This window comes from Haliotis asinina, chromosome 2 (genome assembly GCF_037392515.1).
Source record: "Haliotis asinina isolate JCU_RB_2024 chromosome 2, JCU_Hal_asi_v2, whole genome shotgun sequence".
Lineage (NCBI taxonomy): Eukaryota > Metazoa > Mollusca > Gastropoda > Lepetellida > Haliotidae > Haliotis > Haliotis asinina.
In genome coordinates this window covers 26,537,583-26,607,217 of record NC_090281.1, presented here as the reverse complement: position 1 = coordinate 26,607,217, position 69,635 = coordinate 26,537,583, and the positions used below count along the sequence as shown (strand labels likewise).

The 69,635-nt window shown below is 42.1% G+C and overlaps 3 protein-coding genes across 5 annotated transcripts in view; all 3 read right to left on the bottom strand.

Moving 5' to 3' along the window:
* LOC137273504 (glutamine synthetase-like) overlaps positions 1 to 4,502 on the bottom strand; it is an 8,771-nt gene extending 4,269 nt beyond the window's left edge. The window contains exons 1-3 of the mRNA XM_067806222.1: positions 4,385 to 4,502; positions 350 to 518; positions 1 to 105 (exon numbers count right to left, since the gene is read on the bottom strand). The exon at positions 1 to 105 is cut by the window's left edge and continues 57 nt beyond it. Of these exons, the coding sequence (XP_067662323.1) occupies positions 1 to 105; positions 350 to 509 (265 nt within the window). The 5' untranslated portion in view covers positions 510 to 518; positions 4,385 to 4,502. The remainder of the gene's footprint in view (positions 106 to 349; positions 519 to 4,384) is intronic.
* Positions 4,503 to 17,416: 12,914 nt separating this feature from the next.
* On the bottom strand, positions 17,417 to 57,006 carry LOC137273503 (glutamine synthetase-like). 2 transcript variants are annotated; one of them, XM_067806220.1, is made up of 8 exons: positions 56,868 to 56,961; positions 42,938 to 43,003; positions 28,849 to 29,015; positions 27,593 to 27,754; positions 21,147 to 21,293; positions 20,541 to 20,668; positions 19,873 to 20,072; positions 17,417 to 18,792 (listed from the first exon to the last, which is right to left on the bottom strand). In XM_067806220.1, the coding sequence occupies exons 3-8, from the start codon at positions 29,012 to 29,014 to the stop codon at positions 18,504 to 18,506; spliced, it is 1,092 nt and encodes a 363-aa protein (XP_067662321.1). In that variant the 5' UTR covers position 29,015; positions 42,938 to 43,003; positions 56,868 to 56,961; the 3' UTR covers positions 17,417 to 18,503. The 2 variants fall into 2 exon arrangements, with proteins under 2 accessions (XP_067662321.1, XP_067662322.1); XM_067806221.1 differs by lacking the exon at positions 42,938 to 43,003 and having other exon boundaries at positions 56,868 to 57,006.
* A 6,586-nt stretch (positions 57,007 to 63,592) lies between these two features.
* Positions 63,593 to 69,635, bottom strand: part of LOC137273502 (glutamine synthetase-like) — a 19,508-nt gene continuing 13,465 nt past the window's right edge. For both annotated transcript variants that reach the window (XM_067806218.1, XM_067806219.1), the window contains exons 3-7: positions 67,670 to 67,831; positions 67,224 to 67,370; positions 66,361 to 66,488; positions 65,501 to 65,700; positions 63,593 to 65,322 (exon numbers count right to left, since the gene is read on the bottom strand). In XM_067806218.1, the coding sequence (XP_067662319.1) occupies positions 65,025 to 65,322; positions 65,501 to 65,700; positions 66,361 to 66,488; positions 67,224 to 67,370; positions 67,670 to 67,831 (935 nt within the window). In that variant the 3' untranslated portion in view covers positions 63,593 to 65,024. The remainder of the gene's footprint in view (positions 65,323 to 65,500; positions 65,701 to 66,360; positions 66,489 to 67,223; positions 67,371 to 67,669; positions 67,832 to 69,635) is intronic.

Here is a 69,635-nt window from a genome sequence, read left to right as displayed (position 1 = left end):
GACGGAAGGGGTCATTGAACAACGCCACCGGTGTGAGGTACATGTCGGAGTTGGAACCCTCAGCCTGATACGTGCTGGAGCCATCGAAGTTCCACTCTGGGCAGTCTGAAGTACATCAAGTAAAACAATTAACATGTGGGGATGGGGTGGGAAAGATTTCAGACTAACATTCAGTTGCTTGCGTGAAAAGAATTTTTTTGTCAAGTGTTTAAATAGAAGACATAAACGTGAACGCTTACTTTTACGAGATGTCACACACACACACACACACACGCACACGCACACGCGCGCACGCACACGCACACACACACACACACATTCAGAGATTAAGCGTAAGTCTACCGCCTACCTTTGGGAGATTTGGGTTCGTAGTCCAGTGTCCGGCACTTTGATCGGATGCCCTCCCCTGTGCCGTCTATCCACAAGTATTCTGCCATGACCCTGTCATCTGGCTGCTCAAGTTTCAGAAACTTTTCAAGTGTTTGCTTGTCAGTCAGTGATGTCGTCATCGTGGCTAGCTGGAACAAAAGACAACGCTTGAAACAGACTGGTTTCGCCTCCTTCCTCCACATGCCCTGTTAACAACACATCCCAAAATATTTGGCTTTGATCTCTCCATTTAAAATGACCCGTGAATTATATCCGGTTTAGAACTAGTCTTCAGTATCCCATGCTTGCCGTAAGATGCCATATCCTTAAAAACATAAAACATTTTTCCATTTTTTCTGGCGAGTGACATGGATTTAAACGCCTGTTAGAACACTATTCCAGTTACATTACTTCCCCATTTCACTGAGTGACGTCACGTAACAACCCACGCTGACAATGACATACGACAATGAGATAACCACCCGTAGGTTTCCGTCATATAAATGCCATATTAAGAATAAGAAAACGTGTTAATCCCACGAAAGGCTCGAACATACAATTTTATTTCTGATATGTGATATTTATCACTGATAAATAAACGTGGCTCAATATCTCTGTTACAACACCTTATGATCCTGTCCAGTATACCTCGGCGATAACCCAAACGCTTGATGCTAGTGTCTATATACAACCTACATACAGACTATATACATGCACATACATTATGCATCCTGTGTAACGGCGTCAGCTGTCATGGTGGTGCCAAGCCAGTTCCTATATTCTGAGCAGCAGTTCACTAGTCAACAGTAGCTCATTATTAATTAAGCTCAAATTATATAGAAATAGTGCAGTAACTAATTTAATAGCAGGCTTATATACAGAGATATACATCACTATCAATTCCAAACAAAACTATTGACTGTATGGCGCATGCCAAGCCTGCACTGGGAACACAGTGAGTGAGTTTGGCTTTACGATGGTTTTTGCAACTAGAAATGGGTTTCACACGTTGAACTGAAGTGGGCAATCGAACCCTGGTCTTGGGTGTGACAAGCGAACACCTTCACCACTAAGTCACCTCATCACCCCATGCGCACACAGGCTAGGGTATAACTATTAATCAGTATAAGGTTATATTCACTGAAGAAATATAGACAACATCAAACACGCATATAACTTATATACACATTATATTAAAAACAAAACAAAAGAGGCTGACCAAGCAGAACACACATCCGGGCCATGTGACTATTCGCAAAGGTATCTGACCATGTTCTGACGCCGCTTCTAGCAACATGCCAGCAATATTCCATCAACATGAAGTCCGGGGACCTCGGAACTGGACCTCAAATATTGTGACCATGTTAGGAATCGAACCCGGATCTTTCTCGTAACGATGGAACGTTGTAACCACTGGGCTACCGCAACCAGTAACTTACGTGTAATATTCGGAACTAATAAACTTACCCATAAGCTACCTGATCCCAACTACTAGGTGTGATTCGATGTCCCAGCAGAATAATTACATTGGCTGGAGCAAGGAGTTTTCCACTGGACATTTAGTCGCGGGTTCGAGCCCAGGCCGCTTAAAGACGTTAAATTATGGTACTTGTTGGTTCCTGCATGGTGCCAGGTACAAGAAGGAATGATCGGCTCGGAGTCAGTATAATGTGTCTAAGTGAAGTATTCATGCTTGAATGTGGCATGGTTTCTTAGAGAGTTAGCACTATCAAACCAGTTTCCGTCTGAATTATTCACGTTGCCGCACGTGCATGTCGTCATACGAGTCAAATATTCTCAAGTACGACGTCAGACCCCGTTTCACCTCAACCTCCTTTGCACTTTTAGTGATTTTGACATATTGAACTTAACATATATTCATCTGTAGATCTGTAATCGAAACCAGACTTATTTCATTATAACACGGCCTCGTTGCAGTCAGGAACTGGTGGATCGACCTTGACGCAGATATACTATCGCAGCGCGAACCCGCATCTCGGTCATATACAGTTCACCCTGTAGCAACCTTTAGGCGAACACACACACCGAACCACGCGGTCATCTCTCCGAGTTAGCGCGCCACTAATATCCTTGATCGGGGCATGAACAAATATGGTTTTACCTTGTCAGATTCATGGATTTGCTAATGCCAGCCCCAGACTAGCATATATAACATAAAAGAGGTTCTCCAGCTGTCAGGCACGATCAGCTGGTGTGCTTGGCGACCTTCACCTTCAGGAATCGATACCCCTTTGTGAAGAGATTATGCTGAGTGCACAAACCTCAGTGAAGCTTACTTTACAAACCTCAGGAGCAAACACTCGCAATGAAAAGAATACATTTGCAATATATGCACGTTATTTGTTTATGTGCTTTATAGTACATCAGATTATCAACCTGCATATACCTGCATAACCTGTAGTTATACCGGAATAAGTGGCTTTGACGGAGAATGCTAATTTCTTAGAAATTACGCACCTGGATTCGTGTGTGATAACAACAGGTTTCAAGGTTCTTCTCGAAAGCAGGGTTATATGAGCGTTGAATAATGTATGATTAGATCGGATTTGAATTGAATCCCGAAAACAATAAATTTACTGGAATTAATTCAGCTTCCCACACTAAGTTGCCTATCTCACAAGGGGCAAGAGGTCGAGTTCACCTTTTCGGTGTGCGATGGGATAAAATTTCATATGCTCCATTTTAGGTTATAGAATAAAACATTCACCCCTCACTCGTCATGTACCAAATATTCTACAAAGAATACTTGTTTGGAAACAAGAAATTGCAATATTTATCGGAAAGCTGCTGTACTTGATTAACCCCGGTGGTCCATTCTTCAGATTGTTAAATTCCACTCTTGTCAAATCCTATCCCCTGAATATATATTCCTCATCTGATAATAATCAGTTTTTAACATATTTCTTTAATCTTATCTTACCATACTGAAACACATATCCAGCTAATAAAACCTACACCCTAAGAACGTTTTCCTCAGTGTTAAAACTTAGAGAAGATACGGGCAGAGGTCTTTCCAACATAAGCAATTATTTATAATTTGCCATGCGTGTGCGTTGAGTACAGTGACAGCCCATTGAGAAATTATGTCACAGTTTAATATGAATATCCCAAACGCTGCAAACCGAATGTAAGTCTCCTTGGTTCTATTCACCGCAATCACTAGAATCAGACCACGCAACAGCTAATGCCATTTTTTAACATATTTTTCATACAACGTGGCTCGGGGATCGAATCTGACACCTGGTGGAGTTTGAGGCCAGCTAGTGCAGTTGAAGTAGGCGCAGATGAATCAATGATAATGAATTCCGTCCATATCCCGTGCTTAACATTTTGCCGGTGTTGGGGGCAGCCAGACTCTACAGAGCGATTTTTAATGATTCCACCATGAGTTTAAAATTTTTTTTTTTAAAAGTCGAGGGAAGAGTCACTCGGTAATACTTTACAATCAATAGTGTTGCGTCATAATACCGGGGGCTTCTGTTGACGAGAGTGATGTAACGCTAGAACAATAACTTCACCTGAACAGAGCTTACTACAGAAACTGTTCATAAACACAAATCACATGTACATTCATTTACTAATCCATAAAATTCTTAGAAAATATCAAATACGTCTTGTTTTTCATTGTTTGCAACACAAAGTGCTCCGTTGACCGATCTGTCAAACGTCGTGTCTCTACGCGAAAACTTCTATAAACACAATTCACTAGTACATCATTTAAATAATACATGAAATTCACAGAAAATCAACTATACATGTAGTCTCTCAATAGTTTCAACACAAAGCGCTCTGTTTGCGGATCTGTCAAATGCCGAGACTCTGAGCGAACAGCTCGACTCTACGGTTTGGTTCGGATTGAATCAGCAATCAGCTGTTCGCGAACAAAGCTTACATTACAATCAACACCCACCTTTAAGATAACACTGACGCTTAGTCTATGAATGATGATATGAAGTCGGTTGATGGTACTCACTCATAATATATATGTACTTACCTCTTCCTGTGCGATATTCCTCTGTGATAGTTAGTTGAACAGTAGGCCGCTGTACTATACCTCGTCGATCGAGCCAGGCATTTTTATTTCCTTCACCTCGCAGCAATGGCATTTCATTGGTCAGCGCCCGAAGGAGACGTTTGATTGGCTGGCTAAATTTAGCCACGTGTTCCGATCATGTGACATTGACTCTGTGGCTTTCCGAAGCACTGCGATTGACGGTGAGTTCGGATGGTTTGTAGGTCACATTGACACAATTAAATAATTTGACAAGGGGAAGAAGATGGTTTACTGAATTAACACTTACCTTTGTTGTAGTATAACGAAGTTCCGAATTACCTGTTTGTCCAAGAATGCTGTAAAGTGTAAAATGACACCAGAAGTTAAATGTCCGTCTTGTACGAGACGAACTATCTTTGTCAAGTCCAAGGCCACCCGCCTCCACCATTACTTAAGTGGTGTGAACTCGCGAGGTCAAATTGCGATGGACTTCATTTAAGACTTTATCTGTATCTGATCATGAGTGCATGCTTTACACTTATTGTTTGCTGTTTAAAGCCAAACTGAGCAATAATGACAGCTAGAGCACGGCAGTTGCACTGAGTTCAGTTTTGCACCGCAATATTTCTGCTATATGGTGGGACGGTTGATCATCATTCTGACCAGTGTGAGTGAATGAGCATGGTTTACAATGTTCTAGCAAAATAACAGGGGTACCAGAAATGGGCTTCACACAATACGCCCATTAGACGAATCGAACCTGGATCTTCAGCGTGACCTAGTTAAATGTAAGATATTCCAGAATTGTTGGTGATTGGTAGTGTCAAGAATTAAGCGTTACATGTCGCTTGTTAACTTCAGGAACTTAACTACATGTCCTCTAGACTAACCCTTAATCCCTGAATATGTATAATTTGATAATAACTACTAAACCCATTTAACTGAAAAAGAGCTCCAGAGGGTTCGGTGATTGTGAACTCGGGTGGGGGAGTGAATTAAGTTTTACGCCGCTCTCAGCAATATTCCACCTATATGGCGGCGGTCTGTAAATAATCAAGTCTGGCCCAAACAATCCAATGACCAACAACATGAGGTGTACAATTGGGAACCGATGACATGTATCAACCAAGTCAGGGAGCCTAAACACCCGATCCCGTTTCATGGCAAGCATGGTTTTATGGCCTTTCATGGCAAGCATGCGTTCCTGAAGGCCTGTTCTACCCCGGGACCTTCACGAGTATTCTGAATTCGGGGAAATTTAGACTTGCTTCAGGTAGATTTCATTACTGCCGGGAGTGCTAAGTTGTAGGGAAAGTAATATGGTTCAGGGACTGTGAGACAGACTAAATGTTCTCCAGCTTTGGCTTGAATTGGTGTGAACTGTTGGAAGGTCGATGACACAGTTGTAGTGCACGTGTACTCGTCCCATACCACCTACACCGCCACTGACATTAGACTCAGCTATCAGCGACTGTGTGCATGCAGAGTCTCAACGTGTTCTGTCACTCACATGCATATGGTGATACTTGCTGACCCACTTTTTACGTATATTGATACTGTAAATGGACAAAAATTAACATCAGTGGAGAAGGCTATTCACATCAATGCAGGACGCTCAATACATGTGAAATTTAATTCCATTCTTTTCCATTTTATCAGACTCTCTAGAAATTTTCACGTAATAACGAGCAAGTGTTCTTGTGTTTATTTGGTTTTATGGTTTGGTTGAATTTAATATCGGCATGCCATTTTGAAATGTAAATATATGTCATTATCAGATGCGAGTATTTAGGGATCACTTAAACTGCCAGTCTCCATTCGGCTCGTACTGGGAAGTGAACCGTGGAGTTCAGGTCTTCAGGAACCCATTCTTGTCGTAAGAGACGACTAACGGGATCGGGTGGTCAGGCTCGCTGACTTAGTTGACGCATGTCATCGCTTCTCAGTTGCGCAGATCGATACTCATGCTGTTGGTGATTGTCTGGTGCAGTGTCGCTTATTTTTAGACCGCCTCCACATATCTGGAATATTATTGTAGTTTGCTGCGTGCAGCGTAAAACTAAATTTATTCGCTCACTGATGTACTGGATTAAGTAAGTGAGGTAGATTTTACGCCGCATTAAGCATTAATCCATCAATAACGCTTCGTTCCTGAATATAAATAATTTTGATTGTAACAAATAAACCATCTAAATTGAAAAGGAGCCCCAGTGAGTTGGGAGAACCCTGGCAAATCTAGTCTAGCTTCATTTAAGGCTTTAGCAGTGGAAGGACCAAGGGCCATGCTTTAGCATAGGAAGGGCCAAGGACCATACATTAGTGGACATAATGCGGTTCGGGAGGTGTGACACAGACTACGCTTCGGAGTGTGAATGTACGAGCAGGGTAGCGGATTTCCTCAAAGACTTATCCCTGCAATATCCGTCGTGGGGTGGAAGGGACACCTAGCTGTATCGTGTGACCCTCACGCCAGAGGTCTCCGAACTGGGCCATACTGACTTAACAAAAAAGTGTCATTGTAAAAATCGGTCAAAATACACCTTCAGTGTGTGGTGTGTGTACTACCTATGACGTGTGACCGGTGTCAACAGATAGGTGAAATTTCCAGGAGGGTGATACAGGTTTGTACTACGGGTGGCCTCTTTTCCGCTATTCTCATCGCGCATCCCAAGGAATTTCCACTGCCGTGTTTTAGTTATTGATTATTTTTTGATAATTCGAAATCGTCATACTCCTAAAATATGTATCTATACAAATATATATCAACAAATTTAATATCTGTCTTAAAATTATTTTTGTGTAAATATTGTACGACCTCATTCAATCCTTGGGTGGGTTAAGGGATGCTGCTTGTTATGACCCTGCTTCCACCTTGAGGGGATAAAACACGGACTGGTCGACTCGGAGTCAATTTACTGCTGAGTGGGTAATTGATGTTAATCGGTTCCCCCATGTAAAGCCCATTTCAGGTGTCCTCGCTGTGGTATTGCTGGGATATTGTTAAAAGCGGCGTTAAACAAACTCACTCACTCATGTTAAACGGCGACATGAGATCTCAGTGGACAAGCAGGATAACACCAGATGAAGTCCGGTAAATTGAGCGGGTAATTGAGTGAGTGAGATACAGGTTCACGTAACCGCAGCATTATTTCGCCCACACATCGACAAGACCAAGCTTACTTTTAAACTGGCACTTATTGGTTAAATCAACAGGCTCGATCAGTTAATTGAATCTAACTGCCCAAACGTCGCCAAACAATTAAAACTAAATGCTACATAAATAGAGCATATTGGTTCACTTGTGAGTGAGTGTGTTTTTCCAGCAATGAAACGGTTGGGGACATCAGAAATTGGTTTCACACATTGTACTCATGTGAGGAATCGAACCCGTGTCTTCGGCGTGATGGTCGAACGCTTTAACCACTAGACTACTCTACCGGAGACCTATTGACAGTTACGATAGTTTGTATTGCTTCAGTCACTATGTGTAACATCTTTGTATATTTATATCTTTCTACCCTTTGCTGACGTAGACTGTATCTGCAGCTCGTTGAATCTAGACTGACGTACAAAAGAAAGTATACATTTGTAAGTCACAATCAAAGCACGTTTCAAAGCCTGTTTGAAAAAGAAATACCAAAACAGGTGTTACCAATTTTTGTAAGGCCGTATAGTTCTACTATTAACTAATATTCACACAGATTTCACTTGATACAATGTCGTATGTACATTTCATATATCGTCGTCAAGGTCAGGCAGTTCGAGAATGTTTAGAATGTCGACCTCCTTCTGGTGCCATTTCGCATGAAAGACTCCAAGACTACCAAAGACACGTGATTTATGTAGTCTAGGATTAACCATATGACGCTTGTTCCAAGGACAGAGCAGGTATAGACATTACACTCGTGTCAAGGCAACTGTGATTTTCATTATTTATGTAACCCACGTGTTTACAATATACTTTATCTCTGACCACCAAAAGGTGGAGACACTTTCGGTAAGATTAAAGTCCATGTCCAAGTTACCTACTTACCACGAATTGGCGCTGATCCAGACAAACTAATCTCTATTTGATATACTGTAAGGAAGTTTCCGTACCACGTGAGTGTCAAATCAGTTGATACGAGCAACATAATGTATTGGGTGAGTGGCGGCGGTCTGTAAATAATCGAGTTTGGACCACACAGTCCAGTGATCAACAACATTTGCATCGATCTATGCAATTGGGATACGGTAGCATGTGTCAACCGCCAGTAGAAGAGGAGAGTACATAACAAAGGTGTGAGCGACAATCCGATCCTTTCAAAAGACTTCCCGTCCACGTGCCCGGACAGACCTGATAGATATATGGGTCTATGAGACACGGCCAATACAAGTGGATAATGAATTATCAAGGGCACCCGTGTTCTACTGAATGTAAGTGGACAGCCCTTTAGTTACCAACAAGACATGTATCTTGGTACAGCTGACCACGTGCCTTCATTAAAAACAACGAACAAGCAAACGAATCATTACTTACATGTTTCATTCTTGATCAGATCTTGATTTCAGTAAATTAAATCATGTATATCTCCGGAAAATTTCAGCATATACATATTTGTACGTCATCAACCTCTGCTGTCGTTGGAGTCAACAGGACTGGGTGGGTCAGCATCTTCCACTTGAGTACATCGATGCTTCTAATGTGTCAGCTGCTTCTTATGTGTCTGGTCCCACTCGAATATTTACAGATTTTCATAAAATCAATAATCAATATAAAAATATAAAAGGCAAAACATATTTTAGCATGTGACATCGGCTAGCTCGCAAAAGGACCATCTGATCTCTGGGGAGAAATATGGAGATTTTACGACCGCATCGATGTATTTTGGGAAGGGACTATGTGGATCATTGACAGATCATTGTATATAGATATATTGATCTTCGACATTTACTGACTGTAAAGTGTAAAACTAGCTTGTAATGGATAAAGTATGTACTGCTTGTTCCATGTCAACATATCCAGGCGATTTCAGTAACATTGGCCAAGATTTGTCACCCTTAATCTGAACATCAGACCCGAAGATAACAGGTCTTCAGCAAACCATGCTTGTATTACGAGGCAACTATAACGGAATTGAAGTCATCAGGCTCACTGACTTTTTTGATGCATGTCATCGTGTCATCCGCGCAGATGATCAATGTTCATGAGGTCAATCACTGGTTTTCTAGTCCAGTCTCGTTTATTTGCAGATCACCTTCATGTACAGTAGCTAATAAAGTAACAAATAAACACACATTCCAATAAAAAAAAGTCATTTCATTGCAAAAATATTCCCGGTAACTGAAATAGCACCCACATCTTCTCTTTATAGGCTGTCAAATTTATAGAATCCCAGAAGGGAAACTTGAATCGGGTATCTCGGCCTAAACTATGGAACCCCAGGAGGAACATTTGAGTCAAATGCTTCTGCCAAAACTGTAGACTTGTGGGGGAAGGGGGGAATTTGGTATGATATAGTATGCTGCGGTGATGTCTTAGCTTAAACACGGCAAAAGGATCAATCAATGGACTTAACCTTTCACTGAACGTTTCAACATTGATTCTTTTGCTTTGAAGGAACGACGATGTACCCTCTAGAATTCCATATAAAATGCTTTATCTTTCTTTTCTTTTCTGTCATGCAGCAATGCATGTAACGGGTGCATAGATACATTTGCTGTCATTTCGGAACACACGCAAGCATATAGTATGTCATATTGATCCGAAAACAGGGGTAGCAAGGATGGGCAATTCGCTAATTGACCATTGTGCACTACCACTCCCTACTCCCTCACACGCATTTTGTCAATAGTGTGCTGTCATCCGCCCCTATGTGTGGGAAGTCTAGAAAATTAAAAAAGCAAAACAAAACAGGGCTCCTTATCGTTGTATTAATGTATTCCTTTTTTCATCAATGACAATATATTTTCTGTAAAATGTGGTCATTTCAGGGACTGGTTGTGAGTCCAGCAATCACGTGTAGTCAGTTCGTAATGGCGTCGTTTAAAGGGAGGCAACTCAACCTGTCTTCTTTCATAAGAAGACCGCAGATCATTTGAGTTCCTCGTGAGACCTTCAACGCTTAGTAGTCACTATATGTAGGGGTTATCAGTATTCTGTGCCCTTAATGTACTGGTTTATGCTTTTCGATCTAAGATATGATATGTCAAACAAAGGACCATCGTGAATCGAAAGCGTACCTAGTGTTCGGAAGGGCTGAAACCAACCTGGAGTCTACGTCTTGTCCTTAACGGAGGCAATGGCCTGGGCTCCTGGGCACAAAGCACTAAGGTGGTCGTAAGTCACTAAGATGACTTTATTGCAAAGTTAAAGAATGGGAACATCAACATAAATAAATAAATAAATAAATAAATAAATAAATAAATAAATAAATAAATAAATAAAAATAAATAAATAAATAAATAAATAAATAAATAAATAAATAAATAAATAAATAAATAAATCTGATGAAATCTAGATTCACTTCAGTTAGTAATTTTGCAGTAAAATCTGCTTAGATCCGGGACAGAATTGGTCTTCGGCAACCTGTGATAGGCTTTCGGACATGGTCGACACGTCATCGTATCCTAAATGCGTAGATCGATGCTGTTGATCATTGAATTGTCTGGTTCAGATTAGATTTACCGCTGGAGAATTGCTGAGTGAGTACGACATTAAATACAAACAAAAGTTCATACAAGGGTTGGTGGAAGGGAAATAGTTTGGTTCAGGGACTGTGACACAGAGGATCAGTCATGGGGAAGTCATCCTTGTAAGTTGTAGGGTTTGTTGTGGGTTTTTTCGTTCGTCCCATTCGTTATCCCCGGGTTCAGAGTTACTGTATATCCTTTTTTCAACCCATTCAATACTGGGGCGATGGGGTATTTGCAAATAGTTCTGACAAAGACCCTGTGCATTTCGTGAGATACAGTGACGTGTCGCTGCATGTTACGCTATACTGAATTTGAAACACAACGCTCAGCGGTAATCCAGTTCGACATGGAAGACACATATTTTTATCCATTCTACCTTGAACAAACCTGTCTAATATTTCGAGTGAAGCGGCACTGGTTGAATTAAACGCCCTTGGTGGGTTGTCTCGCACAGTAAAATATGCACCGAATATGACGGTCCTGGCTGCTTTGTTGCAGTACAAGCTTCAATATTCATGAATAATTCATGGTCGCTTGTATTACTATATTGCAAACAACGTATTCGTTTGCCAAGATATGTAAGTCCTCGATATGAATTCAACTGGTACGTTTGCTTTGATTAACGCATGCAGATTTCAAGCTACACTACCCATCAACAGTTTAAACTCCTTAGAATAAATGTAGCCACGTACGTCAGTGAACTTTTCTAAACTAGATTTTGCAAAATATACGGCACTTTTTCAAAGTACTGTTTATACAGTCATGAACTGAAAAGTGTATTGTCATGAGTTCAAGAAATGATATAACTCAGTGAAACTTGTCGAATTCTTAACAAAACTATACACAAAAAGCTGTTCACATGCACGTTATTTGTAAATGGTTTTCAGCAATTTGATGCATTATTCTCGTGCAATTTATCTACACGAGGTTTGTAGTTGGTTCCCACTGACGAAGAACGCTTTGGCAGCTGCTCTGATAAAGGAAGGGCGTCGGATCCCTAATCAAGACGTCAGAAGACTCAGCTACTCAGCCCGACGCCGGGTTCGCGCCTGCATTGATGATCGAATACTGGATAATGCACCCTAGTGTCATTCATGTGGTCTTAGATCATGAGCTGCGTCGTTTGTCTTCTTGCTATCCATTAAATACTATTTTTGAGGGAGATAAAAATGTCACCATATTTACCTTAAGTTTTGTTTTAGACCAGAAAAATGTTTGGTGGCGTTTCTTTTGGGCACTAGTTTATATTTAGTTACCCACAAACGCGTCTAAACGCATTCAATACTGGGGCGATGAGGTAGCCTAGCGGTTGAAGCTTTCGCTAATGACGCCGAGGACCCGGATTCGATTCCCACCTGGATACAATGTGAGAAGCCCATATTTGGTGTCTTCCGAAGTGATATTGCTGGAATATTGCTACAGGCGGCATAAAACTATTTTCACTCACGAGCGTGACACTGATTGACGTGAATTAGGTGATTCAGTATGAATCATCTCTCATGATGTAATAAAACAGCCATATTACTACCAGACGCAGGTGCTTCTCAAACATTAGCCTTGTTTGGCTGATTTTATGACTGTTGCTGCTAGATGTCATTAAACTTAATAAATCTGGAGATGTTGTATAACTATTTCATGTGTCTATTGGACAAGAGTGCAATGGCTTCAGTGAGACACGCATCTCTTCACAAGTACACAGAGCATTTCGTCACAGTTTAAGAAATATGTTGCTGACGGTGTTATTCATATTATAATAATAGTTTGTCCTTAAAATGTTTTAACATTTAGGGGTGGGTGGGGGTGGGTGGGGGTGGTGTGAGGGTAGGTGGGGGAAGCATTCAAGCATCGTCCTTTTTATCCCAAATATCTCACAATACAACCTTCACAGATAAACAAACATGGATTCTGTCTGGACACATTAATCTGCCTGTACTGGGACAAACTCGACATTGTCAATACGTCAGCACTTCCGTAACTACACATCTGGTGATATAAAACCGATTTTTAATGTCACCGTTAGATATGGAGGAAAGTGTGTAAATATAGATCAGACTGGTATAACGCATGTAAAGGACTGTGTATTATAATCCAGTCCAACGTATTTTTTTCAGCTGTACTAAAGACTGTAACACGTACAATGCTCTTGAAGCAACATAATGTATAGTGCCGTATAAGTAATGTGTGTTTAGATTCTCACAGTACTACTTTGTGAGGGATGGCTAACAGTTTTCGCGCAGTCCCACAGACACTATCAGGGGCAGGGGGCGAGGTCGGGCTGATACTTGGACTGAAGATGGAAATGGTTTGGCTAGTCAGTGCCCGTCACTACTCATTGTCCCTAGCTTGCCTTTTTGTTGGTCTTTTAGGCTAACAAGTAGACCCTGAAATGACCATATTTTTCTGAAAAAGGTTCATAGTAAAAAATTATGACATAATGAAATGGAGCCCTGAGACTTTCTTCATTTTCAGAAGCTACGGAAATCTAGACTTTTTTCTAGACTTCCGTGAGCTTGGGATATATTTGCTTGGAACTGTACGACAAACTACTGGTCTGTACGCGCTCACCTTCCTGTCTGGCGGCTCCCCTGCTGTCTCTCGGCTTCACCAATCCTACGCACGCATAAAGACAGAAGACCGACAGAAAATCTGATAATGTCGACTATTATCATAATGTACTTTGCTGGTCATACCTTGACGAGCTAGTCACATATCTGACGCCTATACAGGATAAGTAGTGTTATAAGATACCAGGAGCCCAGTGCGATTTTCCAATAAAACTCCTAAACTGTTCGTGGTGAAATGGGTTGTCTGTCTCCATTAACAAAATGCAGAATTCAAATGACACGTTTTGTCGCAGACATGATCAATTAAGAAAGTTAAAGTGACATTTGGAGCCACGTTAACTTTTGTTAATGCTGTGACAAAAATGTGTGCCTTGATATACATTCTCCAGTTGTTGTTTGGACTTCAGATTTTCAACTGGTTTCCTTTCCTTTGATAATGGTCAAAGTAATAAAGTAGGTTCAAATACATGGTTTAAAGATGCACAGACAGTTGAAAAGCAGAACCGAACAAAGCCTTGCATTACAAGTACCTTCAGGGTCTTAAACACTGTACTCACTTGTGGAACAGAACCCGATCTTCTAAGTGACGAGAAAGCGCCTTAACCATTCGGCTAACCCACTGCCCCTCGTCAGGGACCAGAAATCGAAGGAGATTAATTTAGTTTCCAAAGACTTATTTTGACGAAGAAATACGTAACCGGTTACTAAGACGAAGTGCACTTTGTAGCCGATTGTATACAGAACAGCAAAAGAAACGAACCTTTTTGTCATTTTTTTTAAATAGAAGGCTTAAACATGACAGCTGAGTTTTATGAGATTTCATTTTTTTCAAAACTTGCGTTTCTTTCATTCAGTATAGTTCAGTATAAATTTTACTCCTCAAAGTTGAGGAATGATCACTAGTCACTAGGGCCATGGAGTCCTTTCACGAAGCAGCTTTTTCTAATTTCTTTTTTTAAGGTTAACCTTAGGTTCCATTATTTAACACTCTGCAAAGGTTACCTTCATGCTTTGTGAAAGGGGGCCCAGAACAATACCTAAAATTCTATAGACGTCCCCTGTCCACCAGACTCTTAATGCTGAAAGACTGGTTTATTAAAACCCATATCCGCATTATTCAAATGGTGCCACGAGGAAAACACACGTTTTAGCTACAACACCACCTTTATGCAAAGCATAATTAAATGTTAAAATGTATTCCACATGTTGTTATTTCTACATTTTATAGTATTTATGAGCGTATTCACACGTTTCATTTGTATATGATACCTCAACGAACGCTGACACATAATCAGGTTAGGACATCAAAACCTTCCGAGCTGTTTAGAAGCACGCGACGTCTTGAGGACATGATGTAATCCGGAACTTCACGCGGTACCAAAAGGCGTGAGTTAGCTGTCCTTTGCGCCAGTTGTAGCACAATTCCTGCAACGTTACGGCGAGGGACACCAGAAACAGGCTTCACACCTTGTACACATGCGGGGAATCGAACCCTGTCTTCGCCGTGACTGACTTTACCACTAGGCTAGCCCAGTCCAGGATAGAAAATAAATACCATGCGTGATTTATACCCACTGGCAATGAATTATCCACATCAAACGTTCTTAATTATTATTTAGTGATTAAAGAGGGATACCGTCCTGCGAAATATTTATCTAATAATGACGTCGGTCTACGGAGATACTTGGCAAAACGGCGTTGTAATATATATGTTTTTAATATGAATTTCTTTTGATATTATAAAAATCAGACTCATCTTGTTCTTATAGTAAAACAGATAGAAGACGAACCCCGTGTTATTCTGGTGTTCCCAGGTAATACCGATTGGCTTATCAAATATATTCCAGCATGTTATTATTACCACCCAGATATGTATAAAACTTATCTTCTTGTACACCAATGTTGATAGTGCTATACTGTTTAATCCTTTTATTTTCATTGATCAGGTGCTTAAACTAGCAAATAACGTAAATGCAATATGTTAAATTCAAATGAATTAAATGCATTATGCAGTCAATCGTATTTTATATGTACTGTTGGCCTCATGTCCTTCTATTTGGAATATTTGATGACGATGACGACGACGACGACGACGACGACGATGATGATGATGATGATGAAGAAGAAGAAGAAGAAGACCTACTGGTCTGTCAACATAAGGAAACAGTTGAAGTTCAAGAATCAACTAAACCAATTCATGCAATGAAATGCTGAATCAGCATCTCATTAGAATCCAACAATCTGTCATGTGTAGGACACCACTTTATTCAGGCCAATATAACCCAAAATATTCCAACTTTCACCTTCACTAAAGGTCACTGTGACAGAGTATCGAGCAAGGTGACTGTTGAAAAACCTTTTACAACGTAGGTAAATATTCAAGGAAAGAATTCCTTGGTGTCGGATTCTCTTAATCTCTACGTGATATGCACATTGTTTCTTTGTCAACCGCATGCTTTGGTGAATGATGTAGACGGTGTTTGTATATGTACTGTGTTACGAGAGTGTATATTCTGTAAATTGTATTATTAGTTAAGAAACAATTATTATGGGTCACATTTCGTATAAAAAATGTTCAGTGCCTTTCGTACTATATCAGCAGGCTTGAAGGTAGCTCGTTAGGGTTTGAGTTTGTGTTTTGATTAGTAGAGCGTACCTTCGGGAGATTACGAGAGAATTCTACGTTAATGGCGATGGTGGTATGTGTGAATATTCAAGAATCGGTGACTTTGCACATAAAAGCTGGTTGTGTTGACGACGTGACACATACAGATTAACATACATAACTCTGCCTGCCTCTGTCAACGCTTGACCTACATATCCACTGCCTGAACGCTCGCTTTGTGACATTCAGTAAAACTTTCTCACTCTCACACCAAGACTTCGTGAGTTGACATTATATTTGTGACTCAGTTGTATTGTACATGAACCCTTGAAGTTCTCTTGTGATTTTTTAAAATCTTGGTCTTGTTTGCTGAATACAAATTATTGAAATTTTCAGACTTCTCAGTGTTATATTTTACTGCTTCTGAGGGGATTTCTTATACCTTTTGTCACGGCAAAATTATTCAGCGTAACAACTGGACAAAAATACTTTGAGTTGCTTTAACGCTCAACCTGAATCAACGATTACAAAGTAATTCGAAAATCTGTTGTTTTTCATAGTTTTAAATGTTCATGATCTGGAAGGTCAGATGAAATTATTGTTCGAGAGAAAGCATCGCAAGAAAAATATTGGAGAGTGGCTATAACTCATTAAGATCCTGGTCAGAATTGATCGTCAGTAACCCATGCCTATGCTAGAACAGGATCGGGTGGTCAGTCTTGCCGGCTTGGTTGACACGTGTCATCGTATCCGAGTTGCGTGGATGGAAGTTCATATTGTTGATCACTGGATCGTCTGATCCAGATTCTAGTATTTACAGACCGACGTCATATAGGTGGAATATTGCTGAGTGTCTACACAAACAGTGCCTACATATCAACAAACATCTTGTCATCACAAAATACTACCAGTATAAATTCGACCTGGTCCAGTTTTCTTCCGGTCTTGTTCACAATACTCTGCTTCATGCCTTTCAACTGTATGTTCGCTAACGCCAGATGTCTTCTTATATGGCGTCATACACGATTGCATGTGTCAGCAGTCAGCGAGTCTGATCACCAAATCCCCTTAGTCGTTTCTACGACAACCAGAAGACCCGGATCTTCACGGGGAGAATATCATGGGTAGCTGAAGAACATTTCAAATCTGGATCTTCACGGGCACCACAGAAATAACAAAACAAGCATATTAGGTTCAAATTTAATAAGACTTCGCCATGTTAATAAAAGTATACATTTTTTTAAAAAACATATATTTCACATAACGTCACTATAAGGACAGATATATCAATGTATAAAAATCGAGACATGTAACCGGGTCTCGGGAATATATACCATGCAACACAATATGTACAATATGGTAAAAACGATTGCAGTTTAGCTGTTTCTTGGTGGTTCTGCATATCTATGTAATTCTACTTGCATAGATACGACATGTTAAAAAAGACGTGATAGTTACCGAGTATTGTCACGATTTCTTCATTAACGTTAATGCTTTGGGATGACCTTAAGACCGATTTAAACAGTATTACCGCTTCAAGAAAGCCTAATGTGAAACGCAAGCCCAAACTGGGTTTGAGAGATCAACGACACTGATCATGTGAAAACAGGATGTTGTTTTGCTCTCCTGAAGTCAAAAGCTTGATGACGTACTTTTCAAGGTCATCCGTGACGCCAGTCTCAGTTGGCAGCTCTATCGAACTCAAAGCGTTTTTAAATGATAAAACGCGACTGCATTAAAATGATGCAGGAGATATCAAGTAAGAGCGGATAGTGCATTGTGTCAGTGGGGTTAGAAGGTGTTCCTCGTTTTCAAGGACAGATCGATGTAGAAAATGACGAATGTCTGAAGTCAAATATAATTACGAAAGAAGCAACTTAAAAATGTTAATCTAGTGTGTTGACAAATACCTACTACACTCAAGTGAGAGTTAGGTGTCACCCCCTGAATCGCATTTCCGCTTTATCACTATGACTCATCTCAATGAGACAAGAGCTCAAAGCGACACAGACGTTTTTACGTTTATCACTTAATGAAACCCACTAGAGTTGACCAACCAAGTAATATAATCTTGACAAATTTGGATTCGAACCCACGACCCACATACTAATGCGGAGCTTCAGGAGCGTGCCCCATCTCCCAACACCTTAGTTCTCTAATCACGTGTTCTACGTGTTATATGTACAGGAAAACTAAAGAAAGGCTACATACATCTTTAAAAAGAGAATAGTCTAAAGTCTAAAGGTGCTGTCAGATGACATAGCAGGGTCCACTATCACTCGTCCAACACTGTTGTTCTAACGATGACCTCCGTCACGGAGTAAGGATCACAGTTGGACGATGGGCGTCTGTCTTCGAGGTAACCCTTTTTGTCTTCCGCCACCTGGCGGGGAATACGGATGCTAGCTCCTCGGTTAGCGACACCTGCTGAGAAGTCGTGAATGGATGAAGTCTCGTGGTGTCCCGTGAGACGTCTTTCGTTGTCCTTGCCTTCTTTTGGGTCATATGCCTTTATGTGGCGGACGTGTTTCTTGGAAAGTTTGTCGATGGCATCCTCGATGGCTCTGAAAGATTCAGTGTTTAAAATTACTTCGATGCTTGTGCTCATTTCTTACAATCAAACACGGCAAATGTCGTCGGGACACGTTGACGTTAAAGGCACAATGTCACACATTTCCGACAATATTTTGGCCGACATTACATATTTATGGGGACATTTGCATTTATTTTAATTTCCTGCTAATGCATTAAAAGACTTAATATCCTTTACGACTTCGAAGTGAACAACTTCCAAACAGATAGCACTTGCCATATGTGGAATGTAAACAAATACTCCGAACATCAAGAACCGTCTCATGGGTTGTTGTCTGTGTTTTAATCGCAAGTTGTGCATAAAATATTTTTAAAAAGTGTTCCAAGGCACATAACGCTATGCGGTTCGACGGGAAGAGGGCGCGAGAGCAACTTAATGCAACGTTGCAGTAATTCATTCGAGCATTGTAATTTAATATTGTAATGTAAATACGTCATTTTTTGGAAATAAATGATAGATGGTAGCTTGGTATCCCTGAGTGCTGATAATTAGTATTATTGGGTTAATGCATTATCTATTTTGAGAGAAGTGTGGTGTGATATAGTACCTTTAAGCGTCTATAAATATATTCCGTCTGCATATCCCTCAGCCTACAGCAATATTTACCACGTTAAACGCCGTTGAACATATTTCGGTTGTTTCTACATCAACGTTTATAATCTGCACCAACGTCTACCATTTACCACGTACAGTGACGTCACGTCTACGTTGACATACTGTGTCTACTCAACGTGTACAACAACTTTTACAATATACACCAATGTCTATACTTCACCACAGCATCTTTGAAATTAACTTAGAGGTCTCTACACGGGATCGGGTGGTCAAACTCGCGCTATTGGTCAACACAAGTCATCGTATCCATATTGCAACTATGCTCATGATTTCGGTCACTGGGTTGTCTAGTCCAGTCTCGATTATTTACAGACCGCCGTCATACACAGGGGAAATATTTCAGACTGCGGCGTTATGTCATATAGAACACACTGATTGTCTTCAAAATGGTTACGGTTTCCGTTACCGACGTTTTGCAGTCAACATCAAAACTCACTGTAGGCCCCCCTCTTCTCTCATTTCCTTCGTGCTGTAGTTGGTGTGTGCGCCTGCGCCGTTCCAGTCGCCGCTCATTGGCTTAGGGTCAAAGGTCACAACGACTCCAAACTCTTCTGCGACTCTGTGCAGCAGGTACCTAGCCACCCAGAGATGGTCTCCCATGGCAATACCTTCAGTAGGCCCGACTTGGAACTCCCACTGAAATACGGCCAACAGAACGTGGTGGTGATGTACAATGGTTTATGATCATGCAACGAGCTTAATCATGTTTTGTGCGCTTATCCCTATTTTAACATTCATCATTCTCATTTTAATCCAAACGGACTTTGTAACCTAGCTATTAGAGCTTTGCACACTCCAGCTAGAAAACAGTCCTTCCCAATCTGAAAAGGTTAGGAGTCAGGAGATTTGTCACAGGTTGATATATTCCAGTTTAAACTAAACAGCGCAGTTCGAAAGAATCCCAAAGGCTCTAACTTGAAATTCCAGTTTCGCTAACTTTTATACATTTAGTTATATTTCTAAAATATTACCGGAAAACAAAACAGTCTGCTTGTGTATCCTCGTATTCCTTTTCAAGTCTGGGCTATTATGATGCCTCCGCCGTGATATAACTGGAATATTGCTGAACGCGGCGTAAAACTAAACTCATTCACTCGCTCATACCTGGGCAGGCATGACCTCGGCGTTGCAACCGGCAATGTCTATCCCCGCATACAGACATGCCCTGTAGTGAGCCTCGACGATGTCACGGCCGTACACCTTGTCGCAGCCCACACCGCAGTAGTAGGGACCTGCATTGCAAAGTTGTTTAAAACGCTATGTTCTCATAAAGGAGTGTATAAAGAACCACTGTATCCATCTGGCTCTTTACAAGGCCACCTACTGTTGCACACAGTCTAACTGTCGCTAGGATTGTGTTGTATACAATGCAGTCTGTAATAATTGAGCACAATGTCAATACAGCAGGCGATCGGCTGTTTTATGAAGTCTGCTACGTCGTTTAAGGTATTATGTGTGTTCATTGTTTCGAGTAACCATATGTGACCATTTAATCCAGAAATGTCCCATTCCACTCAGTAAAGAGGTGCCACTGACCTGATTCTACCCGGTAATGATGTACCACTGACCTGAGTCTACCCGGTAATGAGGTACCGCTGACCTCATCCTATCCAGTAATTTTACACCGATGGTCAATTCCTCCAGAGAACCTGAAGAAACGTACTGGTTGATCACCTTTAGTTACGAGTAGTATACAATAGTGCCACATACCCTGGGGTCCAGGGAACCCGTTCTTTGGCCAGCCAAACGGATGTCCATCTGTGTCCAGTAGCGTGTATTCCTGCTCAATGCCGAACCAAGGATGGGCGTCCTTTGCCTTCTCCATGACGGCCAGGCATGAATGACGACGGTTTGTTTCTGAGAAAAACATGGCAAAGGTCTGAAGTGTTATAGACGAAAAACGTGACAAATCGGAGGAACCTGTATACTTAGTTTAAAACAAAAATGTAATCAGCTGAAGGAATCAATCTGTAGGCATAAACGAGACCAACTGTAGGCATCAGTGTGACAACATGAGGGGGATTTAGGCAGTGTTCTAAGCTCAGGCACCAATGAGACCAGCTGCAGCATATGGTAACAATGTATTTAGCTACAAGGTAGCATTGTGACTAAATGTATGCAACCATTTAACATTTAGCATCACGAATGCCATTGTTTTCGACTTAAAGTCAATATAAGCATCGATATAACTACTGAAACCTGGCTACACTGGTACAGCCCTTGCTCTTTATGACAATAACATATTCAATCTGAAAAAATCGTATCAATTTCACATAAATTTCAGTTCCAGATATTCAGCCGTGATATGTACCCGGTGGTGTAAGTCATGTGTCTATGATCCTTCTGGCGTCTCTAACAGGCAGCTACGGGTGACAGGGGCCACAATGTGTTAGCGCCTATCGCATGCAGCAGTGCGTGGAAACGAGCGCTTTGTAAAAAGCTATCTTTTATTATCATTAGAACAAACATTGTCACTAAGGTGACAAAAATAATACTCCGCCGAATATTATCAAATCAATCTTAAAAAGAAATGAAACTTAAGGTCGTAAATTAAGATGAAGTAAAATGTCAACAAAAAAATTCCTCTCAAACCCTCTTGATGTCTTGCGCCGTAGTTGTTCAAACGCGAAGATATTTTGAAGAGTCCGGGTAGTATGGGAATGTCGTGAGAGAGCGTGCATGCAAGATTGAGCTTGTACTTATAGTGTGTCTTTACATACATTCCGTGTTGTAGTAGTCTGACAAGCTTAACACGCAGCTTACATGCTGGAATCTTCAAAGTGTCTCCGTGACCTTGAAAATTGACTGAAGGTCCCCAAAATTGAGTGGGTCCTGCACCTTCCATACATATAGCTTGGTGATGATAATACGAAGAAAATCCAGTGAACGGTTCTTGAGATATCTCCCTGACAAGGTGAAACGTATGTCTCCTTGTGACCTTGAGATGAATGTCAAGGTCACCAAACCTGTCTGAGACATTTTTGGGTGATAAACCTAGATGCCAAATATGAAATGAATCTACTCAACGGTTCTTAACATATCCCAGTTAGTACGTACGCTGCGGGGGATGATGACAGATATACTTGGTTTGCACATATCGACTGGAGTTCAGGATGTGGGCTGACTTATGATGGTTCATGACCACGTCGGACGACATCAAATACACGCTTTAACCCGAAACCTGAAAGCTAATAAATCTTATCTACTTGAGACCTGGCAATTAACTTAGCCTTTATTGCTTTTTTATTTGCGACAGTTTTTGTAGTTTGAGGATTTTTTCACAAGATCCAAAACTTAATGATTATCATTTCCAAGAGTTATGGTCATTCCATTTTCGTGACCTTGACCTGTGGAGTTACTGCCTACTCGGTCATGAAGTGTACTCAAGACCGAGATTGAGGGACCCCATAGTGGAAAGGAATTATTGTAATCGCATCCTGAATTAATCTCCTGTTAACTAAACCAACGAATCATCAATACCCGAACAACAATTGGTCAATAGCTGGTCAATAGCCGTGTTACACTCTACCATAATATCCTTAAGATCGTAGCTCCGTACTCCGTGGTCCGGCAGAACGCAAAACACAGGTAAACTGTAGCGCAAACAAGGCTGCGCAACAGAGATAAATTACGAGTCTTTCTATGTGCGAGCGAAGAGAGCAAAGGTTGGCAAAGGGCAAAGTGCTTCCCTCGCTACGGATCGAAAAATAATTTAAATATCAAAATAACATATAGCCACCATCTTGCCACCTGTTTGCTCTCAGGAGTATGCTCTCCTATTTCCAGCCTCATAATTCGTAACGATTTGATAAACCACGAGTGGAGCTTAAAATGTTGAATTAACTGTGTTTAGGTCAGTAATGATTAAATATGAGTTTGGAAATCAGAGAACACAACCCTGTGAGGAAATGAGTGACTACATTTGATGGTGACGATATTTTATGTTGACATTAGATTTATTTTTTAACCAAAGCGAGAGAAATACGTTCCAAAACTTTGCACCCTTTGCTCGCATCGTAAGATTTTCTCTGTTGCGCAACCTTATTTACAGTTGTATGGGAGACTACTACGTGGAATATTTGTAAAGACACACCATAATTACAAGCTCATTCTTGCATCCACGTCGCTGTGTTACGAAAGATGACATGGTTTGACATGTCTCTCACGACACTCTAATACTACCAGGATGCAAGCCATGAAGTGGTTACATGTGCTGCAGTATCAAAGTTCATTGTAATGAAGATGTCAACCAGTACGCACGAACCGGTTTCCATGCTGGTGTTGATATTTATTGAAAACAGGACAGGGCAATTTAATACCCTTTCAAATAGTTCTGGAGATAATTGCAACAAAGAAAATAGGTATTTTCAAATGGGCACCCAATGGGGGACTGCCGTCATTTCATCGCGACTATTTAATGTCAGATCGCCTGGAGGGTGCAGCAGATACGTTTGACTGTTTTTTAACGCCGCACTCTGCAGCTATGTGGCGCGGTCTGTAAATACGTGAGTCAGGACAAGGCAATCCAATGACCAATAGAACCGATCTACATAACTGGGATACGAGGACGTGTCAACCATGTTAGCAAGCCTGACCATCCGATTCCGTTTGTCGCCTAGCTCTTTCGACAGTGGTGGATTGCTGAAGACCGGTTGAAACCGGATCATCACGGGCGCAGCAGGTAACAAAAAGGTCAAGCTATTACGTCAGAGCTCTTACATAAGGCCTGGGGAGAGAAACACTCCAGAAGTGGGCTCTACACATTGTACCCATTTGGGGCCATGAACTAGAAATAAGATTAAATATTGAAACGTTCATGACACATCTAACCACTATAAATGACATCTTGCATTGTATGTAATATACATGTATGATAAAATATATTATAATATATAATATCCTGCATAATCATATCTTGCATGCACAAACCAAGTGTCACTCGTTTCGTGTCATGTGACGTGTGTCCAAACAAGTCCCCCATTTGTTGATATAAAAATAACACACTGTATAAACGACTATGTTGTATAACCGACTAAAAAGTTCGCACAATGTCAGAATGACACACACACATATAGCTGCTGTATTTTGCACTTGAATGCGAACAAACAATGAATGGAAAGTTATAAAGGGTACCAGGAGAAGCTAAGTGTATTCGAATCTCGGTTCACTCAGAATGTTTCCAGTCTGTTGTTGATAAACGTTTAAGGTCTGAGTGAGGTTTTTTTACGCCACTTTTAGCAATATTCCAGCAGTATCACGGCAGGGGATACCAGAAATGGGCTTCCCACATTGTACCCATGTGGGGAATCGAACCCGGGTCTTAGGCGTGATGAGCAGACTCTTTAACCAGAAGGTTACTGGATCGCCCCGATTAAGATCAACTAAACGGGTTTCCCCCAGTCTAAGGAAACTTAGTCTCAGTGTATTTCGTTTCACTCCACCACTGAGTCTAACAAAACCTTAAGGGAGGTCGCGTCAGGTAACCTTTGAGATTGACCAATCAGAACACAGCTTACCAAATCGCAAAAGTGCACATTTGCACATACCTTTTGAACTTTTTATCTCAGAAAGGTTCGTAAGCGAACGATTCCGAATGCTATTTAGCGTACGATCGCTTCCGGGTGATGCACACGGTGTACGTACAACCATGAAAACGGTGAGTAAACAGTCGCTGAAAATAGTGTTTTTGGCAATATTCAAGGATGTTATCTTGCGGGAATATGGTAACCATGTCAACAGAAACTCAAACGAGTATATACTGCAGGTCAAATAACTGTTATATGCGGATTTTTGTTTTTGGAGAGATCTGTGTCAGTGACCTGAATATTTTGAAAGTCCCTCCGATCCTTAACTAATAGCCGTTGTCTGATTGGTTAAATCTATTTAACCGTCTCGCGTTTGATTGGACGGTCATTGGTCGCTCAATGGTTACCTGACGCGACTTCCTACTAGGTTTTGTTAGACTCAGTAGTGGAGTGTAAGGAAAAGTACTGGGGATAAGTTTACTTAGACTGGGGTTTTCCCTATAATTAAATATGCTAGGCTATTAGAAGCAACTCAATCTTTTCTGGCAATCAGCACTGGCAGGGGTCTTCGTACCTTAGAATGCATTTCAATATGTTATACAGTATCCTTTATGTAAGTACAGTATTCATTTGTACCGGGGATTTATCTTTGTGTACCTTCTTCTGCATAAATGTGCAAGACTAAAATGGTTTTGCGATCATACAACGACTAGACTGAAAACCCCGCATCCCACCACAGGCAAACTGTAGCGCAAGTGGGGTTGCGCAGCGTAGAGAATATGACCAGTCTTCAAATATGCGAGCGAAGTGAGCAAAGGTTGGCAACACACTTCCCTCGCTTCGGTTCAAAAAGTATTTTTCGTGTCAAAATAAAATATCGCCACCATCAAAGGTACACTCCAAATTCCTGACTAGGCTGTGATCTCAGATTTTCAACGCCATATTTAACAATTACTCACGTGAAATATGTTTTATTCAACATTTTAAGGGCCACTCGTAGTACATCAGTTCGTTCTTCGCCTCCATTATCCTTGCCAGCTTCCGGTTCAAAGCAGTGAAGGAACAAGTTATTATTTCGTATGGAGTACATAAAAAGTTACCTCCCATGCTCCATACGCCCTGTACGCCAGAAGTGTGTTTATTGTAGAATAAATGTTACAAAAGATCTAACAACAACGCCGATACTTAAGACAAATACATTCCAACAGAATCATGATAAAATTAGGCAATATGGTATATCTTTATAATTTCTGCATATTCTTGTTCCTTCACCCCGTTGAGCCGGAAGCTGGCAGGGGTAATGGAGGCGAAGAACGAACTGAATACCACGAGTGGCGCTTAAAATGTTGAATAAAACATATTTCACGTGAGTAATTATTAAATATGGGGTTGGAAATCGGAGAGCACAACCTAGTGAGGAAATGGGAGTGTACCTTTGATGGTGGCGATTTTTTATTTTGACACGAAAAATACTTTTTAAACCGAAGCGAGGGAAGTGTGTTGCCAACCTTTCCTCACTTCGCTCGCATATATGAAGACTGGTCATTTTCTCTACGCTGCGCAACGACATTTGCGCTACAGTTTGCCTGTGATCCCACAACCAGAGACGAATCTGGGTCACTGGCGTAACTTGTTTGCAACGCACGTCCACCCTAATACGTTTATCTCGTGACTATTACTCACACAACACAATAAAGCTGGCTTATATGTCTGAATAATATTCCAGTCATCTTGTCAGCTTAAAATGGATTTGGTTTGGTTGTTTAACGCCGCACTCAACATATTTCAGCTATATGGCGGCAGTCTGTAAATAATCTTAACCACACAATCCAGTGATCGACATCATGCGTGTAGATCTGCACAATCGAGATGCGATGACATGTGTTAACCAAGTCGACGAGCCTGACCACCCGAACCCGTTAGTCTCCTCTTAAGACAAGCATGGGTTACTGGAGACAGTTCTAACCCAGATCTTCACTGGGAGACAAGCATGGGTTGTTGAAGACCCTTTCTAACCCGGATCTTCACATGTCTACTAAATGTGGGAAGAAAGCTGAAATCTGTGCAGATCTTTGACGTTCAAGACTTTTGAGAAATGTATGAGTATTCAATGGTACAGACAAGCCTTGAAACATAATCGGAGTGAATTGGGATTCGAAACTAAACCCACTGAAGCGATCAGCAAATTGCCATCTTTAAGCCAACTTAACCACCCGTGTCTACCAAGCTGCAAATATCTAGTGGCAGAGAAAACAATAAAAGGGTTTTACAGAGAGTACAAACATGGAGACTCGAACCCAGGTCTTTGGGATGAAAAGTAAGTCAGTACAGTTTTAGGCCACACTCAGCAATATTTCAGCTATATGGCGGCGGTCTGTAAATAATCGAGTCTGGACCAAACAATCCAGTGATCAGCAACATGAGCTTCGATCTGCGCAATTGGGTACGGGTGACATGTGTCTGACCACCCGATCCTGTAAGTCGCCTCTTATGACAAGCAGGATCACCTTTTATGGCAAGCATGGGTTGCTGAAGGTCTGTTCTACCCTGGACCTTCATGGGTCTGGAGTGACAAGCTGACACTTCCGCCACTGGGCTAGTTCTACGTTAGTGACGACAACTACGACGTACCAGCAGGCATCATGTTATACTTGTACACGTCGCATAGCACCAGTTTGTTCTTGCCGCGGCGGAACGGGTCTCTGAACAGCGCCACTGGTTTCACGTACATGTCGGAGTTCGAGCCCTCGGCTTGGTAAGTGCTGGAGCCATCGTAGTTCCAGATTGGACAGTCTGCAATGTATGAATGCAAATATTTAGCCGTGGTTGTTTGTCGTTTAAAGCCGCCGCACTCAGCAATATTCCAGCTGTACGGTCTGTAAATAATCGAGTACCAGATTGAGATGATGAGCATCGATCTACAACCAAGAATGCGAGCCTTACCATCCGAACCAGTTAGTCACCCTTTACGACAAGCATGGGTTCCTGAAGATCAATTCCAACCCGGATCTTCACGAGTATTGTATGACTGATCAAATTCGAAGCGCACTGGATATATTCCTTGAACCAAGCTACAGTTGCCTTGCATCAGCGTGAAAACATAGTGATACTGTTAAGCCTTATAGTGCATTGATTTACTTTCTATGATGACCACGTGGTGTATTCACTCTGAGAGTATTTATTACCAGTGCCAGCATTATGTTATCAGCGTCAGACTCTGTATTATACGTTCAGTACGTGTACTGCATGATAAGCAGGTGTATCTTGTGATCAGCACACGTAGTGTCTGTTCCACGAGTGTTGAAAGTGTGTATGTTCTGGTCAGAAGTATTGTATGTGTATTGTGTTCAGTAAATGTATTGTATGTCTATTGTGTTCGACATGTCTATTGCACGTTTATTGCCCGTGTATTCTGTTTAGTAAGTGTATTGTATGTCTACTGCGTTCGGCACGTGAGTTGCATGTGTGTTCTATAGTAAACTGCAATGCATTTGCACTCTGCCCATATACGGCATGTGCATAGCAGTAAAAGCATGCCGCTTTTAGCAATATTCCACTAGTATCACAGCGGGGGACATCAGACTTTGGCTTTACACATTATGCATAAGAGGAGAATTGAGCCTGTCATTCCGCTTGATGAGCGAACGCTATAACCGCTCAGCTACCCAACCGCCGCGTTCAGCATGTGAAATATGATTGCATTGTATATTCGGGTTGAGTTATGTTCGGCTTTACATCACAGCAGAGGGTACTGCATGTGTGTACCGTATGGCCTGTGCATACTGTATGTGTATAGCATGATCAGCGTACGTAATGCATGCGTATTGTATGATCGGCCAGTATTTACTATGTGCATTATACGGTCAACACCTGTGTTGCATGCCTACCTTCCGGAGACTTGGGTTCTGAATCGAGTGTCCTGCACTTGGTTCTGATGCCCTCGCCTGTCCCGTCTATCCAGATGTACTCCGCCTGTACCAAGTTATCAGGTTGTTCCAGATCCAGGAACCTGTCCAAAACGGCCTTGTTGGTGCTCCCATGTTTGTCTGCCATTCTGTCAACACACAGGAAGTGACGTAATTCACAATGGCAAACTATACCACGAAACAGTTCCACTACGAACCATTTACAAAAGGGCCACTCAGACCAACTCGTCGAACATCGCTCGCTTATCAGGTGATGTGAAGAATTATTCACAGAACATGTTGATCACCTCATCATATATTGTGTTCCTCGGCATGATTAAAATCGCCAGCGTTGCGATCGGTTGAGTACTTATACTAAAAGAACCGTTGGTAATGGTTTATTTTGCTGGCTAATAACTTATGCATAATTCATTTACATCACTGAATATTCCGAAATGATCCAAAGTAAATCAGTTTATAGTCCGTGCACGCTGTTATTTCTGCGGAAGTTACTATTGTTTGAAGGTAGACGAATACCTTTATGCAATCACTTGTACATTAGGTGTTATATGTATATACACATGCACAATCGTTCAGCGCCACCCACTATTTATGTGATCTGCTACTTTGGATACTCAATGGTAACTATCATAACGAGATCTGTGACTGTCATTGACAACATTGGTTTGATTATGTTTGGCAACTAAACAGGTGATGACGCTGTGATGACGACCCATTTCCCTTGCAATGGCCCTGCATGACATGCCAGCATATTTCATTTGCCATCACATGCCATTTCTCAGCGGTAGTTAACTTTCTCCTCTTCATGACTGATTTTCTTAAGCAAAAGTGAAAGGAGAATTTCACAACAGAACGGTGTAACCAAGTGTGTGAAACTTGATTTTCAAGATTCCGATAGTTGTGAAATGGAGCTGCACGTGCAGAATGTTTTCCTTGTTATATCTTGACAAACTTAGGTTCAAGAATCTATGGAAGGCTAATTCAGTCATAAGCATTCATAGTTTGTATGTCTGATCTTCAGTGGTGAAATGAAGACACTATGAAAATTGTGGCGCTTAACTTTTGTGCATGTGTGTAGTTGAGACAAGTCGTTTGTTGATGGCATGAGTAAGAGATTCTAGCATTGTTCCTGCAATATCACGACATCGTTTCCAGCAATCTTTCGGCAATATCAAGATCTTTACACATTGCTGCTGCTTCCACCAATGAAATACTGGATTGTCTAGTGTCTTTATAATAATGACACACATTAATACTGGATTTATACAATTTTCTGAATATTCTCACTTGGTCATAAAAGTGAGTGAGTTTCGTTTTACACCGCACTCAGCAATATTTCAGCTATATGGCGATGGTCTGTAAATAATCGAGTCTGGACCAGACAATCCAGAGATCAACAGTATGAGCGTCGATCTGTGCAAATCGGAACCGATGACATGTGTCAAAAATGTCTGCGAGCCTGACCACCCGATCCCCTTAGTCTCCTCCTAATCGCTTTTTGTGGCAAGCTATCCCGGATCTACAGTCGTGTGATATTGTTAAAGAAATTTCTGTAGTGATCTCTGCATCTAAACTGTATGTATCAGTGTAATTAGTATATTAACATATTTTGTATCGTTCGCTAACTCTACACAGACGAGAACGCTAAGTGACCTGAATCACTTGTCTGATACCTGAGCAATGTGAACAGGATTATGCGGAACAGCTGTCACACAGTTGGTTTACCCGACACAGTATGGCAGTACCGACCTAAATTTTCAGTCGATTTTGCAAGAGGTCTGGATTCGGAGATATCAGCTGCATGGGTTAAGAGTGAGTGAGTGAGTTTGGTTTTACGCCGCTTTTAGCAATATTCCAGCTATATCACGGAGGGGGACACCAGAAAATGGACCTCACACATTGTATCCATGTGGGGAATCGAACCCGGGTCTTCAGCGTGACGAGCGAACGCTTTAACCACTAGGCTACCCCACCGACCCCATGGGTTAAGAACAAGAACATACTCACATACCCTTGTGTCAGCTGCAAGCTGGGCCCCGTTCCACAAGGCTATCGCAGCGCTTAGGTAATCATTACCCGCACACTTTAAGACAGACTTACGACAGCTTTGCGTTACGATTACTTTGTGGAATACTGAATACTGATTTTCGCCAGTTCGTGTTAATGTATGGCTAGTTGCGACTATCTTAGTGCTGGAGTCTCGTGTACATGATCACGCGCACTGACAAATAAGAGAATTATATAATCTAGCACGTACTCTTTGTATCCTGACACAATCAAGACCCGTAATTGCAAACTGTGGCACCATACACAACGAAGCAACACGGACATCAGACAGACGTACGCATGTTCGTTATTTAACTCCCCTGTCTGAGGTATGCCTGAAAACAATAGCCAGAAACAAATCCAGTTTGGCCAAAACAATTTGGTTTGTATGGTTTTACGCCGCTTTTAGTAATATTCCAGCTATATCACGGTTGGTGACACCAGAAATGGGCTTCACACTGTACCTATGTTCGGAGTGAGTGAGTGAGTTTAGTTTTACGCCGCACTCAGCAATATTCCAGCTATATGGCGGCGGTCTGTAAATAATCGAGTCTGAACCAGGCAATCCAGTGATCAACAACATGAGCATCGATCTGCGCAATTGGGAACCGATGACATGTGTCAACCAAGTCAACGAGCCTGACCACCCGATCCCGTTAGTTGCCTCTTACGACAAGCTGAGTCGTCTAAATATGTTCGGATACGAACTCAGGTCTTCGGCGTTACAAGCCAGTGTTTTAACCACTAGCCTACCCCACCGCCCCGATACACTGAGAAACCTCACGATCAACATCACCACGGGAAAGAAATGTCTACGTACTTTGGCATCACATTTCTCTTCCCAGTTCCAAGAATACTATCATTAGCCTGGGTCTAGTCTAACAGTCCCTGACCCACGTTATTTTGCCTAATGTTTAGCCTTCTCTGCAGTGCTGAAGCCTTAAATAAGCAAGTTTAGTCTATATTCCCTCAAGTTCTGAATCTTCTAGGGGCTCCTTTTTCAAATAAAATGAAAAGGAAATGTTTGTTTGTTACCATCACAATTATATTAATATTCAGAGACTAAGCCTCAGTCTAGTCTGGGACTGTCGTCCACCGATGCCTATTTGGGGATATACTTACAAGTACGATCTGTCATATCATATACTGGTTTTACGCATCTTTCAGCAATATTACACATTGTACCCACATGGTAATCGACCCCTGATCTTCGCCATGATGGAACGATGTTCTGTCTCTCAACCATATCTAAGGCTTACCTCGCAACCAAACATACCTTCAAGTGGTAGGAGGTATACTCAGCCGAACAGAAGATACTCCTTAATCAAGTGCTCTAATATGACAACGTACACACGGTTGATGTGTAGATGTTCTATTCTGGGGTCCAATGAAGTTCGCGAACTGGTGCTGGAGTCCGTGACCTAATTACTTAGTGCAGCACTGATTGCAGTCACTTAGTTCTCTTTTTATGAGCGTAATCAGTGCGTGGCGGTAACGGGCAGGTCATGCTCGTGCAACAAACATGACCTGGTCTATTATTAATCATCTGCGAACATTGACCGCCACAAGAACGATTATTAACCCTTTCTAGGACGAAGGGAGGGAACACATTGTCGGTCACGTCAACGCATTATGTAGAGGGCAATGTCCGAGCAACTCTCCATTCCTTGAAAATAATGGAACCGAGACACAATATTTTGAAGTGATTGAGTGTGTTCATTTTTACGCCGCACTCAGCAACATTCCAGTTATGTGGGGCAGCGGTCTGTAAATAATCGAGTCTGGACCAGGCTATCCAGTGATCAGAAACATGAGCTTCGATCTGCGCAATTGGGAACCGATGACGTGTCAACCAAGTCAGCGAGCCTGACCACCCGATCCCGTTAGTCGCCTTTCATGCCAAGAATGGGTTTGCTGAAAGCCTATTCTACCCAGGACCTTCACGGGTCCACATTTTTTTAAAGAATGCATAGTTACTAGGATGTTACCCTACTTAAATTACATTCAAAGCATTGGGAATAATTCTGTTATCAAAACTAAATGTTAACATGACAAACTGACAAACTTAAATTTGAAACTTGTACACATCGCTCCATGCCTGAAAAGTGCTTGAACGAAGATTAATTGGAATTGAATAGGGTAGTTAAAAAAAATCCTTAAGCCACCCCATGGTAAATAGCTCAAGACACTGACGTCGAGGATATTATATAATAGACTCTTACATGGCCTCTGGTTAAACAATAAACAAAAACAGTGTTCCGACCTAGCAGAATTGGTGTAAGAGTATCATTTGTTGCTGATGATTCCCAGTCGTCATGGTGCATATTGCTGCATCATGATGTGACTATGACTAAACCAGGAAACAGATGTTTTAAGCTTCTTCCTCCAACTCCATGAGTGAGTGAATTTAGTTTTACGCCGCGTTTAACAATATTCCAGCACTATGACGGAGGGGGACATCATAAATGGTCACATTTTACCCAGGTGGGAAATCCAACCATGGACCTTCGGTGTGACGAGCGAACGCTTTAACCACTAGGCTACAACGGGGATGTAATAACTACAGAAGGTTTCGGGTTTTTACAACAGAACGGTTGACGGGGAGAAGAACTGGGAACAGTGTAAACAGCGACCTATAAATATTAGTCAAACAACATTTCATTTTTAAAAAGAAAGTCCATTTTGACATGGGATATTCAAAGTTGAAAAGGTCATGGGTTTATTGACGAGTGTTGTTGACCGGGATTATATACGTAAAGGTCAAATGAGCTGTTAATAACTTGACAGCTGGTAGGTCATTCATGGAGGCCATGAGAAGGGTCGGCTCTCTTCTTCATGAAACAAGTACACGCACGCCTGTAAATGCCAACTGTTGCAATCGGCCAGTCAGTTGTGTGAGCCGCGGCCAGGATTGACATGGGTAAGTATGCATGTATATGTATACATGTATATATGCTGGAATGGAGGTCATACATATGTGTAGGCATAATTCAAAATTAATGCGATGAATGATGAATATGAGACCAGCGTTTGTCATCATATTAACGAGATGGTTAACACAACATTTAAACGAATATTGCTGTACTTCCTCGTGCAGTAAACACCGGCATTCCGAGAGGTCTGAATTTTAGCTTGACTAACAGTGAAAGATTTCAAAGGAAACATTTCATAATCCCTAAGACACGAATGAAGTCCCTGTGTCCTTTAGAGTTAACCGATTCCTACTTCCTGTAATCCACTTATCTCCACCAGTACAAGGCCCTGTCCCTAAACACCACTCATCAGCTACGGTGACAACGCATATATAACAATAGCATACCATCCAAACTAGGAAACCACACACAGTGGCTGTAATGCGATGTCTGGATCAGACAATCCAGTGATCAACAGCATCAGCATCATTCTAAAAATGGGAAGTGATGAGCGAGTTGACCACTCGACCTCGTAAGTCACATCTTCTGACAAGCTTGGGTTGCTGATAACCAACTCTAATCTCGATTGTCACAGGGGTACTACGGGGGTGAAACTAGAAACAAGTCGTGTGCATTTGGTTCAAATCTAACAACAATTTACCAGTGATGGGCGACAGATCTAGGACACAGCTAACGAACAGCTGCATGCAGCTGCTAGCGAGCCAGCATCGTTGTTGTTGGTTTTACACAGCACATAAACAGGACGACACACCATATCGATGCAATCTGAATGTATTAGATGGAAACAGTCATAAAACCAGCCATTGTGACTGACTGCATACACAGACGGCCTTGAAATATTTGAGCGTATGTTCTCTGCGCCAGTAAACAATTTTTTGCCACACTGCCATTCACCCCTCCAACATGTATTCTCAACTGCCGTCCCCCCTCCTCCCTACATCCCCTCGCCCCCACTCCCCCCGACACTGCCCCCATTCCTAAACCCCTGTGTATCAACGGAGGTACATGTACACAACCAGTAAAACCAGTTTTCAGATGAACGTTGATCCCGTTGAACCCTTCGTTCACATCTCACCCGGTCGTATCCAGCTAATGATGAATGATGTGCAAGTTGAGATTGATAAATTTTGATTGGTCAGATTAAAACCGATGAGGGTCACCAGACATGGGCTTCTCACAATGTACCGATGTGGAATGGAATTTGGGTCTTCGGCGAGAGGAGCGAACGCTTTAACCACTAGGCTACTCCACCGCCCCTCAGTGTGGTGCCGTTGACAATGTGTTTCAGCAGGCTGATTTCCATTAGGAAATCCAAGATTGGCTCACAGCGGGACACCTCAAATGTGAGACAATTTATTTTTGTGCTGTTCACAGCGGGACACCTCAAATAAGAGACAATTTAGTTTTGTGTTGTTCACTGCGGGACATTTCAAATCTGATACACTTTGTGGCGCCGTTACACATTGTATTCCCCGGGTGGTGTGTAGCCATACCTTCAACGAACACGTCCCCTCTACCTGAATTGTTCAGAGGAAAAAGAACTGATATTTGATGGCCTATTAAGGCGTTTAGTGATACTGAAGATTGACGATGTCCTTTGAAAGGTTAAATTTGCGAAGCCGGAGCATAATTTTTAAAAAAATCACATGATACGTGGGGGAAAAAACTCATGAAAAGGATTTTTCCTGATGCCTTCGTGCTAAACGCGCGACATTATTATCTGTGCCTCTGCGGCGACTGACATAACCTTTGTATCCACTAAACCCTAGAGTCAGCTCGCAATAGACTCGCAAATGTCATTTGTGAGCGATTTCAGCAATGTCCGTACATATTGGTACTATATAACACTATAGGAACCGAGGCTCCTTTCACGAAACACCTTTACTAAGGTTAACCTTAGCTCTTATTCTTTTAACATTGCACTAAGGTGACTTTAGTGACTTACGATCACCTTAGTACTTTATGAAAGGAGGTCTCGGTCCTTTGAGAGGCACCTACCACTACCGGAGAACTCTACCACCACAACCCTTGGCCTGCGTTCTTCTGGATCACTTACCATTAGAGGCGACTATGCTTGTCGTAAGAGGCGACTAACAGCATCGGGTGGTCAGGCTCCCTGACTTGGTTGACACATGTCATCAATTCCCAGTTTGATGCTCATGCTGTTGATCGCTGGATTGTCTAGTCCAGACTCGATTATTTACAGACCGCCGCCATATAGCTAGAAAATGAGTGCGGCGTAAAACTAAACTTACTTAGTCTTCTGGGTCAGTGGGTCACCAGCAAGTATACTGTTCAAAAGCAATTAAGGACAGCGGGATTCTTGAATATTACTTGAGTTAATCCGAGATGGTATGCCTACGGTTAACTGGGGTGATATATAGTATCTCGTGACGTTTTTACTTAACTAGTTTCGTTCGAAAGCAAGTGCAGCAAACTGAAAGAATTAGTGAATGTTTTAGTTTTACGCAAGAAATGAACTTCACACATTGCACAATGTTCGGAATCGAACCCAGATCTTTAACCACTAAGCTAACCCGACCGCCCCAATTATAAAGAAGGTTTCGGCCACTGGGCTCATTCTGGTTGCAAAATCGACAGGTACTGTGACATCAGTGCGCTTCGCAACACATGGCACGTTTATATGCAGTCGGGAGTGCACGCACAAAGCAACGACTCAGCCATCCAATAGAGTGAAATAGTAATTATGTTACATTACGATGACAGCTGTGACAGATGTCCACTTGAAATTGCCTGTTGTGTATTTTATCATTTCAATCAGGTAATCAGAACATCGATATGCAACAAAGAGTGACTAAGTGAGTATGGGTTTACACCGCTTTTTACACCATTCCAGCAATATCGAGTGAGTGAGTTTTACGCCGCATTCAGCAATATTCAAGCTATATGACGGCTGTCTGTAAATAATCGAGTCAGGATCAGACAATCCAGTGATCACCAGCTTAAACATCAAGCTGCACATGTGTCATGTCAAGGTGACATGTGTCAGCGAGTCTGACCACCAGACCCCGTAAGTCAAGAATGGGCTATTGCAGATGATTTCAAACCCAGATCTACGCCAAGTGAGTACGGATGATATCAAGCAGTATTACAGGAATGCCAGTAAATTGGCTCACCAGAATTTGGCTCAACGGATGGCACTCATGTGGAGAGTCGAACTCGTGTCGTAGGCGTGACGAGTGAACGCTTTAACCTCATGGCTCATGCCACCTTGTTGCATCGATTTTTTTTTCTCACGTAAACATTGATATGTATCCAAGAGCTTATTTCGCGCAACCGTGCATCAATATTGAGCTGAACTCCTGAATGAACACATATGCCCTACATACAACTACAAAGGAGTCATTGTGGCGTGAAAGATAGCTAGGTATATGTTTGTTGTTTACATTATGCTGCTGCGCTGATATCCTGTAGCGATATTCTTGCAATCTTACCAAAAATTACTCGAGAAGATGCGGGTTGGAACTTGTCTTCAGGAGCCATTGTTTGTCGTAACAGGCGACTAACGGGATCGGGAGGTCAGGCTCGCTGACTTGGTTGACACATGTCATCTGTTCCCAGTTGCACAGATCGATGCTCATGCTGTTGATCACTAGATTGTCTGGTCCGGACTTGATTATTTACAACCGAGTGTGATTAAGTGAGTGAGTGCATAGTTATATATTATGATATCTTTCATGTCTTCTGCCGAAATGCCAGCAGTCGAAGGTGACCTCAAAAGCATCCCTCCATCCTTCATAGCTAAAATATGACAGACATTTTTTTTCAGCATTCAAGGTCATGGTCCATATTACATAAGGATTTTCACATGTGTACTCAAGCTGGTCTTGTTACAGGTATCTTGTTACTGGACAAGACAAGGGTGCTCTCGTAATAACCCACCAAAATGCTACATCTATCTATCTATCTATCTATCTATCTATATATCTATCTATCTATCTTCCACGATCCGATTGTCTGTCCACCTGACCTACAGGGGTGGACGAACCAACGTCTCGGGGCAATGTAATCTCCGATCTAACGACGTGATGGAGCGAACAGGAAGACCGTTATTATTTGCACATGTTGGTGAATGAAAGCTTTACATTGACCAACCAGTGTACAAGTGCTTAAGAAACTTTTCAAGGACAGTTTATTCATTCCTGGACGAAATCATTTATTGAACATAGGGTCGTGCTGAATGCGCATGTGCTTGGCGTGGCCTGGGCATGTGTGTTTTGTGTGGGTATTAGTGTACTGAGCTAGAGGCAATCACTTCAATCAAACTTTATTTCTGTACAAAGGCCCATATACAATATACAACACAAATTACATATATGTATACACGCCCACAGTGTGAACAATGACGTCACATGAGTCCCGTACAAACCCTCAAAGTTCATGTAACCGCAGCTACAGCCATTACCTATGAATGAATGAGTGAGTTGGTTGGGTTTTTTTCTGCCGCTTTTAGCAATATTCCAGCAATATCACGGCGGCGGACACTAAAATGGGCTTCACACACTGTACCCGTGTAGGCAATCGAACCCGAGTCTTTGGTGTGACGAGCTAACGCTTTAACCACCAGGCTACCCCATCGTAATGAACTTTTAGCGAGTAGTGTTATGATAAAAAACAATAATTGATAATTATTAATTTAGGGTTACATTTATAAATTGGAGAAACAACAGCATACAACACAAAAATAATAAGACTAACGCTTACTCCCTAAATAATAATATGATATGATTCATAGACCAACAAGCAAGAGTGTTGATGGTCCTGAATGCCACGTCTCCATGGAGACGGCGGATGATCTGTTTTACTGGCATTTTAGAAGCTGACTGAGTTTAGTTTTACGTCGCATTTAGCAATATCTAGAATGTCTAGAAACGCTAGAAATGGGCTCCCCACACTGTGTCCATGTGGAAAATCGAACTTGGCACTTTGGAGTGACGAGCGAACGTTTAATCACTAGGACTACCATAGCTTTCATATTCCAAATTTCGTAATAACCGGGGATTCACATTCCAGATTTAGAGATACTAAACCAAGCAACTCTCACGCCATGAGGAAGACTATTCACTGACTGTCAGAAGGCACACAAATAGGTATATACTCCGTTAAAACAGACCGTAACAGTCCGTAACAGTCAGGCTTTCACATATACAAATGTCTACATTGCAAATCGTCGTAAATAGTGCACAGTCTGCAATAACAGTCAAATATGATCAATAAATATGACTCATCAAACATGAGAGAAAGATTGCCCATACCAAATTTCATGTGACTCATGGATAATATAATTAAATGAAACTTCAGGTGGGAATTGCGACTGAGGATGATATTCAAAGCACATCAGTCGTGTCAAACGACGCCACTGGAAATTGTTAATCGGGAGACTGTAATAGTCATTACTGACATTACTGCTATGCTGTATTTTATATACTCCACACACGTACGTATAAAGGTCAGACCTGTAGGTCACAATCAACAACAACCAGTTTTGTGAGGACGACCTTGTAAAACGCCGATTCGTCCTGTCTCACCAGTGGTTGATAATGCATACTGTTTTAAGTCGTTGTAGGCAATATTCCAGTAAAACCACGGGGAATGACACCAGAAATGGGCTTCACCAAATGTACCCACATGGACACGAACCCAGGGGTCTTGACGTGACCACGAACGCCTTGACAACTATGCAACGCCACACGCATGGGAGCATTTACTATCAGTGTTAGCGTTAACGCAGCAACCTGCGTTTTTCACACACAAAAATAATAGAACCACGCAAAAATATTTTGCATGCGTGTTTTGGAAGCATTGATTCTGATCTACACAATTATAAAAAGTACCTTTGAACTGCAACATATAGACAAACAATACATTTTAACATAATTCAGGATTTTAATGAAAATTTCACGCGCAAAAGGTTTGGACTGCATGTTTATAAATATTTGTGTACGCACTCGTACAAAACCTGCCGCGAACACTGAAATTAGACCTAGTTCTTCCGTCACGCTGAAGACCCAGGGTCAATCGAGTCTCCTCATGGGTACAATGTGTGAAGCCCACTTCAGGTGTCCCTCGTCGCGATTTTGCTGGAATAATATCAAAAGCGGCTTAAAATTCACTCACTCGTTGTACAAGGTCTTCTTAAGGCCTATGCTACGATCTAGTATGGATGAATCCGAACGGGGGAAGGTCACACCAAATCCGTGAAAGTAACTGGAAACTTGCTACAGTCTTTGGGACTTTGATATATAAATTTTATCAAAAAGCATATTCTTACATACTGCTGAAGAACATTGGAGATTTATTTTGAGAAATTCACATTTCATATTGTTGAATACCAAAACCAAAGTCTGCACAGAGGACTCTATAATTCACTGAGATTGTAAATTAGAAGCGATTCTTTACGAGTTGAGCGAGTGATTTGGGGTTTTCAGCCATATCGGCAAGGTCTCAGCCACAATGTGACCATGAAAAGATTTTTTCTGCTACATAATTGAGAAAGTCAGTCAGCGAGTGAATTAAACTTTAAAGTCACATCGGCAACATTTCAACAACATTTCGACTAAACACGTTTTGAATTCACCATAAATCCATGAAAATTATGAAAGACCTGTCAGTGAAGGACTACAAAATATCATAGTATCAATAAATAAAACTGACATCTCTCACTAAAATTGTACCAAATTAGGACAATACAGCATTTTCACTGAGAAAGAATAAAGCCATGCCTAAATTTCACATGCCCGGGAAGATCCGGGTGTGAACTGGTCTTCAGTAACCCACATGCTTGTCGTAACAGGTGACTTGAGGAATCGGGTGGTCAGACTCGCTGACTTGGTTGACACATGTCATTGTATCGGATTTACGTAGATCGATGCTGTTGCTGATGATCACGGGGTTGTCTGGTCCAGACGATTATTTTCAGACCGCCGCCGAACAGAAGGAACGCTACTCTACGTTAAACAACAAACACGAAAATAACACAACTGTTTACGCTACTGGGGACTTTCTTTAGGGTACATTATTCAGTGCTGTCGGACACCAACACCAAACACAACCAGCTGTACCTGCGTTGAAATGACATGGGTTGGTTGCACATGCAGCTCGAGATATGATCATGTGTAGAAAACTTAGTGCACTAAGTTCACAAACCTTCCGGAGATGCGTGATGAGAGTGAGATAGCCTTTGTCCATAAGTTCCTACTATGAAAATGGGATTGTTCTCGTAATGCACGGTCAGAAGAAAAACATTTAGGGCACAAGGTCTATTTATAGCCAGCAAGACAGCTCTCCTTAGCAACGTGCAAGCCCGGAGTCATGAAGTACAAGGTCATGTAAAGACTGCGCTGACACTGTTTATTGATTGATGTGGGCGTGGTGTGTCAGCTGTTGTACAGTTCCGTTATGTCACCACACAGCCTTAGCAGAACGGAAAACAGGCTACGTGAAACCTGCGCTGTTCTTCCCATGTGTGTGAGAGACAGAAAGACTGACTTAGATGTTAATTTGTGCTGCTTTCAGCAATACTTTCAGCACTGATGACATACAATTTGATTTCAAACTTTTGAAATATTTACGAACATTAGCACGTGCACTCGTGGCAACAGTAACACACGAGGACAGTCAATTTCTTACGTATTTTTCAACTAATGTTTGAACGGTCTCCGTCATCTCACGTACGTAGTTGTTCAACCACGGAACTACACCTTTCTGACACAACGTTAATCTCAGCATCAAGTATAGTACGTTTACCCTCATTTGTTCACCACGAGGTCTATATACATAAAACCGTACACGTGTTCGGTGCATGTTTAGTAAGTATCTGGACTACTGACATACATTTATGAACGGTTTGATCCTTCTGAATAGTGTTCATCCACTGCTAGGCAGTTTACACTCAATGGCATACTGGCTATATGGGTCAGTAACAATCCTTAACTGAGGTGTTGAAAATTGCGAGATTAATGGAGCAGAGAGATAAAATAATTATCAGAAGATATTAGGTACAGTTCCTTGTCCCAAGAGGCATATTAAAATAAATTAGATCTCGTTGGCACATTATAGCGACATTTGACGGACCATGACGTATACTACATATCATGAAGCCTCAACGTTATTTCAGAAAGCCTTACATAGTATATACACACTACACATGGTGCATCCTCAACATCAAGCCTGTAGTAGTGAGTTTAGTTTTACGCCACTTTTAGCAATATTCCAGCGGGGGACGCCAGCAACGTTGTACCCACGTTGGAGAATCGAACTCGGATCTTCGGCGTGACGAGCGAACGATTTAACCACTAGACTATCCCAGTGTCCCGTCTGTCATAGTATATACACACTTCACGCCCAGCACCCTCAACCGTTACTACATTACGTCTATCACGGTATTTACACTACCCATAACCCATGACACCTATATAACGCTATATATAAACCCCAAATATACACTACAGACAATTCACTCCTCTCCATCAACCCATTTCACAGCTAGAATCAATATACCATATGCCTCAGGATATGGTATTTCTTTCAACGGCATTAAGAAGTTTGTGTGGACAAAATAATCGTATACGGTTCAGAAAAACGATTATACGGTCAAACTGGTTATATTTATCAAGGAGTTTAACTGAAATATTCATCCGGTTTCAATAAGTGAGACATACTGTCGGTGAGTACTGCATGACATTTGATTTTCAGATATGCGATTTAACTAGCATTTGACAGGGGTCAGAAATAAGACTAAAAAATCTCTAAAATCTGATAGTGGACGGGATGTAGATAGGGGCTGGATCGGTATCCTGTCATAATGCTTACACACAACATGCACAAATTACCGAAAACAGCTGATTCACAGGGTGGAGTTTGAAATGAAGTGTTAATTCGGTGGCGCCTTTGAACTGGTACGTGTTACATCTGGGTTCAGTCCTCTCGTCTTTCGCATACAAGTCGATGAGTTTCAGCTTAGTGCCACTAAGACGTAAGCAACAAGTAATGACATTAATGATTTTTTTTAAAAAACTTGATGTAACATTAGATAACATTTCACCACTTACCTGAGTTGATAAATCCACTGCAAGAGTAACTCGAGACGCTGCCTGTGTTTAAAGATGTGTTGGAATCTGAAAACACACACCTATCGATGTCACGTGTGTGATGTCACTATAACCACTCATCCATGGAACGAGTCGTATGACTGGCTTTGCAACCAACGCTCGTTGGAAACCGGGTCACGATTGGCTGGTGAGCTCAGACTCAGCCACGCACATGGGGCTGTCACGTGATGTGTATTGTTGTCAATCACGAAGTTTGCACGTGGTGAGCGCTTCGATGCGTGTCGAGAGAATGGGCTGGTTTGTGGTGGTGATGTTTTGGAGGGTCGTTAGCCCGCCGTATTTAATCCGGGTACGTACGACGTTGTTATGCTTTTCTGATAAAGTCTTTGTCACTTTGTCAGGGGGCCTGTGGGTTGCCTCAGAGAGATGGCCAGTAAAATGATTAATGTACACCTGGTTGTTGTGCCACAGAGTACGGTGCTGTTCGTGGTTGTGTGTGAGGGATACCGGAGTTGAGTTTGGGATGCGGTTATTGCAAATTGGAAGATTCTGTCATGCAATTGTCCATTCACCCGTAAACATTCCACTTATACCCATGCCTTCTGTACTAAGCAATGTTTCATCTTGATACCCGACCCTACAACCCCAACCCCTAACTCAACCACCAGTCTCCATACTATCAGTCCATACTATTTAAGTGACCTACACCGTGGGGAAGTTGCGTTTTACGCCAATCTCAGCAATATATACCAGAGGTCTATAAACATATAGTCTGGACCAGACAATCCAATGAGAAACAGCACATGAGTATAGGGCTACGCAATTCATTCATTCATTCATTCGTCAACCAAGCCAGCGAGTCTGACCACCCGATCCCGTTAGTCGCCTCTTACGACAACCGGAGACCAATTCCAACCCGAATCTTCACGGGTATATTTTGTCGGCACAAGAACAGCAGAGAATGTAAACAACAAACAAATACGAATCGTTTCACGATCTTCCCACTTCTACCTCTCAGATGCAAGGGACACAACTGTTTTCAAATGCTTAGAGGATCATGGGTATTATTTTAGTCAAAATAACGCTCAGATTTGGCTTATAAATCGTGTTATCCAGATCGGGCCGTGGTATGCTTGTCGTATTAAGACAGATTTCATGCTTCACACAGATCTTATAATTTAGATTTAAGGAATCTGATGATCAAATGTAAACGGTTCACCACTCGAAAACTCCCCTCCCCTACCATAACACACCTCACCCCACCTCACCACACCTTGAGTGGTGACGATTGGATATACTGGACTTGAAACTACCAATCTGAACTCCCTGACCCCGACAAAAACTACATGGTCACTGACCCGACAGCACTCGCTCTTGACATTAGAAGAAGTCAGGTGAATACGATTGAATGTACCCACAAGCACAGCAGGGAGGACTGGGAGCAGGTTGGACATTAACTCTTGTTCCACACAGAGTCAAATATCCAGTGGGAGTTGCGGGGCAATTGCTGACGTAAACAGTGTGCAAAGCGGTTCAAAGGCAGAAGGGCGTTTGTGTGTGTGTTCGTGTATGTGTGTGTGCGCGCGCGGGGAGGGGAAAGGTGGGGGTGAAGGGGAGAGGTGGGGGTGAAGGGGAGAGGTGGAAAGAGCTTGGACGGGCGTTTGCAGGGGTGCTTTGCATATAGGTCTCTGTCGCGTCCACTGTACGCAACTCTGCTTGATGGATTGTGGTGTTTAAGAATTCGAAATGGACGAGTCAAGACTTTGTGCGTGTATTCGGATGCTATGAAGAAAAAACAAATATGTGTCGGGTTGTCAGGCTCATTGACTTCACTAATGCATTGCTCATGTAAACAATTACTGGGTTGCTGATACCGCGCAGACCGATGTCATGTTGCCCTGACAACTACGTCAAACAACCCAAACACTCAAAGAAACACTGCTGACGCCCACATCGACAGTATGGGAGAGAATGTGGTATATCTATGCATGTCCCCATTTTCTCCGTATGGCCATAACCAGTGAAAGTCCTTGAATTCCCCGAAACTCAACACCATGAGCAAACACCATATCCAAACAACACACCGCTTACTACAAGTTGTATTCTGGATGCAGCTACAGGAAGTTCGTTTTCTCTTTTGGTTTTATGCTTGCAAAACGAAAAATAGGGATTTTCTTCCAACAACCTGGGGGATGGAAGATCCCCCATCAAGCGTATCAAGCGTCGAACAGAGGTGGATAGACGGGCGTGAGGGAAATATGATTTACGGCTAAAGTTGCCTTTAACCTGCATGGTCGGGTGACTGTTATTTCTCAATAAACACGTAAAGTATGTCGAGCTGAAGATCACGTGACATATCTTCCAGGGGTATACGTCTGGGGTAGGTTGGTACTCACTATCCCGTTGACTCAAAATGTATACTCGGGGGCAAAAGAAACGACATCAAAGGTAAATCTGCATTCAGTCACTGCCATATGGTTATAAACCCGTATATAAGCTAGCAACACACATGCATATGCATAAAGGTTTAAAAAGAAAAGCGTTTCAATTGTTTTTAAAGAATAAACTAAATTCACTAAAACTATCAGAATGAAAATGGAGTATATAACAAGCGCAGAGCTAGTTTTCCTGTACTTCCATCTGTTTCATACAACGTTCATTTCCCGACCCACCATAGAGCAGACAGGAACAGTGGTTGTGGTGTTTCAGATGGGTGAAAGACAGGAGCATGTTGCACAGTTGCGGGATGTGTATGGTGCATCATCTCCAGACGCCACCTTCAGACAGGACGACCAGCAGGTAGGCCTAATTCCGGAAGATCAAAGGTAGTTACCTTATGTGACAATTTCCGGTCGTTTCACTAAATGAACCAATTTGTCACTGTGACCATCCAGTCAGCAGAAGGACATTGTCCGGACATTCAAGGACATGACCAGGCCTACCATACAAAAGGTGAACAATTCATCAAAACTGAAATCATATACATTAAAACAGAACAAGAATCAACAAAATAGGAAAATAAACTTTCAAAACTGCAACAATATCATCTAAAACCGAAGCTAACGCTTTGCAACGGTAAAGTCATCGTTTGAAATGGAAACAAATTTAAAACTCGCGAATCAGCTACAACAACGCCCGAGACCGCTCGCCAAGCGTGCAAAACGGCAGTCCTAGCATCCAAAACCGGCAAACATAGCATCCCGAAACGGCATGAATATCGTCAAAGATGGCGGAGAGTGGAGACGAACAGGCTTTGGTCACCGGTTTTTCGTCACCATGAGTCTAATCTTGAGAGTTTGATCTCGGGATGTAGCGCATGAACCAAGTTCTCAGTGTCAAGCTTGCGATTCTATTATTTACCCTAGTCCTCCCTGCAATGCTAAAGGCCTAAATGAAGCAAGTCTAGATTTCCAGGTTCTGAATCTCAGGTCTCCTCGGGGCTCCTTTTCAATTTAAATGGGTCTGTTTGTTATAGTCAAAATTATTTACATTCAGAGACTAAACGGTAAACGTTAGTCTTTTTGTCCCTGAGCGATTTGGTGAACGCAAGTTAAGTACGAGGGTAGGCATGTGATTGAGACGGGGACAGGAAGACCGATCTGGTTCTTATAATCTGGAACTTAACACTTCGTCGCTCGTTATTCGTTTAGATGAGTATTTTGCGACCTGTTGTACAACCATATCCGCGATGAACAGGGACTGAGGGTGCACGGTGTATAGTGTGTATACTATGACTGCCAGGGCAGTGGGGTAGCCTAGTGGTTAAAGCGTTCGCTCGTCATGCCAACGACCTGGCTTCGATTCCCCACATGGGCACAATGTGTCAAGCCCATTTCTGGTATTCCCCGCTGTGTTTTTGTCGGAATATTGCTAAAGGCGATGTAAAACCATACTCAGTCACTCACTCACCATATCCTCCGACAGAACACAGCCATCGTGTGTCACGAAGAACATCTTAAACAGCGAGAACGTCCTGCCATCATGGCTAACACGATCTCCTATCGTTCCCAATAGGCCACCTCTGGGATCATCTGGGATGTCGGGTTCGAAAACACCAACATCCTCCTTTGGTGGATCAGGTTACAGCTGATCTCCACAGGGGAGACACGCATGAGTTGCTGAAGAACCCATCTACCGACATCTTTACCGCGACTGTGAGACCGGCTACTGTTGAGTCATCAGGGATGGTTGTGAATTGCGGATTCCCTTCTTGATCACTACCCTGTTACTAACCACAGTTCCCTTCGTCATCTTACGACGACCTCATGGCCACGTCAAAGTATTGGAGTCACAACACTAACAGCTAGTCTGTCGAGACCTTTTCTTAGTCTGTCTCACAGTTCCTGAACCACCGCAATATGTTCTCTGATTTTCCGAGCCCTGTCTGCAATACTAAAGCCTAAAGAAAAGATTCATCAGGTTCCTTGGCAACGGGTCTCTTAAAATGTTTAATATAAAAGGAATTGTATAAAAGAGCTCTTCTGTTGACACGGAGAGTTGTATGGTTCAGTGACTATGAGACAGAGTTAATCAATCATGTCCCGAGGTCATCAGTTCCTGCCAGTGTACACACATTACCATACATAATACGTGCACTCATTTCAGCGTGAGTGAGTCTTGCACCGCCTTTACTCCAGCCGTATCAAATAGTACCCATGTGGGGAATCGAACACATGTAAATGCTTTAACAATTAGGCTACACCACTTCCCACCGGTTTCAAGGCTAAATATTTAGCACATCACGTGTTTTGCAAATCAAGAGTCCTGTACAGTCACCCCGATATTCACCAGTGTGTGGAGTTTTATTGTCCATGCTGGCTATATTTATTGTTTGTGTATAGCTCGCGGCAGGTCGTGCTATCGACAAGGAAGACATCAATTTCTAAATGCTTGACCTTGACCTTCTAGAGTCAGGTGGTATAGACATGAACTACGCAACAGAGCTGTAGGCTGTCATTGAAGAATCCACCTTAGATGTGGGTTATTGTTCACAATGCCTGACAGGGAAATATCAGATCCGAATCAGGCGGCAGTATGGTGGACCGTATCAAGTTGATTTCGTACACCATTCCTCACTACTCACACATCAGTTCTTCCAACAAACAGTTAGGATACATGAGCCTCTATGTTATACACCCCCAGATGTGTATCATGAGACGCGTGCCTCAAGATATGTTCCCCAAACGTGTATCTGCAGAGATGTACCCCCGGACGTGTATCCCTAGACGTGTACCATCAGACATTTACCCCCAGACATGTAGCAACAGGCATTTACTCCCTGACATGTACCAGTAGACATTTACCCCCAGAGATGCACCCCCAGACATGCACCCTATTACATGTACCCACAGATAAGTCCCAAAGGGTGACCTTCAGTCTAAGGTTGACCGTTGATCCTTGGTTCGAATCCCGGGTCGCTCAGACAATGTTCCTAAAGGTATATGCCTTGGACACATCTCTTACACAATGTACCCCGCCATACCTAACTGGCAAGTGCACTTGCATTCATTTTCACTTTTAACTCACGCTGCCATGTTGATATAATATAGTGTGGCGTAAAACTAAATACACTCACTCACTCAGTCCACGACAAGCAGCCACGCTATGATGTAGCAGCGCTAACGTTCAAAATGGACCTTATCCAATTTCAACATCTCACTCACTAATACGCTTTTAAAATTTACAGACAATTTACAATTTAACATTGTTATCTCTACGGTGTAATTACTGTAATATGACATTGACGTGGGGGGCTAGAAAGATATATATGCATATAAACGGTACCTTTGTGGTGAAGCTATACATCTATGTCTTGACACCTCTCACATCAAGCACACACTGATGCCGCGATAAGGCGTTGACGACACATTTAAATAGCAAGTCGTCTAGCCAAACTATGAAATCCTAGAACAAGCATGAATATCTCTAAACATAACCAAAGCGCGTCATCGTACCTTCAAGAATTCCATAGCTATTAAGACACAGTTCGTTGAATCCCGCAGTCGATACCTCTGATTTAACTCACACACCCCTCCACCGGATCCGACCCTGGGAATCGAACCCGGGTCTTGACGATCGAATGCTTTAACCTCATGTCTACCCCCACTGTCCTCCATGCGTTAAAATACATGCACTTATTATATAAGTTGGACTGACCATGACGTTAGGAATTTTGAAAGTTTTCATCTACAATATTGATAATGTACTCAAGAGTTCGCATGTTTCGGGCAAGAATGCATCAATATTGATCTGAATGCCTATATGAATACCACATATGCCTTTACAAACAGCCACAAAAGAGTCATTGTGGCGCGATTCTTAGGTATTTGTTTGTTTGTTGTTTACAGTCTCTGCTGCTCTTGTGCCGATGATATTAATGCAATCTTACAAATTATACCCGTGAAGATTCGGGTTGGAGTTGGTCTTCAGCAACCCATGCTTGTCGTAAGAGGCGACTAACGGGATCGGGTGGTCAGACTCGCTGACTTGGTTGACCCATGTTTATGTGTCACAGCTGCGTAGATCGATATTCATGATGTTGATGGTCGGGTTGGCTGGTCCGGACTTGATTATTTAAAAACCGCCGTCATATAGCTGTACCTGAGTGAGACGTTAAGCAATACACAGATAAACAAACATCCCGAAACAAAATAACCATTCAATGACACGTTTTGAAGTGGAACCCGCAAGGACGTACTGACCACTCCGCTGCTTCACAAAGCAAGATGCAGTTGGTAGAATGTGTTTTGTCAGCTCGACTTCAACAACATATAAACATTAAGTGAGCGAGTGAGTGAGTTTGATTTTATGTGCTTTTATCAATATTCCAGACATATGATGCCAGGGACACCAGAAATGGCAACGCGAACGTCTCAACCAAAGCGACATCCCGACTATGTTCCTCCTAAGATTCCATAGTTACCTTGTCAAAAGCGAACACAGTCAGCCCCGTCGACACTAGTCTAATGTAACCATTTAGTATCTCAGGTAAAAAATCCAGAGGATTTCTCATTCCATATTTCAGCCACGCCCCTCTCAACAATTCCTAATGGAATGTGCTTTCTCAGTCAGACTGTAAGTTGTTTCATCATGGGACTATGGCAACAAGCATGTGACTTGTAATTACCTTACACCGAGTCATAGGCTCTTATCACAGGTGAGTGACTGAGTTTAGTTTTATGCCCCTTTTAGCAACATTTCTGGGGGAACCAGAAAATCCTTTATTATGAAAATGTAACAACTACATATATATAACTGCAAATCGACCAAATCCTGTCTGGGCAGTGAGGTAGCGTAGTGGGTAAAGTGTTCGCTCATCACGCTAACACCATAAGGGCACAACGATGACGCAATTTCTCGTCTCCCCCGACGTGATATTGCTGGAATATTGCCAAAAGCGGCGTTAAAACAAACTCACTCGGCTTTCCACAACACCTCTGAATACTTATAATGAATATATATCTTTTTGGTAGGTTTTTGGTAGGGAAAATGATGTGGTTCAGGGACTATGAGAGAAACTAAAGGTACCTCTATGACGATCAGTATGGGCAGGATGATAGGCCTGGAAATCTTTGCCTGTAGTTTTAGTGACGGTTGATTTACCACAAGCTGTTGAGCTGTTCTTGATGTGTTTCGTGATTAAGATAAGTCACATATCCAAAATATCTTTTGTAAATCGGAGCCTGACCCGAACTAACAAAATTCACCGTCCAATTGAATTTGTCATTCCACTCCTGGTCACCCCACTTGTTGGAGGAGGGATTTAGCAGCACAATACTGCTTGGAGCGATACTAGAAACAAGATAGCCTGGTCTTCCACGACCAGAACCACCAGAACCAAGGCATTCTTGGTCTGTCTGGATCACCAGAACCAAGGTATCCCCGGTCTGTCTGGATCACCAGAACCAAGGTATCCCTTGTCAGTCTGGATCACCAGAACCAAGGTATCCCTTGTCTGTCTGGATCACCAGAACCAAGGTATCCCATGTCTGTCTGGATCACCAGAACCAAGGTATCCCTTGTCTGTCTGGATCACCAGAACCAAGGTATCCCCGGTCTGTCTGGATCACCAGAACCAAGGTATCCCTTGTCTGTCTGGATCACCAGAACCAAGGTATCCCTTGTCTGTCTGGATCACCAGAACCAAGGTATCCCCGGTCTGTCTGGATCACCAGAACCAAGGTATCCCTGGTCTGTCTGGATCACCAGAACCAAGGTATCCTTGGTCAGTCTGGATCACCAGAACCAAGGCATTCTTGGTCTGTCTGGATCACCAGAACCAAGGTATCCCTTGTCTGTCTGGATCACCAGAACCAATATATAATGTATCCTTGGTCAGTCTGGATCATCAAAACCAAAGTATCCCCAGTCTGTTTGGATTGTCAAATCCAACGTATCCCTGGTTTGTCTGGATCACCAGAACCAATGTATCCTTTGTCTGTCTGGATCATCAAAACCAAAGTATCCCCAGTCTGTCTGGATTGTCAAAACCAATGTATCCCTGGTTTGTCAGGATCACCAGAACCAATGTATCCCTTGTCTGTCTGGATCACCAGAACCAAGGTATCCCTTGTCTTTCTGGATCACCAGAACCAAGGTATCCCTTGTCAGCCTGGATCATCAAAATCAAGGTATCCCCAGTCTGTCTGGATTGTCAAAACCAATGTATCCCTGGTTTGTCAGGATCACCAGAACCAAGGTATCCCTTGTCTGTCTGGATCACCAGAACCAAGGTATCCCTTGTCTTTCTGGATCACCAGAACCAAGGTATCCCCGGTCTGTCTGGATCACCAGAACCATTGTATCCTTGGTCAGTCTGGATCACCAGAACCAATGTATCCCTGGTTTGTCTGGATCACCAGAACCAAGGTATCCCTTGTCTGTCTGGATCACCAGAACCAAGGTATCCCTTGTCTGTCTGGATCACCAGAACCAAGGTATCCTTGGTCAGTCTGGATCATCAAAACCAAAGTATCCCCAGTCTGTCTGGATTGTCAAATCCAACGTATCCCTGGTTTGTCTGGATCACCAGAACCAAGGTATCCCTTGTCGGTCTGGATCATCAAAACCAAAGTATCCCCGGTCTGTCTGGATTGTCAAAACTAATGTATCCCTGGTTTGTCAGGATCACCAGAACCAAGGTATCCCTTGTCTGTCTGGATCGGCGGAACCAAGGTATCCCTTGTCTGTCTGGATCACCAGAACCAACTTATCACCGGCTTGTCTGGATCACCAGAAATAAGGTATGCCTGGTCTGTTGGCATCACCTGGACGAAGGTGATCTGTCAGTCGTGATCTGTCACCTGATCTGTCAATCGTGACTGTCGTTAAACCAGGAATAAAAGTGCTAACCAGAAAACGTTTGACATCGTTTGAGATCGCAGATTGTTATGACCTTTTCAGAAACACAACAAACCGGAGTATTACTAAATTCGGTCTGCATATCATATATGCGCGTTTTACCATTTGGTGATTTTAGTTGACTGTATTCAACGTGAGTTGAATAGCTAAGTGTTCCAGATATTACACGTATGTAAAGCACAGACTGAGAATGAGGAACGTCAGATATATATCTGACATATTTCAGTGCTTGGAAAAGCTGCTGTGTCACCTGTTGTGCCACAGATATGTGAAAAGTCATCGTTCATTATTAATCAACAGTGGACAGTTAAACTTCATTCATGCTTAACAGAATACATAAATGCTATCAATGCCCAGTTGATGATGTTTATTCAAATATATTTGATATTTCCGCAAATAGGTATTTTATTGTGTTTCGGACAATAAAATTAATGCAACTAATTCTCTCCAACGATGACGGCACTAGGAGGCTGCTTACCAAGTACCAAATCGATGATAGGTCACGACATTCTGCAGGGGACTCGTTTACTCAATCACAATGTTCACCACATCTTGCACAATACCAATTTAGATAGATGATAGTGTTCATTTGACATTGCAAGAGATCTGGGACTCCTTTCACGAAGCAACCTTTGCTATGGTTAACCCTAACTCCCATTCATTAACACCGCACTAAGGCTGACAGGGGTTAAAAATCCCATTGTCCGACGCCCGGGACATATCAGTTTTCCTTTCGGGCAATCAAATAATGGTATCTTACTTGTCCGTGGACTACTAGATAATTTCTAGTTATGGCTTCAAACTGCAAATAATTTAATTTCATATCAGCTGAACATGAAGCTATTAAAGTTCGCAATGATAATAATGTGGAGCTAGTAGAGAGTGAAATTATCGCTCTTTGATAAATAGTCTAGTAAACATTAATATCACGCATTTTGTCAGAAAATCAGGGCAAGTGGAAAATTAGTCAGGACGTTACTTTCTTGAAGTCACTTGCCCTGTGGCAAGTGGCTTTTCAACATATTTTTGAACCCCTGCGGTCACTTATAAGGTTACCTTAGTGACTGACTTAGAATCGCTCTACTGCTTTGTGTAAGGAGGACAATAAGTAAAATATTCTCATGTACAGGATCCGTTTGCAAGTGTTCACATCATCTTTCAATGTTACCACTACACAATGGAAATTTCCACCACATCTTGCACGGTTATGATGACAATGTTCCCTGCCGTTCCCTGCCGTTCCCTGCCGTTCCCTGCTACCACGTAAGTCATATCTCACAGTATACGTCTATGGAGTGCAGTCAGGCGTTTACAGTTTATGCACATTGTATAATAGTGTTGCTATACCAATATACATATACCGGGAATTACCAGAGCATGCTCCGTTCGTGAGTCATATTGAGAAGAAGATGATAGCGCTTATATTCCAGCCCAGAATATGATATTAGTGTCAGCTGAAGTGTAAAAAACGCCAGTCAGCAAGGTCAAGATCAACCCTTTACGTAATATGTCTCCTTCCCGATATAATGCTACCTAGTTCAAAGGCTCATAGCTGCATGCTCGAACGATTTCATGTATGCGTTTAAACTGATTCCTTTGTCCCTGTAATAAAACCTTTCGAAAGACATGCTGTTGCACAGATGGCGCAAGATAGCAGACAACCGGTTATATATGATCCTGACGCTGAACCCATGCTTATCGAGTGAATTATTCGGTTAGCAACTCAAGCCATCTCCTCCTACAAACATGGGTGGTCGAAGGCCAATTAGAATCCAGATAAGTCTACCAACACAGGTACACTACAGAGAAAGCTGAAACGTCTCATAAATGCATAATAATCAGACGTACTGGTAACCTGCGAAAATAGTTACAAAAACCTCAATTCCTATTAAGTCCGTTGCCTACATGTTGAATTTGTGCAAATGCTCCATACGTTTGATCCTACATTCTTGCGCACAAAAATGTCAAACCTTAGCTGGCTTACCGGTGAATTGAATCCTGTCACCAAACCTGCTCCAATTTGGAGTAAGCAGACCCATGTGCTAAAGATGGACTCGCGAATTAAAGTAACTTTCAAACCAGTCTTTATCACGGATTTTTCTTTGTTCTTATCTAGCGTTTGTTATACTAAAATATAACAGCTTACACTTGGATCAGTCAAGCTATAATTGCTTTAAGATTAGTTAATCTTGTTTACATATAATAGAATTAGCAGGGAATTGCTGAGGCCAGCTGTAAAATGTAAACGCAAAGACATTATGAATTTATATAGAAAAAGGAATTCTCTTTTACATGTACATCAGTACAGGACATGCATACTTCTGCAGACTACGAGAACACAATGAGAAATGAAAGGCGTCTGGATTGTGTCATTGCTCCATAGAAGCCAGATCTATGGTCAAGCCATGCTTCTATTGTCAACAATCCCCAGGCTCGTAAGATTTCTTGGACCAAACAGAATACTTAACAGATGCATGGAGAGAGGTAAATGCTAAACAAACGAGTATACATGGTAGAAAAAGAACCCTCTTCAACATAAATAGTCACATATCCATTATACCTGGTTACTATAGTGGCCATTCTGCTGTAACGCTAGCTTTATCGACATCAAATATAAGGAGAAGGGGCGCGGTTATAGGGAGCTTAACACATCATTACTCAGACGAGAGTATTATGGAAATAAAAGGACAAAAACCTAGCTTTGAAATTTCACAAAAACCATTATCAAATTACGTTTATGAAATTGAAAATTGTATTGTTTACACGGCATTATGAAATATTTTTCAGAAAAATGAACCTTCTTGTAATTTAGATTTACGTTTTTCACATTCTCTATATTACTATGCAACATTTCAATTGTTAAATCTATACTTACCAACCGATATACATTATTCTGTCTGCGTTTTCATATGTAATTTGTACTAATTTGCTCTACCCATGTATTATATTCAACTGCAGCCAAAATATATTTTTTAAAGATAGTTTAAGAATTTTCAGTACACTGTTATTACGCTACAGACTATTGCAGAAACGTGGGCTGGCGTCAATCACATCGAAACATGAGTCTCCTTAACCTATTCAGGCAATGACCAACTTTTCAGCCGATCCGAATTTTCTTCGGTGAAAGTGAAAATAGACACTACAAACAACTCTGGTTACACTGAATTTCAATTTCTTGTTTCATAAGGAAATGGTTTTTACAAATGAATTTCAGTTTTAGTCTTTAATGGAACCTTATTTCTGTATTTATGTCGAGGTTTAGGCAGCATACCGTAACTAAGAAACCACAGACTGTCCCTGAGGTGGTGAAATGATTCACAATGCATCTGGCGCACTGGTTGCACCTTGTTATGTGTTTTTTGCGTTCATTCAGAGTAGTTCTGTAACACACAGTGAGACTGATATAATATCGATTCCGTACCAGACCGAAGTTTTCTGGCGGCAGAGTCTCATTTTGAGATTTTCACGTTTCCGTTTGTTAGAGCTCGCTGAACAATAGAGCACGGTGTAAGACGTGTTGGAAGGATTAGAGGAGCGTCATGTTGCAATATTCAAGTGCTTAGACTTATCAAATCATACTGATTATTATTTATGTATGCAGTTAAATGAATGAGTCTAAACATTCTGGACTTGTTATCGCACTAAGTTGCGCAATAGGGCGGAACCCAGTAAACGGGAAACGAGACTTTCTGTAATCAATGTTTTGACTAGTACAAGGCTGGGGATGTATACAAAGTCCGACGTACCGTGACCTACTGCACTAACGTATGACGTTTAAGACGTCACCATGACATCCGTTAACGCGTCGCAGTCGTACTGACAGTTTTTCTATTTCGATTTTAGTGGGTTGCTTAACGCCTCTCTCAGCAATATTTCAGGTATATGGTGGCGGTCTGCAAACTGTGAATAATGGATTCTGAAACAGGCAATCCAGTGTTAAAAATCATGACTATACATCTGCACAGTTGGAATACATATCATTTGCCAATTAAGACATCCGACGTGACGCTTAGGTATGGTGGATGATTTGGGTCATCGCTTTCCTTATAACTCGGCCGCGAGAAAGTGAGTGAGTTTTAGTTTTTGGATATGATGACATGTGTCAACCAAGTCTGACCACAACCAAGTCTGACCAAGTCTGAACGACAAGAATGCATTACTGAATGCCAATAGTCGATAGTCACGAGTCTAGAAAAGCATAGCACAAGTTGAGAGTCTTTGGCCCTTATTATCCACCATGTTTAGTCACCGGTTCAACTCCGGTGAATTTAAAGCTGGGATCTTGCTAGATATCTGCACTAAATATAGAACGTCAGTGTGAAGGAATACCCAGTCTTGATTTTCCTCAGAAACAAGTTGCGTTTGGGGAAACGAAAAAAGTAGCTGTAAAATTTATGGGAATGATCGCTGAAAAATCAGTGTGTCAAAATTTGTTCAAGTATATTGCTGGAATATTGCTAAAAGCGAGATTAAACCAAAGTTTGTTCAATAATGGAAGTTATGGAACTGTTGACCCATACCTGCTCACACATAAACACTGTAGCTTGATGTGAAGTGTAAAGTCCCTTACCTGTGCCAGGATCTGCTGATCGGTAAATTGTGTCGCAGATCTGTCACCACGACCGAGCTCGCGACTCACTTGCGTTACCTTTGGCTTTCCTCACACACTGAGCCCACAAGCAGTGATACTTGCTGTTGCTGTTTATTTCCGTGTAATAGAAACTCACTCGCAGGGCATGTACGTCCGACAGACTTGCGTTTTGGAAAGCGGGAAGATGATTTTACGTTTGCTTCCTTTACCGTCGTCGCGATGGGGTTTGTCCCTTGTGTCTTGATTCAGAACATTTCGCGATATCATTGACTGACCGATTATTGTTTCAATGTTCAACAATATTCCAGCTAAATGGCGGTGATCTTTAAATAATCGATTCTGGACCAGACAATCCAGTGATCAACGACATGATCATCGATCTAAGCAACTGGGATACGCTGAGGTGTGTCAAAAACAAGTCAGCGATCCTGACCACACGATCCCGTTAGTTGCCTCCGACGACAAGCATGGGTTGCTGAGGACCATTTCTTAACCGGATCTTCACAGGTCTTCGCGATATCAAAACAGAGGACAAGTAATGTAAAGATCAACCTTTAATATAAATATCAGTTATTTCAACATACAGCTCAAAGATTTAGAACCTGAGCAAATCTGTGCTTTGTACTTCAGAAAGGTTAGGTTTAGTTCAGGTGTTGTATAACCTGGTACTCAACAGTATTTCAGCTATCAGATGATGGTCTGCACATAATCGAGTCTGAATCGAACAATCCAGTGATCCACATTATGAGCATCGATGTACACAATTCAGTGGACTACAGAAAGGGTGGAACAGAGAGAAACATAATGTTGATCGCGAAACAGGTTACTTTGAAAAAGCACGAAACATTATGGGATCTGAGAGCTTGTCACCGTGGCACACTAAAGGACGTCCATGTCGGCGTAAAAATGGCTCATCCTGTCGCTCCAGGATATATCGCGGAATTGGTGTCTAGTGGCTTGTCCGAAGATAACATGTCAGAGTACTGTGAAATCAACAGTGATCCTACCCAAAACACCATAACCACCCTCTCCCCCTCCCCTAGTATCGCGCAAAACACTGATTCCGCCTACGACTACGACACCCTTGTTTCCTTAACGCTGCCATTCCGTCAATCGTAGGATAACATGTGAAGTGAGTGTGTGGGTTTTAGTTTTACGCCCCTTCTGGCAATATTCAAGAAATATAACGGCGAGTGACACCAGAAATGATCTTCACATATTGCACCAATGTGGGGAATCGAACCATGTCCTTCAGCGTGACGAGTGAACGCTTTAACCACTCGGCCTTCAAACCGCCCCGATAACACGGGGGGTTCCCGCTGTGTAACCGATTATGACTTCTAGCATCTGTAGCTCTGTGAAGCTCATCTGTAATTATTATAAAGTGAGATCGAGGAACCATCACCACGGGTTCTTAACAAGTCCTTTTGATGATCAACGCCATTGGCTGGCCGTATGGTGATGGTAGCCAGGTGACTGTGAAGGGTTAAGAGCTCGACCCACGATACACTATCCTGTTCCCACTTCCAACATACTGGAATAGTGAGTGAGAGAGTCAGTGAGTGCGTCAGTGAGTGAGTGAGTTCATGAGTGAGTCAAGCGGGGTAAAACTAAACTCACTCACTCCAACGGCACATAGTCGTTCCCAAAGTGACTGACGTTGCGAGTATAAATAACGTTTTATTGAATTTAAAACAATTATTCGAGAACAAATCGCTTATAACATTAAAATGTACAACGACGCACTGGAACGTATCACTTCAAATTTGGACTCATACTCCGACCACGCTCACGTGCACATCATGAAAAACGCTGGCACCAATACATAGCCCTTGAACTACATACCCGTCAGGTGTCATATACAATTTTCATCATTGATCGATGACCCATACACCATACATGCACTGACTGCACCGTACGTTTCTCTCTCTCTCTCTCTCTCCGTCTGTCTGTCTGTCTCTCTCTCACCGCACGTTTCTCGTATTGCACAGAGACATACGATAAAACGTGAACTTACTTGCACTCCTACACTCATCTCGTGTGATAACAGAAAAGATGCATTTATATAACATGGCATATGTCCCTCAAACCCATGCATGCATTAGAGAGTATAACCTAGTTTCTGCAGGAATATGTGGGCATGTGACAGGTGTTTCTGGCGAAGCCAGGGTTTATCTCCTGTATTCAATATTACCGTATACAGAGTCTCATGTGATGGCTGTCAGGTGGGAAGCAGTGGGCGATTTGTTGTCACAGAACATTGATTCCTTGCTGACATAGCAGTAGCAGCATAATAGCCCGACCACCTGTCTGCTATGGGACTCTTCAACAGACATTCACACAATAACTAACTGCGGTTGAGAAAGAGTATGTGAGTTAATTTTATGTCGCTTTTACCAATATCCTAGCAACATCAGGGCGGAGAACACCAGATATGGGCTTCACACATTGTAGCCATGTGAGGAATCGAACCCGGGTCCTCGAGTGACGAGCAAACGCCTTAACCATTAGGCTGCACTACCGTCCCCGCTAGGGGAAGGAGGTAGAAGAAGAAGTAGAAGAAGGTGAAACCCATTTTATCATTGTTTCACGCTCTGTAAATAAGTAGTTGTGACAGCAAAAAATATTCTGCATAAAATACAATATCTGTCCAAATATCCTGCTCGAATGCCCAATTATTATATATAAAAAGTAAAGGTGATCACAAAGTTCAGTCATTGTGTCACACATCGTAAATCGGCAAATAGTGACAGAAAAAATATTATTAATAATATGAATTTAGTTTTACGCCACACTCAGCAATATTCCAACTATATGGCTGTGGTCTGTAAATAATCGAGTCTGGACCAGACAATCCAGTGATGGACCAGACAATCCAGTGATCAACATCATGAGCACTGATCTGCACATTTTGGGAACTGATGACATAAGTCAACCAAGTCAGTGAGTCTGACCACCTGATCCCGTTAGTCGCCTCTTACGACAAGTGTAGTCGCCTTTTATGGCAAGCATGGGTTGTTGAAGGCCTATTCTAACCCGGACCTTCACGGGAACATACCACGGGTACGGTGAAATGGCTTAAGATAGCCCCAGCAGAGAGATTATATAATGTACTAAACTTTATAGAGCCAAATTTGTAAATGATAGTTATAATTTCACAGGTAGGGCTTTCGTGAGTGATAACCCCACTAATACCTAGGATAAAGAAATGATCACACGTTAAATGTCCTACCTCTCCTCTTACTAAACGGTTTCTAAAATGCCAGTCAAACACGTAAATCAGTAGTTTTAAAAAGTATACACTTAACTGAAATGTTTACTTCACAGGCATGAAGAGATCTTTTTTTAAAAAATGAATGTCCCATGTGAGGTCCCTTTCAAGTTATAAGGCGTATCTTCTGTAAAATATATTTGCCAAAACTAATATAACCGTTAGTCTAGCAAAAATACTGCATTCGTATAGCCTCTGGAGTGCTTCAGTAATGATTAATAAATGACTTTGATGACACAATCACACGTGAGTGTTGAGGAAAATGATCAAATATTCATCCCAAGACCACTGTGGGAAACAATAGACAACAACACGTGACCCGCACATGGCGACGACTCATGTTATTGTTGGTCACATGATCTCTTGAGAAAGGAAATTGGAGCTGTTTACCGACTTTCCGGAATCTCTCTTCCATATGTCATGCCTGTCACAAGGGGAATTGCCCTCAATACTGCACAGGGGATAATTGCTTTTCGTATTGGTTTCACCGTGAATCGTGTACACACGTACTTACCACTGCAACGGCTCGCGAGGAAAAATGGGGTCAGCTTGCATACAACTGGTAAATAACGTGTTATTGGGTTTTCTCTAGCGTGTTTGTTTTCATTTGTGTTTTAAGGTCAATGTCACACATACTACGGCTTCCCCATTGCACTGTTAATAATGGTTGGTTGGTTTGTTGTTTAACGCCGCACTCAGTGATATTTCAGCTACAAGGCGGTGGTCTGTAAATAATCGAGTCTGGACCAGACAATCCAGTGATCGACATCATGATCATCGATCTACGGGGCCGAAGAGGTATGTCAAACGTGCTGACCAACCGATCCGTTAGTCGCCTCGTAAGACAGACATAAGTTGCCTATGATCAATTCTAACCCCCGATCTCCGCCTGTCGCTGTTAATAATGATATCATTAGTAGATCTCATAGATCTCCGTCAAGTTGAATTTGGGATTCAAAATCCTGTCACGCAAAGGAACGATTGGACACCTTGTGCTGACCTTCCTCCGAGTTGGATTAACGCCGCTTTTAATATTGGCAAATATCAAAGCGGGGAATACTAGAAATGGGATTCAGATATTGTACCCAAGTAGGGAATTGACCCTGGACCTTCGGTGTGACAAGAGAACGCTTTGACCACCAGGCTACCCCACCAGTCCATGAGTTAACAGAACTGTGAATACTGTCGGAAGTGCAGGTCCAATTTTCATGTCTGCTGCGGAAGGTGAAAGGTGAAATCAGTTTGATGCGATCACATTGCCGTATTCACACGCTTCAACCCCTACTCATCTGTCGTCAGTGTCTGCCGTACGCGTTTAACCTTTGAAACGAACAAGAAGGTCGACATGATGGCGACAAGTCTAAGCCGTTAAACAAATTCTACAAAACTAAAACTGCTCACCCTAAAATTGTTCACACAGCAAGATGTGGTCGGACCCACAGCTGTTCGAAACAACGTATCGGAACCGGGTTTCGTGTAGACCAAAATAGCCCACTTACTCTAATTTCCTGTACTTCCTTCTCGCCCTTTCCTGAAACAGAAACAAAAGTCACATATGACCGATCTCGAGTCTTTCCGGACAAGACCGAAAATTGCCGTTCGTATTCATGTTCAGTGCGTGTTCTATGCGTGTGCAAGGGAATTCCGACATTTGTATCGTGACGTGATCAACGTCCAGACATGGGGGAGGGAGACCAGGAGGTGGGACGTTAATGTCGATGTGACCGTCGCCTGCAGGTCATTCACACTTCCTGTTGGCTGTTTAAAAAGTGTCCTACTTCACTGCCAACAATACTAAGAGTGTTTTTTCCTGTCTGCAATAGTGTTGTATTAACTGATCGTCCTGCAGCACTCTGTATTGTGAGGACTCCGATGGGATCTCGGACTGTTCACCTACTCTTGTGTTAAAGGCGACTAACGGGATCAGATGGTCAGGTTCGCATACATATTGTAGTATCCAAATAGTTGTTAGTCACTGGATTATCTGGCCCTGACTCGATTATTTAGAGACCGCCGTCATATAACTGGACAGTTGCAGAGTTAGGCGTTAAAGAACAAACGAAAATGAACACATACTTATTGGTTTTATCATTTTTGTTTGTTTGTTTGTTTGTTTAACGCCGCAGTAAGCAGTTGTCCCACGATGACGTGTCAACAAAGTCAGCAACCCTGGCCACCAGATCCTAATAGTCACTTCTCGTTTTACGACAAGCATGGTTTGCTGAAGACCAATTTTAATCGCGATCCTCACGGGTAGAATTCGTACCGTTCTGCTTCAAAGTCTAAGGTCGTTACTCATAACATCAACCATTAGGTTACCGATCCAGACGTTTGTGTGTACAAGCTATTGTGGTAGTACTGGACTGGTGCGGATTTCGGCGTAAAATCATAAGAACTGATCTACAGCAACCCATGCCTGTCGTAAAAGGCGACGAACGGGATCGGGTGGTTAGGCTCGCTGACTTGGTTGGCACGTCATAGCATCCCAATTGCGCATATCGATGCTCATACTGTTGATCACAGAATTTTCTGGAATATTTCACAAATAAAATAAACAGTCAGCTTTACCTCACAGACAGAGCTTGTACGTAACAACTTCCCATTCAAAGTGCTCCAGTGCAATCAAGGGTCATGGCAAAAACTGCTACCGACCCTTGGCCTCTGGGCGACTTCTAGTCGGTTGAATGTTTACATACTAATTATCTATTACGCAGGTTTTCACTGATGGGTGGCATTGATCAGCATAGTTGACCAGCTGGCTCTGTTTAAAGTCTGATGACTTCACATCCGATCAGTCACCACTTGACACCAGCAATGCTCACAATGATAGTTAGTTGATTTGGTACATAACCTCTGGGGAGTTATTAATATTCTCTGGTTGCTATGGGCACTACTTGATAACAACAGTGTTTGTTGCCATGCACTATGTCGGTCTGTCCCTGTGTAGCTGTTTGCACTAATCATGACTAATATAGCATGGGTTCAACGTGTGAAGTCAATTTCTGGTGTCCGACGATGTTGTTGGAAAATTGTTAAAGGGTGTAAAACCATACTCACTCACTAATGTAGCACTGGTCTACTAGGAAACTATACCTGACATGAAAATCTGACTGCGAACAGCCCAGCCGAGCTGGAGAGAACCAGGCAGGGTGACAACAAGTATCATGGTTTAACGTTTTCACTGGACACTCTGTCGGGAATCGAACAACCTTATTCCCGCTCCCTACACCCGATGCTCCATGTATCTGAAGTATATTTGGGGCGGTGGGGTAGTCGCTCGACACGCCGAATACCCGGGTTCGGTTCTACTGACGGGTACAATGTGCGCCAAACATAATGTGATAACACTAACTGTTAGCACTAACATGTTCCATCATGCCGTGGAAAGTCACGGTCACTTTATTGATACCTTGGGTTCACAAACTTGGCCATGTTTCTGTTCAAACGAATTTATTGTCAGTAATAAATTTCAACAGAACATCTGCTGTGACATGATCGTTTAGATACATTGAATGGACAGGCTTTAACGGAAATGTCCATAAATATAATGAACGCTATGATTAATTTACAATGAAAAATGTAATGATGAGATGCGGCAATTCTTGTATTATAATTCATCACGCAGAAAAAAATGACTACACACAGAAGTAGATTCTATAATCCCACAATAGTTTCATCTCAAACCGCATAAAGTCTTCTCTTCTCATTGGTGTTCATGTTCATAGTTCGATCAATGGGGGCAGTTATCTCTCCGCCATTTTGATCAACACTTCTCAGTATTTTTGTATATTTGTGCCATTTTTCTTATTTATCACAAAAGATTTTATTTGAGAGGTGGCCCCTTGACACCATTCGTGTCTATTCGCCGTGTTCCGTAACCTGCACGTCGACTTGTGTCAGAATAACACTAGTTGGGCACATATGGGCGAATAGGAACGCGTGCCAACCTTCCGTCACCTTTCCGGATTAACACGAGTGGTGACACGTGTCATCTCATTCGCTATATTATTCACATAAATAAATAAAGATCAGTGAGTCAGTTTGACTCATAAGACTGATATGAATATAACTATGTACAACCAATATGGTAACAATATCACATGGAAAAGTAACTTAAATGTATGCATACTAAATAGATATGGCTCACTTCGTAGAAGAGGGTCCTCGGTCAAATCCAGAAAGTGGTACTCGCGTAAACACTATCGTACCCCCATACGATAACGCAGATTTAAGACGACCGAAGCACGTAAACGTATGCTACATCTTTCAGTAGACTTTATCGTGGTGCTAAGACGATGGAGAACATACTACAGACTTACGATACGATAATCGGAGCGCTAAGAGGACCTTAACTTTCTTCCAGTGTCTATCGTAGTGCTGAGATGATCGTAACTCCATATTTAAAGACACACTTCGGAGCGCGAAGACTATCCTAACTACGGCAATTACGTTACGTTAATCGCAAAAGTAGGACGATCGTAACTGGATAATACAGATTTACGACAACCCATAAGACGTAAATCGTAGCCCTACGGTCTGTGTGCGAAATGAGATTAGGGAATAACCGAAACTTATTACATGGCAAGAATGTTAATGACAATTTATTACATATCCAACTCGTTGTTTCAGATCTCAGTTATTGCAATCACCCTTACTGTAAACACCAGCGCTTTCTCGTGATATTTACACAATATATATACCCTATGATAACGGCGCTTCAAACCCAACTTGATTCAAAGGAGATATTCAGTGATTCAGGTAATCCTGTTTACATGGTAGAGTACACGTCCGTCTGTAAACCCTTGAAAACGCAGGTATTCCCAAACATAACGAATGTGTACGGTATCCTCATATAGACGTCCCTTCTAGAACAAAGGTTCGTCCAAAATGGTTGTTTTCACCAGAGCTTCAGTAACTGCATAGGGATCACAGTTGGAAGATGGGCGTCTGTCTTCGAGGTAACCTTTTCCGTCTTCCGCCACCTGGCGGGGAATTCTCACACTAGCTCCTCGGTTAGCCACACCGGCAGAAAAGTTATGAATGGACGAGGTCTCGTGTTTTCCCGTGAGACGTCTCTCGTTGTCCTTGCCCCCTCTGGGGTCGTACACGACGATGTGGTCGGCGTGACGTACTGCCATCTTGTCGATGGCGTCTTCAATGTACCTGAAAACAACAAATATGTTCAAATGTAAACTGGCACTATTAATGTCTCCGACGTCCTACAGCATAACAGCTTATTCACACTGCCATTAAAGATCAATCCCCGGGAAAATATCTAACTTTCATAATTAGATCTGAATATCTTACGTCCAGACATCTTGAGAACAAATCAAACACTCACTTCAAGCCACCTTCTTCTCTCATTGCCTTCGTGCTGTAGTTGGTGTGTGCGCCTGCGCCATTCCAGTCGCCGCTCATTGGCTTAGGGTCAAAGGTCACAATAACGCCGAAGTCTTCTGCCACTCTGTGGAGAAGGTACCTGGCCACCCACAGGTGGTCGCCCATGGATATACCCAGACAGGGACCCACTTGGAACTCCCACTGAAAGGTTAAAAAAGGTAAGATTAAAACAGTGCCAACTTAACGTGTCCCACCTGATTTTCCTTTTGCAAGGTGGTGAAGCATGGTAGTTTGACACGATTATTAATAGAGAAACCTTAACAGGGCCCCTCTTGGACTTGAAACTGTTTTGGCAGAAACAATGTTATTCGATGGTAAACAGGACAACCTTTGAAGGGCCCCAGATGGATCGTCCATTGATTACAGACCTGGTGAGTCAACACAACCTATATTACTTGTAATTAAGACTAGAACAGCACTATCAGCAACACCTGGGAAATCGATATGGTAGATAAAGTCAGTCGTAAGACTGGTAGAAATGATCCATATCTTCAGGTTTATGATAACACCAGAGGGGTGGCCTGGTGGTTATCGCGCTCGCTCGTCACACAGAAGACCCGGATTCGATACCTAAACTGGGTACAATGTGTAGAGCCTATTATTGGTGTCCCTTGCCCTGGTATTGCTGGAATATTGATAAAGACGGCGTAAAACCATACTCATTTAATCCAAAAGTCGTGACTTCTTGTATTCAATCAGAGTTCATCGTGTGTTGTTCGGGGAACGGGGAAAAGGAACGGTGTGTGCGGCTACAAATGAAATGAGCGAGTGGTGACGAGATCCTTTTCATTCAGAACGTACCTGAGCTGGCATGACCTCTGCATTACACCCAGCGATCTCAATCCCCGCATACAGACACGCCCTGTAGTGAGCCTCGACGATGTCACGACCGTACACCTTGTTGGCTCCGACACCGCAGTAGTAGGGACCTGGAACACGACGATATGCGTCATGAAGGGAGGTTGGGGGATCACAAGCGTCTGTTCTGATCTGAATGTCACGTTCATGAGTTCAAAGTACAACAATGAGTTAAAGGCATTTCCTCCTATCTTGACACGTCAGGTTGAAAGACATTGGTTAACTCTCATAGGTTAAAAAAACGTTCGTTTTGGTCCAAGGATTTTCGGCCATTGTGTCACAGCTAGGTGATCACCGCGTACATTTATCACTGAATTATCATTGAATCATCATAGAATCTTCATTGAATTACCACTGAATCATCATAGAATCAGCATTGAATTACCATTGAATCGTCATAGAACTGTCATTGAATCACCTTAGAACTACCATAGAATTACCATTGAATCACGTTATGATGTAGGCAACAAATGAAGGGGTAAACTGACAATTAAATAAATAAATGTAAAACACTAAACAACTGTGTATGATCATATATAAACATGGATGGGAAACAGATCTAGAATCTGACCATCAATAACCAAGCTATCAGCCTGTTAGTCCTTGTAAAACATTTGGGCAGTGTGGTAGCAAACACTTAAGACGTTCGCTCGTCACACCGTGATTCCCCACATGGATACAATATGTGAAGGCAGCCCGCCGGCTGTTCCTGCAGTGATATTGCCTGAATACTGCTTCAACCTGCTTCAACAGAATGTAGCAGCCTAATGACATTGACATACTATGTTTCAGAGACTATGCCGTACCTTGTGGTCCTGGGAAGCCCTTCTTGGGCCAGCCGAAAGGGTACTTGTCATAGTCCAACAGGGTATATTCCTGTTCGATTCCAAACCAAGGTTCTTCCGCCTTCGCCTTGTCCATAGCAGCTTTGCACGTATGCCTCAGGTTAGTTTCTGGAAATGAAGGGAGTATCGTCAATGGACAAAGTCATTACTGGTGAGTGAATGGTATTTCACTGTAGCGTTTACTCCCACTAATTCCCTAGCAAGTAATAGTTATTAAACATTCTGTTCTGAACTAAAAAGAAGTTAAAGATTGTGAGTGACAGAATATACGGTATACATTTAGAAAGGTATAACCCTAAAATAGTGTGATATCAAGCTTACTTTCTTTTAGTATAGGTGAGTCGAGAGAAAACCATCACATCTTGTCCCAATAAGTAAGTGTTTGCATAAACAAGGGGTATACTTACTGACAGGCTTGAGCTTGTGGTCATAGACTGCGCACATGAGGAGTTTGTTGTTGCCGCGCCTGAACGGATCCTTGAACATGGCTACAGGCTGGAGATACCGATCTGAATCACGACCCTCCGCCTGCTCGGTGCTTGAGCCATCGAAGTTCCATACAGGACATTCTATAATCAGACAGATATACATCTTATATCTAATAAGCTCCTTACAGCTCTGTTAGAACATCTTGAAGGACAATGCTCCTTGAAGGTTAGGAGCTAGTTGTTAAAACGTTCGTTCGTTCGTTCGCCACGCCGAAAACGCAGGTTTGAATCCCCACATAGGTACAATGGGTGAAGCCCATTTCTGGTGTCCCCCGCCGTGATATTGCTGCAATACAGCCCAAATCATACCCACTCGCTCACGCTTTGTGGATTATCTCCCCTGATTTTCGAGCGGAATATATTCGTACAGCAATACAATTATACACTACATTTTACACATTTAGTATCTATCGACAATATGTTGAAGTATTCTTTTATAAAAATGTTCACATTAAAATTAAGAAAAGGTTTTCATATTAGTGTTTCTTGTATGTGATATTACTCAGATGTTGTTCAAACATTTCTCAATCAGGAGCAGTGATGTAGCGTAGTGGTTAAAGTGTTCGCTCATCACGCTGAAGACCCGGGTTCGATTCCCACATGGGTACAATGTGTGAAGCCCATAGACGGTGTCCCCTGTCGTGATATCGCTGGTATGTTACTATTAAGCGGCGTAAAACAAACTCATTCACTCAATCTTTCAATCCCCACGCAGCCAACACTGGGTCACTGCGCTGAGACGAAACACATGCACAACGGGAACTACTGTAAGTGACGTCAATGTGTAATAGATATGTCTATCGAAAATACAATCGCTGTTAAATGGTCGATTAGTGCCAGGTTATAATATTGTGTTTTTGTGCTATACGTTGATGTACTTGACATCGGGCACTAGGTACGGGGCAATAGGGCGCAGGGCGTTCTTTTATCAGTGAGTGGCAATTCAAATGTGGAAATATTTACAATGTACTCATGTATACCAATTTAGTGCTGATGTGTCTTCAACGCTCTGATCACGCATGTCTTCAACGTAATGTACACGTACTGACGTATTCGACTCACGGAAATATATTACCTAACAATATATTTCATATTGTTTTGTTATTTACAGTTTAACTGAAGTGGTTTAACTCACTTAAACTCGGTCACCTCAGGGTAATCACTTGTGATTTGTTGTAACTGTCATCAGCTAAAGGACATGATTTAGGGGCGAAACATACAAATGTCTGTGATGAATTTTCTTTTCGTTTAGAACACTTTTTAGTATACATGTATGAACGTATCTCGGTGTGTTTGATTAGCCGCAGTGAGACTGTCGTAAAATATCCCCGGGTCGCATTCTTCCACGTTGTCGCAACATGGCCTTTCTTGACGTAGATTCCCGCATGGCCTTTCTTGACGTAAGATTCTCGCAAATATACTTTATCTCCATTCGGTGTCCTTTTGACGCACAAATTAACTCTCGATGCACGTAGGCTCATTTTCAGTCCTTAAATAAACTGATCTTTTTTCACAAAATTTTAACGAAGAACCCAAATTCTGCATGTACGTAGACTCACATTTTAGTCACTAGACATGTTCATCCTTCTTTTTATTGTAAATACAACCACAAACACGCACAAACAGTAACGTATACAGGTGTATATATTCACACACACGCATGTATGTACCGAAAGCGAACAACGGTCTTCAAAGACAACTAATCATAATTCGTAATAACAGTAGTTCGTAATAGGCTTAAATTTTCTACTAAAATATGAAGCAGGATATAGCCTCCCTCCAAACTGTCCTGAATGCTGTGCCTACGGATGTATAGTAATTCTATCCTTTGAAGAGGCACGTCTAGACAAGTGAACAGTGCGACAGTCTGCTATTTAGTATTTTT

Bases quoted from the DNA above. Each gene is read 5' to 3' on its own strand.
- LOC137273503 (XM_067806221.1), bottom strand. From the start codon at position 29,014: ATGGCAGACAAACATGGGAGCACCAACAAGGCCGTTTTGGACAGGTTC. The intron at 27,755-28,848 runs GTAGGCATGCAA...CATACATTGCAG, and splicing joins AGAACCCAAGTCTCCGGAAG to ACTGTCCAATCTGGAACTAC. The intron at 21,294-27,592 runs GTACGTCGTAGT...TGTTTTTCTCAG, and splicing joins GTATAACATGATGCCTGCTG to AAACAAACCGTCGTCATTCA.